Source organism: Manacus vitellinus, unplaced genomic scaffold, assembly GCF_001715985.3.
Source record: "Manacus vitellinus isolate BGI_N305 unplaced genomic scaffold, ASM171598v3 scaffold_7_pilon, whole genome shotgun sequence".
NCBI classification, from domain to species: Eukaryota; Metazoa; Chordata; class Aves; order Passeriformes; family Pipridae; genus Manacus; species Manacus vitellinus.
Window position 1 is genome coordinate 13892117 of NW_021940813.1, and position 55452 is coordinate 13947568.

General features: G+C 40.0%; 2 protein-coding genes across 2 annotated transcripts; both read left to right on the forward strand.

Moving 5' to 3' along the window:
• The first annotated feature begins 3688 nt into the window (after nucleotides 1-3688).
• On the forward strand, nucleotides 3689-34090 carry VEGFD (vascular endothelial growth factor D). Its single transcript, XM_008926487.2, has 7 exons — nucleotides 3689-4316; nucleotides 21136-21346; nucleotides 25347-25537; nucleotides 27905-28053; nucleotides 29310-29407; nucleotides 31776-31971; nucleotides 33422-34090. Exons 1-7 carry the CDS (start codon nucleotides 4227-4229, stop codon nucleotides 33546-33548), a joined length of 1062 nt encoding a protein of 353 aa, XP_008924735.1. The 5' UTR covers nucleotides 3689-4226; the 3' UTR covers nucleotides 33549-34090.
• A 12179-nt stretch (nucleotides 34091-46269) lies between these two features.
• PIGA (phosphatidylinositol glycan anchor biosynthesis class A) lies at nucleotides 46270-54279 on the forward strand. Its single transcript, XM_018084386.2, has 5 exons — nucleotides 46270-46934; nucleotides 47477-47609; nucleotides 48657-48789; nucleotides 50012-50218; nucleotides 51230-54279. Exons 1-5 carry the CDS (start codon nucleotides 46325-46327, stop codon nucleotides 51470-51472), a joined length of 1326 nt encoding a protein of 441 aa, XP_017939875.2. The 5' UTR covers nucleotides 46270-46324; the 3' UTR covers nucleotides 51473-54279.
• The last annotated feature ends 1173 nt before the right edge of the window (nucleotides 54280-55452 follow it).

Consider the following 55452-nt stretch of genomic DNA (forward strand, 5'->3'; position numbering starts at 1 on the left):
GTCCCAATTTTTTTTTTCTAGGTAGCTTTCAAGAACTACAAAAGTTCCTCTGTGTGTGGATTACTTAGAGGGAATGTACAGATCTGCTTATAGAATCATCTCACAAGTACTTAGTGACTTTGTTGGGAATAATGTTATTATCCTGAACATTGTGCCATGTTCTTCTAATGGTGTGGAGTTTTCAAGTGTGATGAAAAAATACTTTATTTGAAGTAAAGCCAATGAAATGCCTTTATTGATCTCTAATTTTAACTTTGCAGTCTGAGACTGATCAATTTAACTGGAGTTTATTTAGGGCATATTGTCACAAACCTTCCGTGATCCGAGTAGTCCTATTGATTCATGGCTTAATCTTGTGTTAAAAGCATGAAACATCCTCCTTTCATGTTTTGTTACACTTTTCCAGATGAAGATGATTTTTGTTGGAGGTGTTCCCTTTCAGTTTTGTCTGGCAAATAGTCTGGCCCTGTCTGCAGGTGCAGTTTGTTTTCAGATTATGGAAGGCATTTACCTGAAAGAATTTCAGCTTGAAGAATATGAGTTTCAGCATTGTCAAGAAATTCTGTTCCTTGGGTGTGTACACATCCAAGAAATGCATGAGTTAAATATGGTGCTGTTGTTTGAGTTGTAATCATCTGTACTGGCCTTTTTTCTCTTTTTATGCTGTGAAGTCCAAGTATAGAACTTGAAATGCACCATGGTAAGTAGTTCTGGTAAATAAGGTGCACTTGGTCTGCATATAATACTTTAAAAATTAGTGGAAAGTACGAAGAAATTCATACATCTACCAAGTTCTGGGTCACTTCTCTTCCATCACAAAAACAGAGTATGGAAATCAGTGATTCAGGGATTCGGTGCAATGTGTGTGAGATTGTTACTTTGGAAGAAAGACTCATGTTTCAAATATTATTGAATGAATTATACATAATGTTTGCAGATAAGTAGACTTAAACATTTGAGACATCAATGTTGATCAATATTTGAAACAGACTTATCTAAACTAAATTTTTAAGCTCTTTTTGCAAAGAACTGAGTCATTGCCACAGTGTTAATCTATTACCTGCTCACCTGAAGGTAACATAAACGTTTGAAATCTCAGTTCATTACGCAGTATTTAGCCTTGTTGACATCAATGGAAATGATTATTCCACTACAAAAGTAATGTAAATAGTCCTCCAAATTTTATTTAAGTACTCTTTTATACAGTGCTAGATTTTAAAAGAAATACAAATCCAAGCCCTGCACAGAACTGAGCAGGTGGTTCTACAACAGCTAACTGAGATAAAAGAAGAAACTAGAATGTGTGTATTGTTAACTTGTGTTCATATGTTAAATGAAAACAGAGATGTCTGGCCAGACAGCGAGTCTGTTCACTGCTGTTGCAGGCAGTCTGCAATATAATCTCAACATACTTCTGAGTTTCAAGCTCCAGTGCAAAAGTATTTAAATTCTTCTTAAGCAGTAGGCAGGAAAAATCATAAGAAAGCTGTGTGAAAGGCAGGGCTGAGGTGATGTTGAAGGGAGCACTGATTCATATTGTGAGGTGGAGGAGAGAGAAGAGCTATAGGGGATGGGATGGGCACGGTCGTACGGATGGTGAAAATGCTGTTTCATTATCAGAGTTGCTCTGCTGTCCTATCACCTGGTTTCTCTTGCTTTGCCTTTGCTTTCACTAACAACTTTGAGGCAGATTTAGAGTCCTCTGCAGTTAACAAAAGGTTTTTTTCCTTCTCTGCTAGTCTTTATGTCTGAGTCCTAAGGGAAAGACTAGCTATTTTTTGTTTTCTGCCTGCAGCATCTAACTTGCTCTCGTATAAATGAGTTTGATTCAATGCCTGAGGGTCAGTTCGGTCTTCCTGCCCAAAAGCCCACTGAAGCAAGAGGTGGAGTGACCTTTTCTGGTGAATGGTTAGCTTTAAGAAAGATGCAGGTTTGGTCTTTCCAAATGTATTTGTAATTCAGAGCTGAATTTGGTAAGTGACAGTGATGAACTAAAACACATACAAAATATTACTGAGATATTTCCCTCCAACATTTCCTAAACAAACAGCCTTTATTTTCTAGTGCTAGGTTTCTCAGAGTCCTGTAGTTGTGGTTCCTTGGCATTTGGCACCAGCCCTGCCAGGGCAACAGAGCAGCTCATCCTTGCACTGTGCTGGAGACTGGCTGTGTAAGTGTCCCACTCACAGGCTTTTAAGGCATGAGGACACGTACTGCTTATTGACTTTTTTGTGAGTCGATTTCTGTGTTTCAAATGACCCCATAAATGAGAGGTAAGTATGGCCAGACACTTCCTCTAGTTAACTGCAGATCGATTGAAAGTTATTTCCATGCAATCCTAAGACCATAGTGGTTATTTTCCGTTTGGTCCCTTATCCTAAATCTGTGCATCTGAGGCTATGGCACATTAATTTCTTTTATCAGGCTTTCAGCTCCTGCAAGGAGATGGATATTAGTATTGCAAGGGAAACAGAGACATTAAATGAGGTCAAGGTGACTGTGTGTAAGTATTAGATAACACATTAATTTAAAATTATGAATTAAATAGTTAAAGTATTTTAATGGTAAACTACCATACAGACACAGGATGGCTCCTGTAGCGTGGGGCCTGCAAAACCATGTGAATATTGCTGGCAGCCTAGGTGCAGGAAAGGTCTGAGGGGGAGCAGCAGGTACACAGACAGAGCAGCTTTTCCACATCCATTTCAAAGAGGTGAAATTCCTGCTGTCTTTGTACAAACCAGTGTGGGATGAGTGGGGGAGAAAACAAAAAAAAATGAGAAATGGACTGCTTTCACAAAACAAGTGGCAAAAGACAAAGCTAAAAAGTAATACAGTTACACATGTTTCTAAAACATAATGACAGTTAAATGACAACAGCTGGAAAGACTGGATTAAAACAATTTTTTCTCTAATGTCAATTTGTAATGAATATTTAACCTATCATTAAACTAATGATAGGTACAGAAGCGTGACTTGTATTTAAGAGAACACTTCTTGGACATCAGAAGGAGGAAACTAGGGCTCTGAAGTATTATGTACATGCCTGTTTTACGTTAACAGCTGAAGAGTCTGATTCTGCAAACACTAAGATATGTGAGACTGGAACTATTCTACTGAACACAATATATTATACGAATACAAAAATATAGATTTAACATGCATAATTATCAGAGCCTTTGTCTATGTTATAATTTTAAATGTTAGATCTCAGTTTTTAAATCTCCCTTTTTGACTGTGGAAATATACAGAGAAAATGCATGCTCATCTTCAGGCAGAAATTATGATTTTATTTTACTGCAATAAGAATAAATTTTGTCTCTTTATATCTGTAGCATCATGAGCTTTCTTTTTAAAAACCCAAAATCTTGTTTGTTGTCAAAGGTAGTTCTTAAATTTCCTTTTTAAAAATCTATTCAGAAAACTCTCTGACACATAAAACATGTTAAAAAAAAGTCTCTTTTCCTTACCTCCCTCTGGTTTTGTTTTTTTTTTTTAAGAAGTAACTTAAAATATGTGTGTGGTGTAAGAACGTGTGCTGAAGTTTCATGTTTCAGGTAATCTTCTTTAAAATAATGGGAGTCTAGATTGCATCAGTTAGCTTAAAAGCTGCTATGCTATTGGTAGGAACAAAATGGGATTAGAGCCAAAATTTGCCTGTGTTACTGCCAAAGTCTGTATCAGATTTAAGACACATGCTTCTGCAAGCTTCCCTGAAGGTTGTGAAAAAAGTTTTAATACAGAGTTGGATTACAGCTCTCGGCTCAAAACACTGGCCATTACACACCATCTTAAAAGCCTGCTGTAACACGGAGCACAGGATCGAGCAGATTTCTTACATTTTCTGGACCACAGATGGATTTCGAATGCCTCTTTGTGTCTTAATGGAAGATATATTAACTTCATTAACTAGAATCCATACCTGATCCCTCGTGAGTGTGTATGTGTATACATACAGATATATATCTATTTAAAACTTCATCATGATTTTATTTCAAGTGTATCTAAAATCTGCTCTAAGAAATGACATTTTCTAAATGGACTTACAATTGTTTTGAGCAATAAAGAGACAGATATTTACTCTCAGATGTTGAAATCCTTTGTGAGTTTATAAGAGAAATTCTGGAGCCTTTTCTGTACTGGTGGTAGAGAAATGCATTTCGAAACAGACGCCTCTAGCTGTATGACAACGACTGCGTAGTAACCTGTGGATTTGAAACATCAGAATGTACAAACCGTGGGCAATTGTGAATATTTTCATAGTTTCTTTTCTACATCTGCTGCAAGGATCTGACTATGAGAACGGATCTGTGAAGGTAGGTGATCTTTATTTACTGTGCTTCTTAGTTGTCAGAATTACCTACATTTAATGTGCAAGGTGATAGATTTTTGCTCTTTTAATACCTGGTTGTTGAGGTTTTTTTGGTTGCAGAAATGTTACCAGCCATAGAGGAAAATTAATCTATAAAGAAGTTAAATCCATATTCTCTGTTTAACATTTTGTTACTTTTTTACTAGCTATTAAATACCTGTTGTAAAATTCATTCTTAAGTTAAAATTTTGGTGTCAGTCAGTTATGCAAAATAAAAGCAAAATCTGAAAAAAAAATAGTGAGTCAGAGCATTTAGAACACTTGTTAAATACACTTTTTTATTTTGGGTATTTATAATTGCAGGAATTGAATTTTTTGTATTGAAATTTTTCCTCTAAAGACACGTGTTCATCTGTTGCTCACTTGTTTCCCAGAAATCAGAGAAACATTCTTCTTTTGCTTAATTAGGAGATGTTATACAGGATTTTAAAATCAATGACAACTAGAAATAATAGAGCACATTGCCTGGAAATTAACCTTTCTTCTGAATACAATACATGCAACAAACTTTCAGCTGAAGTCTCACGTTGAGAGTAGGATTATTCAGATCTAACTTTCTGAGACAGTGTGAGAATATCCAGGACAATAATTTAGAAAAATCAGAACAAAAACTGGAACAAGTTCCTACATGTTCAGTCTGTCCAAAAATGATTAATTCAGTGTGTGGTCCAGAACAAATTATTTGTTTTTCACTAGCAGAGCAAAACAAGATAATGTTTTTGTTTTCACTTCAGAAAACCTCCTGCTTGCAAGAGATGACCACACACTAGTCTGTGAAGTGCGCTGCATTCTGACCTGTGCTTTAGAAAAGAAATGCTAAGTTATGTGCCTAATTGCAGACTGCTGTTGCCAGCCCAGTAAGTCAGCAGTGGTGAGCTATGTGTGCCTCAGGATGACTGGTGACTAACCCCTTTGCCTGCTCACTGTTCACAAGCTTTTAATTTACAACCTCAGCAATGAGTTCTGTGAAGACATTAGGAGCAGAGTAATCAGTCTCGTACACATTACCTTTGAGAACTGCATGACAAATCACTGGTTTGTATATGTAGGAATCACTTCATTTAAACCAGAAACTGCTTTCTAATACAGAATACTAACCACTGTATAATTGGCAGAGGTGATAATTCTGTCCTCATGTGGGACACAGGTTTATTCAGCATAATAGTAAACCCACTAGAAAGTCCTTTAATTAAATTTTGAAACCATATCCACTTTGCCTAGAGTAAATTCAGGAGCTTTTCTTGCTCGTTTTAACTGTTTTATAGATTATTCACTGTGATAGGACTGTCCAACCAACATATGTACATATGTGATGATTTTCACTGAAATTCGGGTACTGCTCTCAAGCAGCCAGCTTAGCCACAGGGTACTGTACTTAATAACAATTCACTGATAGTTTCCAAGACTATCCTAAAGGAATCTTGTAGATCACAATAAAGAGGGCTGTTTCACATGCATTGGCTGCTGATTGCCACAAGGAAAAGACTGGCTTTCTGCTTGTTCTGGCTTTTTGAGTGTAGACAGAGATATTTGGCTAAACTGTTGATTATATTTGTTTTAATGTTTTAAGAAGGATGTTTGATTTCTAGGTTGTTTTCTCATGTATGAACTATGGCCTTCTGTGTGCGTACATATGTTGATATACACCACAAAAAGTCCTTGATGTTACAGTGTTGGATGGTACACAGGGTTATGCCTATTCTTACCATTTGCACCTCAAATTGAATTTGCAGAACACAGAAATTACATATTGCATTCACCTGCCTTACCTTATTTTTGCAAAGTTCTTTAACTTCAAGAGCAGTATTGCCTGGATAAAAACCCCGAGGTCAGAGTACAGGTAATACACAACTAATGAGACCTAGGAAGGGTTAAGCACTAGCAACCTGCTCTTCCCTGTTATAGGAGTCCAAATAGCTGAGCTCAGCCCAGGATACCTGAAGTTTTAAACTTGTTGATGCTTTAAACCATATCAGGTGGTGTCAGTGTGGTATCATGCAATAGAGTTTTGGGGGGCTAAGGATTTAAATACTCTCTTATCCCCCTTCCTCAAATATCCTGATTAAAGATGTGAACGTTAAAAAGCTTATGTACAAGCTGCCATGATTCAGCAAGTATCTCCATGGCAGCTTGGCTTTTCCCAACTCTTCAGAAATGCCATCCTCTTCTGGGCACAGGAATTCCTTTTCCCCACCATGTGCACGAGTGTCTTGCCTGTTAGGCCCAGCTCCTCCCTCCTCTCTCCATTCCTGACCTGTTCTACTCCAGCTTTTGACTTGTGTTCCCTCACCTCCAGGACTTAGGGTCTCAGTTTCCTCATTGGTCTTTCGTTTGTGCTCTCCAAGTGCTGCCCCCCTTCCTACTTGCTGCCTTCTGGGTGAGGATGTCCTGCTTCTCGGAAAGCATCAGGAGTCCTGTCCAAGCTCCTCATAGACAGGCCTAATGGACCCTTTTGCTTTCCAGTCACGTTTGACCATGGTCCCTGCATCCCTCCTCCATCTCTAGCTTCTCACTTTGTCTCTGTGGTTGTAACTTCCTGTGTTTCCTTTTCCTGACCCATTTCTAGCTCTGGTCTCCAAGGATGCTCTCAGCCTCCTTGGCCGGGTCTTGCCCTCTTACATTAGTGTTCATCTCCTTTCCCTTCCATAGGCAAATCCAGCAGCTTCCTTTCCCTAGTTGCTGGATGCCTGTGGCCTGAGGGAGAGGAAGGGCAGTTCTGTGCTCTCAGCCCCATGGTCTGGACCTCCAGCAGCCTGCAGCAGTGTCCTGCTCTGCTGATGAATGGACTGGAGTCAGCACAGGACCCATATGCGGAAAAGCCCTGGCAGGCCTCTGCTGCTGCTCTTGGAGGCTTTTACATTTGGGTGAATTTTTTTCAGAGATAGCAGGAGACATATCTGGGCCAAGAAAGATGCCTCAAGTGTCAAAACTTCACACCTGTGACCCACAGCAGGGAAACACCAGACGTTTGCAAAGAGGAGACTGACAGAAAATGTTTTTGAGTAGATAAAACAGGAGCTTCATCCTCAACTGCGGGCAAACTATTTTGACAGAGAAAGCAAACAAAATTATTAAAGTCATTTTGAGGCAGGCATCTGGCATGGAAAGTTTCAGCCTGAACATTGAATGATGTGAGGCACAACTGGAGAACAGGCTCATGATGGGAAATAGTGGGCAGCCTCAAGCAGGGGCAGCACATCCATGCAGGTGTCCAGCAGGGCTCAGCTCTGGAGCTGGGCTAAGGTAAAGGCTGGCAGTCATCACCCTCCCTTGCACGCAAGTGGCTTGGTTCAGTGTGCCAACCTGACATAAAAAGTCTTCATGGAACAGTTAGATTTCCACATGGGTTTTCTGAAGACTGAGCATTACTTTTTTAATCTATTTTTTTTTCCACCAGGAAATGCTTTAAAAATTCTTTGTTGAAGTTTTTTCCCGAAAGTCTCTTACATTTTGGAATCCCTAGGCTAGAGAACCGCAAACTTCACTGTCTCTATTCCTGCTTCTCCACCACACATTTTTCTTCTCCTAGAGCAATGACAGACATAGGTGACTTTTCCCAGAATTTTAAAATTAGATGCAAAGAGCTATGTCCTATATTCATCAGAGCTGAGGCAAATTTTTTGCCAAGAAAAGCCAACGATCCCTCAGAGCTGCTTCTGCCCTCCAACACTAAAACCACCTCTCTAATGAGGCTTCAAGGTCTTGATCTCTGAGAATTTGAGTCTCGTTGCTCCTTGCCCTATTCTGCCCCTTTACATTATTAATGAAGTGTTGCGAGGCAGGCAAGAGCAAGGGACAACTGGTCATGCCCAAGTTAAACAGTCTCACAGTCTTTTCCTCTTTAGAGGTCTTCTCCCCATGGTGAATCCTCCTTTGGTTTGTTAGAGAGAAACCTACAGTGGATAGGCCTGAGGAGTGTCACTGAACTATAAATCTGCTTTCTGATCAAAAGACCGAGGGTTAGACATGCTTAGCTGGGAGGTAAACATGGCTGCTCTCTGTTACATGCACTGCTTTTTCACAGCTAAGTCTTTTTTACTTCTTCACTAAACATTGATAGAGCCTTGAGTGTTCGTTTTTGCTCAAACACATCTTCTTAGATTCAACAGTCTCATATTGTCACTGTAAGCTGGACAGAGGGGGAAGCCACTTTCCAAACACAGCTGGTACACAGTCCTTGTCCACTGATGAGAGTGAAGCAGCACTTCCCCATCATCCTGAGGCCCTGGACCACCTAAGTGGAGGATGCTTTGCCCTTGGGAAAGCATGGAAATACTGGAGACCATCACACCATGAGCAGAAGGAATCAGGAAGCTCTTTACATCTCCCTTCCTAGAGCCAGCTGGAGTCTGTCTGTCTGTACAATCAAAACAGCTCTGTGAAGAAACCTGAGCAGCAGAGCTTGCTGTAAGCTTTTGTCTCTGTAATTACCACTGACAGTGTTTCTCAGATAGATCGACACACCTCTCTAATAACTGCTTGCAAATGCTGCTCAGTTTCTAGAAAAGTTAGATTCTAACACATCTTCCATCTCATGGGATGTCTTCCATCAAGGCAGCTCCTGAAAGTACAGCAAACTGCTCAACTGCTAGAAAAAGCAACTGGAAATGCCATTGGAAACAATTTCTCTGTTTAAACTAGGCTTTTCATCCTCAAATCCAGCTTCCTTTCAAAGTTAGGAAACTCTTTTAAACAAATATTATGAAATTGTGGTTTTCAGAAGTGTTTTATTATCCCAGTTTTGTCACTGCTGCTTTTGATTCTCTGTGATTACCATCTCTGATAGGCATGATGAGCCAAAAATGTGTGAAAATGTACTTGCTGCATTCCTGCAGAAATGATTGTCTGTGCTTTTCCTTCAGAAATGGGAAGCTACCAGGGAGGTTGTGAGGGAAGTCACTCTGTTCTGACTTATCTGCTACTGCCTTGACAGGGTACACTGAAGGATAAGAGAACAATCCTGTATTGTTACCATGCCACACAACATCCCTCCTTGCTCTTATCAGTTTGGAAAGGGAACTACTAACACATTGCTACTTTATCAAGAGTAGTTCTTGCTCATGAGAAATAGAAAAAAAATCCCTTCCAGCTGCTGATCCAGTCCAGTTGATCTCAGCTAGGACTGTAATGTCTGAGAATTGAGCAGAGCTTGGAAAAGTATATCAGGCTGTGTAGATTAATCAGATGAAGCATTTGAGATATGAATTATAATAGTCAGATGTTTGAAATTAAGACAGCAGTAATTAAAATTAGCCATCAGTTGTGGCTCTCATCTGAAAACCTTGTACAGTACTTTTTACAGTTACTGCTACAGTGGGATCTGTGTTTCTTTCTCTCAGGGCAAGTAAGTCCAGGTATAAAACTGGCCTTTGCTGTTTCTTGGGCTTGGCTTTGAGATGTAGTTCCAAAAAGACTGTATTGATCAGCTTTGCTGGGGGGAAAAAACAGCCCAAGATACTCTGCTGCAGGGAAGTAAATCTGATACAATAACTTTCCTACAGAAACCCTTATTCCTTAGCGATTTCTTATTCCTCTTACTACGTGCCATTCCCTTATCTACTTCTCTGCCTGGTTCTTACCTCCCCAGCATGTTTTGCAGATCTTCATTCACCTTGTTGGGATTTGAGGAATGGAAACAAAATGCTGAGTGCCCCTACTACGGCTGCTGAGATTTCATTTGCCCATGGGAAGAACAAGCAGAATTACTTTATTTTTTAATGTCCCTGTGAAAAAGCAATATATGGGCTTCCATATCAATGAATAGCAGACCAATTGCGTAGGCTATTTTAGTTTGCTTACATTAGGAAAAATTCAGCTTCCTGAAGGACATCTGCGTATTTTTTATATTTTCCTCCTAATGTGAGTTAACATGTGCAACCACTCAGCTGGTGGTAGGACGCCATCTAGGGTCCTTGCTGCTTCTGCAGAGTCCTGCTGAGTACAACTGACATGCAGTTGGACACGTGGGATTTGGCAATCTAATGTGGGCACCATATGGATGGTTTGGAAAGGTGTGACTGCCTTCCTTATTATCAGGATGTCAGGATGGGTTGGTCTGAGCCATGCTTTCAGATGGGAGGCACCCTGTGTTAGTTTTGGTTGCAGCATGATCACTATTTGAGTGCAGTTGGGGAGGGAATTCTATTTGAGTCATGTTGAATTGTGAGAAAGTTGCATCATGTTACTATATCACATGTCACTTTGCACGTAGAGAATGTGCCATACTAACAGGCAAAACTTTTCACTTTAATTAGCAGTGTGACTAAGAAACCATGTTAGGATACTTTCCTCAATTGCTAGGGAAATATTACTTAAGAAAAATTACAATTCCAGGAAAATGTGTGCATGTGATTGGGGTAACATAAGTTCATTCAGTATTGGCAATGGTTTTGCTTTGTGAAGTGACATTTTGAAACCCAGCTGTCCAATTGGCTAGTTACACTTCCAAAACTTTTACTGAAGTGTCTTGGGGCAAATCCAGAAACCAGTGAAAGAACTAACTGAAGGACCCTTCACCACATTAAAAAAATATTTTCAAGTATTAAAAGAATACATAGTCATCTGATTTCATCCAGGTCTCTGTTACTGAGCCATTCCAAACTCACTGTCCAAACCACAGTGACTTCCAAAGAATGGACAAATATCAAAAGAAAGTGACTACAACCTGGACGTGCTTTTTGTAAACACATATAATATGCTATTTTTGACATGTGTGCCCTGTCACAGTGTTAGACCAGCACTTAACCTCGTGTATAGTGAAGTGAGTGCTACATAATGTTTCTAGCTGTACTCTGTGTTCAGCATCACAGCTGCTTCAACACATTGCTGCAATGCAAGACCATACAAACCAGGAAACAAGTAGAGGCTCAGAAAATGTACTGTAAGACTCCCAAAGCTGTCGGTAGCATTTAGGATGTATCAGCAAGTTGCCTCACTGGATATTTATGACAAATCACCTGTGTTTTTTCACTTATCAAGCGAATCTGATTGGCGTGATCACTTTAGGAGGGACCTAAAGGTAAACTCTCAATGCAGATGATTAGGCTTGAACAGGAAGAAACTCCATACCTTAGCACACCTACTCTTTTCTTCCATCTACCAGTTCAGCTTTTCCATTAATGCCAACAAAATCATGCACACTGAATGTTGTTACCTTCAAAGTCACATTCAGCTGCTGTGAGGATGTTTCCCATGAGAGCCAAAAGACCTGGCTGTGGGAAGAAGGATTTGTTTAATGAGATTTGTAGTTGATACTCGGAATATTTTCTGGCTGGAAAAAAACTCCTCATTTTGGTGTAAAGATACAGCTGGCTAAAAGTATATAGTTGTAAGAAGTATTTTGATAAAATATTATCAGTTTCAGATTGCTTTGGACATGAAAAATTATCTGAATTCCTTTGAGATTTATGCTTTCACAAAATCATGTACGATTTTTCAGTTACTTGTTTTAAATATTTTGATTTATTCAAGACAGAATACAGCAACCAAAATGTCTCATCTCTGAGGATTTTGATAATGTTAGCACGCTACTAAAGTACAAGAACTCTGATTTGTTTGCTGTAGCACCACAAAAGATCTATTCTAGTTCAAAAGGCCATTCAAAATATAAAACAGCTGTTCTCTTGAAACCATGGAGTAGTTAATGTGATTTATTTATGAACACATATCATCTTCAGCTAAAGTAGAAGCTGTTTTATCACACCTTGACCACGAACTTTAGGAAACGAGTAATTAAGTCTCCAGCCTTCAGTGGAAGTAGAACTGGAGCCCAGCAAGACAGACTCTCAAGAAGGGGAGTCTGGAGGAAACTTTTTACTACATTGAACATTAGAGATGGAGCAGTGCAGAGCTTGCTTCTCCAGTTTTGGGTCTCAGTCAGATGGTGTACTGACAAGGTTTTAGCAAAAGTGGCTCTCAACCATCACATCTGTATCAGTGAGAAATGTGATAGCCCCAGGTCAATGTCTCCCTGTCAGCCGCCTGTCACCTCATACAACACCTGATCAAACTATTAGTTTTATCATTTTATGTCCTTCCCAAACCCACAAGTAACATATCTGTCAGTCTCCCTGTAAACTGTAGTGATCAAATGAATATTTAGTCTGGACAAGGCAGTGCACTGAGAGAGCTGAAACTTTTTTAGAAGAGATTTGAGTATTCGTTTACAACAGTCAGCATTTGAAGGTGGAATGAAGTGTTTCATGCTCCTGAAATTTCATCCATGCTTCTGATAATGATGACAAAGACTGTAATAGCCACTTAAAAATCTCATGACAAGCCCATCTGTTTCAGAGAACAATATTAGTAGGAAGTCAAAATATCTAATTGTTTTTTCTCTCTGTGGTCATGTTCACTATAATTAAAAATAGCTTATTTGTGCACCAATATTACACAATGATACTTCCAGAGGGGATGCAGCCAGGGATGAGACTTCATATATCAGAAATTCATAGCTGACAGAGAATCAAAATTATGATTTTACTGTAGCTGTTGAAAAGTAAATGCTCTTTCTCTCCTCAGAAGTGAAATACAATGGTGATGATAAAGTTACTGGAAGCTAATATGTGTCAGACATGTGGCAGAGTTAGATGCCTCATGCTAGATGTTTATGTGGTGATGCAGTTGCTTGTTGATAAGACAGTTAGTGACTCCTCCAAGCCTCATGTTTTCAAGCTGCAGAAGATTTTCTCACTATTTTATTATCCATTATGCAACACCCCAAGGATATAAGATGCTGTATTAGAGACAAAATTTGTTATGATAAATTTGGCAATGGTTGAGCCCCTGCTATCTCCAAATTGTGGTCCATCACTCTGAGCAATATTTTCTGTGTTTTCTTGGGACTCCCTTTTGGGTGAATACCTTCCTCTGTTTTCTCTTGTCTTTTAGTTTGGTTGTAGGCACCAGTTTAGGTATTATCTCTTTATTTTGTGTTTGTACCTGACTCCATACTCATAGGAGACACAATAATGCTAAAATACTACTAATAATGATAAAATACCTCAAAGGAGTTCCTCTTACTGGAGACTCCACGTAAGCTTGCCATTCTCACCAGGAAAATGTAGAATCTTTGTGTTGGCCTCACAATGGCAGGAGCTGCTTTATTTTCCTGCCAAGAGAGAACAAAACTTTTCCATGGGAACTCCCTTTCAGTTTCCTGGCCACATCAGCTCACAGTCTGTGTGCTGTGATCCACAGCATGGCTGGGCAACCACCCCGTAGCTTTGTGACCGGGAATGGAGTGCATTCCCCTGCCCAGCAGCTGCCAGCGCTGGCCTTCAGCCAGCCCCAGCTCCTTCAGACCCTGGTGCAGTTGCACTTCCTGGATGGTTATATTTGTGTACCTCATAAATTGCTTGTGCTTTGGATAAGGAGAGAGGATTTCATCTCATTTGACTGCTCTCAGCTGAGTGGGATTCAGGTACCCTGGCTACAGCTAAGCTGGCGGTCTGCTGGTTCATCTTTCAGCATCAATGGAGAGGAAGAGGCAGTTTGGAGGCACAGTTTATTCAACAGGCTTTAGAGGGAGATGAATGTTCCCCCAGTGGATCTATTTTTCTCCATTAACGGCGAGAGGAGTTTTAGATAACTAGTTCATATTCAGTCAGGTGAATAGAATCATAGAATCAGATTATTTTTTATTTTTGATAATTGTGGGATGTTAGGGAGCTATAGGCACTCTATCTCTGGAAGATGAACCTGCAATTATAATCAGCTCATACACTGTTGTAAAAACACCTTGGGGAATGCATCATGGAAGAAAAGAAGGTTATTCTCAGGTGCAGCATACACAGAAGCAAAGTTCCTTGGTATTTTCATGTGACAACGAATCATCTACCTAGTATTTAAACTGGTTTGAGTCTAGTTCTGAGATTAGTCTTCAGGCAGCTCTGGCACAAGGGGAATTCAGCTTTGGGTTGCATCAAGTCTGTCTTCCACACGATTTCTCTTGAACTGAATGCAGTTGCTACTGCTTCAAAAAGCACACAACACTGGCATGAAGGTTCAAAATGTCCTCGCATGCTGCCAGTACTCTGTGTTCAAGTGTCCTCACTTTGAGGTGAAACTTCCACCCCTCCAGATTAGTTAATTTTGAAAGATTTAGTCTGACCTTAGTTTAAGTCTTTGGCCAAGTTTGTGATACAATGACACTAATAAAATCATCACTCTGTGTTATGCAGCTACAATCTGCTTTTACTGGCAAGATAAAACTGTTACCTTCTTTTTATTGCTAACCGCTGAGAGGATGGATCATAAAACAGTGCAAGGTTATTGAGAGGTTCCTTAATCATTTGTCCTGGCCCTGGACACAGTGAGAATGTTGAAAATTTCCACTGGTATTTATGCAGCACTTGCCACGATAGTATCTGTGACCCTAACTCAGAAAAACATTCCTTATCAGAAGAGCTCTTACACATGTTTAGCTTTAAGCAGAGGTTTATGTCCTACTGTGGAGAAAGACTGTGAGGCTGGGGCTTCAGGAAAGTAGTCGTCTGTGTAAAGCTTTCAGGATGTATGCTGGGTCTGAGTGTGCTTGAGTACAGAGTGAAATACAGGCAGGACTTTCCTCAGATTGAGCAAAATACAGAGTTCAATCAAGCTTTATTTTTGCCTTCTCATGCATACAAAATATTATTCACCATGCATCTGTTTTCTTAAATAAAAATACTGATAGCTTCTGATGGCCTTGAAAACAGAATCATAGAATCATAGAATTGTTAAAGTCAGAAAAGACCTCTAGGATCATCAAGTCCAACCATCAACCCAGCCACCACCATGTTCACCACTAAACCATATACCTAGGTGCCATATCCACATGCCTCTTGAACACTTCCAGGGATGCTCATTCCACCACTTACTTGGGCAGCCTCTTCCAATGCCTTATGAACCTTTCAGTGAAGAAATGTGTCCTAATATCCAGTCTAAACTTCTCTGGCACAACTCGAGGCCACTTCCTCTTGTCCTGTTGCTTGTTACTTGGGAGAAGAGACCAACCCTCACCTTGCTACAGCCTCACATGTATTTGTGCTATAGGTCCTGAAATAAATTTAGGACCTTAGCAGGCCATTTTTTTTACTATTATATTCTATATTTTTTGCTATTTCTCAAAATACCTCCAGGAGATCCTGAAACATATCATTAATGCAAAGATCATTTATGTCAGGCTGAAAAGAACAGTACATGCAAAAAAAAAAAGGGTTCTGAAAAGGTGGGTTCTGCTGCCTGTCTTGGACATCAGTTTGAGAAGCGTATTTTTTCCTAGGCAAGAAACCTAGGAGCTTGTCAAGGATGGAGAAAAGGTACCAACTGCTGAGCTGCAGGCCCTGATAGGAGATGGTCAACACTAATACTCAAGAAGGAGCCCAGTTTGAACAATACAGGCTATGTGTGGGATTGTGCAACTGTATGACGTGATGCATAAGCCAAATATTTGAATAGCATAAATCAACGGGGTAATGAACTCAGTGCCCGATTTAAGTCAGTGTCCAAGGTGGGAAAGGCCACTGAATGTATCACCACTTTTTCTCTTGTTCCTCTCCAATGCTAACTACTTCTAGCATTTTTCTGGCATCCAGGATCGCTAGGAAGAAGAGAGATAGCCCCTTATGGTTTCTTTTGGAAGGACAAAAGTTGTAATTTTCCAAAAATCACAATGCTAACCCACGTTATCATTTCCTGATGATGTTGCTCATAGCACAAATAAAGGAAAACAGATATTCCTCTTTGAGTTGAAAAATAATTTTAGAACATATGAGAAGTCAGTGTTTTGAAAAACATACAACTTCATTTAATTATGAATATGATTTATCTCTGGGTATGGGATCCATTTTTAGGTAAGGTACTTACAAAAATTACATTAAGAGTACCAGCACACTGAGGAGATAAGAATGAAGTACTTAAATCTACTACTTTGATATTTGTTATGAAAGAGTTCTACTCAAACATTTCTCACAGGCCATAGCCTTATGACTTCGGTGGACTACAAGGTGTACATTTACAGTACCAGAAGTTTAGGAAATTTGGAGTTTTCCAGTGATATGGCTGCACAGGTAATTTGTTCATTTTGGGAGCATGAAAATGACATTGTCTTGGCCCTTTCCCAATAACTCCTTCTTTAGTTTCTTTTTCTCTCAAGACTTAATGTATATTTTAAATTTTCTGGGACCAGAGATCATAATTTTGCTACTTATCTGTACCACACCAAATGTAGTGAAGTTCTGCTCCACATCTAGGTTGCAACCATTACAACCAACAACTCCCACAATGGTGACAGCTCACCCCAGCTGACTGTTAAATCTGTGTCAATGTAAGAGAAAGTTGAATGAGGGCATGGAAGGGAGAAAAAAAAATGGATGTTCCTCTGCACCAGGAGGCTGAGTAGCACAGCCTGAGGTAGTTTTCATTAGACTCTCACCTAGCAGAATATGGGGAAAGAAGTAAAAATAAACAACATGGAAGCACAGTGGGAGCCAAGAAGTACAAGATGATGAGAGCAGAGTGGAGAATGGGAGGGGAACCTGGAAGGAAGGACTGTAGTTAGCAGAGAAAGACTAAAAAAGGGGGGTAGGGGGTATCTGAAAAGTGGGAAACGGCATGTGCAGATGGCTACAGTCAGGAGAAGCAGACAGTTGGCACTGTTCCTCTTGCTTTTTGTGAGGAGCAGGATCTTCCAGAAATGTCAGTGAAATGTCAGTTTGACATCTATCTTTTTCCCTGCTCTGTAGCTGAGTGGGGAGCTCCCCTGCTCTTCAAATGCTAATTTTAACTGCTGTCCACTTGATATCACTGTGAGAAGGGATAAAGTCCTAGATTATCACATGACAGGTAAGTCTAGGACTCTGTTGAACCTAACACCTTCCTCCAATTTCACATTTTGAAACATTTATTTACATTTCTGTCCAAAGCTGCGCTCTTCTAAGTGGGTCTTTTCAGTCAGCCAGAGTATGTCTGTATCTAAACAGGGCTTGAGTTTAAACTGCAGTATATGAAAGAAGTATCCCCCTCTGCATGGTGCCAGCAGCCCTAAGACACTTCACTCATGGTATCATCTGAAACCGTAAGAGGTTCTGTGCTTTCCTTTGGTGCTGTCCTTTTCAGAACAGCATGATCAGAAATGGACACTCTGGAAAGATTTAATGACAACATGCTATTCGGTGCTGCTGTGCTGCAGCAAGAGAGTGCCCAGCCAAAGCAGTTCAGTCTGTAGGGCTGTGTCCTGCTGGGGGAGCAGGACACACCTTCCACACTTTTCATTTTTTAAGCTATTAGTTTTGAATGCTTTTAAGTTGTGGACAACCACCTCTATGGTCAAAGTGTATCAGGATGAGGGATACCCTCCTGACTGCTGAACAGTCTGCTGGGTTTAGAAGAGTTTAGAAGAACATTTAGGATAAGAGCATTGTAGTAGTCTCAAATGAATCAAAAGGAAAACATAAGGTGCTTTCCACTGTTCCTGTTTTGGCACTTAACAAGATTGAAACAAAATGAGGTTCTTCTCTTCATATGTTTCATACCCGAGATAGTTATGTTGAGATATGTTTGACCAAAGATCTACCATGCTGATCCATCTTGTGATCTGGCGAGTCTGGCCTTGCTGAGCAGCCACTAAAAGACTTTCAATGTGATTTTAAATGAATCATGCTCTAAAAGTGTCTATATTTCTCTGTCTTTGCTACAGAGGGAGCTGAGAGCAACTAGCTCACAGAAAAATAGATGTCCCCACTGTAAAAACCTACAACTACTTGAGATTCAGACCTCCCTTAAAAGCCTTCAGCAGTGCCTTCAGCTCGCCGTCTTGTCCAGTGTCAGCAATGCTCAGAGGCACAGACCATACTTTATCTTAGTGCTGTTGTTGTTGTGGGAAAGGGCATCAGGAAATTCTATACTGGATAGGGAATCCTGTGAAGAAGTTATAAAGTCATCTGTAAAATCTGTTCCCCTGAGGAAGAAGTCAAATATAAGAAGAAGGAGTACAATTATTCTAGTGGTGTCATGGTAGGAAACAGGCTGTCCCATCAAACTGCAGAGCTTGAATAGGTGTTAGGAAACAGGAAGAGAGTAGGGGCAACAGATTTACCTCAGGGCTGAATAGCCCAGGCAATGTTGAGGAGAGCTGGATCTGACAGAGAAGTGATAACTTCCAGTTCTGAGGGCTCTGCGTGAGTTTTGGACAATCATGATTTAGTTTATTAGGATACATTTCTGATGACTGCAGAGGCAATTCTGTAATGAGCACTGCTCCTTTCATTTCCTTTGACCATACTCTCCAATATCCAGCATATGAAAACCAGTAAGAGAAGGAACAACCTGAATACATAGGTAGCTTTGTCAGTACCACTATGATGCATCAATATCAGAGATGGGTTTTTTTAATTGTCAGAATTCAAATCCTATTGGAGATGCATGTTTTTGGTATAATAATGACCTCTGCTAATCACCTTTTTATACAGTAGTATTTGTGAAGGCATAAAGTTAGTTAATTTCAGTGCATTCTATCCATACCAAGGAATTTGTATAGCTTTAAAAATATAAACCCCCCTAAAGCAGTACAAATTCTTGCTTTAGACAAAACCAGATATCTTTGCTTATCATGAGGAGGCATGTCTATTTTTTCTGTACTCTTTCATCTTAGGTTTAAAACTTCTTTTGTTGATATAAGAATCAGGATAAGAATCAGGTTTAGTGGTGAAAATGGTAGTGGTGCTGGCCTGACAGTTGGACTTGATGATCTTAGAGGTCTTTTCCAACCTTAACAATACTATGATTCTATGATTAATAAAACCCCTTGATATGTAAGTAAAAGAAATGGAAAAGCTAGTTGTTCCAAACTACTGACTCTTATAAGAAGTGCAGGGATATGTCTTCTAAGTTACAGAATACTTTCATCTCATTTTACAGGTTCTCTGCAAATTCAGTCTAGTAGAACATATTTTTTACCACAAACAGAGAGAAAAAAAAGTCAATGGGTAATAGAGTTCAGTTTTGAAATCTTTGGTCCCATTACCATGCCAGTGCTGGTCCTACACTTGCATGTTTTGCAAGATCAAGGAAACAGTTTGTGAATGGGAGTGAATATAAGCTGTGGTTCTTAGAAAAAATAAGTCTTGACACATTGACCTCGAGCTGAATTTCAGCTTTCCTGGATCAGCAAAATTCTGGGCATCTTGTTTGTAAAACTATCTTGAAATTCAGTTACTGTTGCTAAGTATTCACATTCCTTCTGAGCTATTAGTCCATAAGTACTGAGATGGGGTTTCCAGTTTTTACCACATATGAAATGCATGAGAAATCATTCACCTATGAAGCAGCCATCTCTATAATGAAACATGGCAGCTTGCTAGAGCACAGTATAATGTTCTGTATGGGCAGAAAAGGAGAGCAAATAACTTATTCTGAGTTAACTACACAGGGAATTTTAGGGCAGTGGAAGGTAATTACCCAAAACCGAACTTGGCCCGTATGTACAGGCTAACATCTGTATCATTGCAAAATAAATGCCACAGATGTTTTAATAACAAGTAACATGCACTCAGTGCCTGGGTTTCAGATCTCATCTAAAAATCTTCCTCTTATAGGTCACGCTTTCCCCACCCCTTCCCCAGTCCTATACAGAGCACTCGCTTGCTACCAGTTCAGACTTCTGTCTGCTGTACATCTCATCAACAGCCTCCTGTACTGCAGCTCTGCTTTTAAGAGCTGGCATTTTATTATGACAGCTGGCACTGCGGCCCTTTATTTTCATGCCAAAAAATACAGCTCACTGTATGACCAGGGAGTACAGCTGAGAGAGCACCAGTCCAGTGCAACACAGACATTTACAAAGATAACCTTTTACTTGGGTTGGAGGCAATGTTTTCAGCAGATCTGGTGAGTCAGTGGAAATAAATTCTCAATGCCTTGATAAAGGCACAAACACAGATGTCAGAAAGCAGCAGCCAAAAGAAACCAGTATTGTTATGGGGTTCTGTGCTATATTACGTGTTAAACAGGTATTTTTAAAGTGAATATCAACTTTAAACTGATGAGGTAGGTCTTTGTAAGAAGTCTTCTCCAGTAAGAGAAGATAGTGGTCATGGACATCATACAGGTGGAAAATGCAATGACCGTGCTCATGCTGCTGCACAGCCACAGCCCTGAGGCTGGACATGAGGCCGTGTTGGCTGACTTGGGCATGACCCAAACAGTGGTCAGAATGGGAGAAGGCAGATGCATCCTGCACTTTGCAGCATGTTGAATGCTATGTTTGCCTGCCATGTGGATGGGCCCTTGTACTTAGTGCAGCTTCCAGATGTATCACCAGACCTGCAGTGGTGTCTCATGGCTGGAACCAGACTTCTGGCACCTTGAGGTGGCTTTTTGCAAAGGCACATGGATTGGGCTCACCAGCCGAACTCATTCGAGTTGCCTGTAGGGGTGACCTGTGATTCACGCTGGCATGACTGGCCAGCTCAGGCACAGCAGTGATGTGATCACTGTCTGCCAGGTTACCTGTGGACCCGGGACACAGTAAGGTCTGCATTTGTCAAATAGCTCTGAGGGCTGTGATGAAGTGGGTTTCTCCCCTTCCCAATTTATACAGGCACAAATCCTGCAGATCAGTCTGGTGCTGCACACTGTCAAAGCCCTGGACATCTCTGTGTGCTGCTGTTTTCCCAGGTACTCTCAGATGTCCTCAGTAATGTGCTGTCATTTGGTACAAGTGTTCCATGCACTGGGGACAGGCTGTAAAGTTCCAGCTTTCTGACTTCGCCCTTTCCTTCCAGAGGACATCTCTGTCAGCATTGGAGCGATCAGAACAGCAGATTAGGAGAGCATCCAGCCTGGAAGAGCTGCTTCACATTACTCACTCTGAGGACTGGAAGCTGTGGAAATGCAGGCTAAAACTCAAGAGTCTGGCCAATTTAGACTCACGCTCTGCATCACATCGCTCGACCAGATTTGCTGCTGCTTTCTATGACATCGACACACTGAAAGGTAGGTGCAGGTTTGTGGATGAGTCTGATCTCAGCTTCAAGTCCCCTGATTCTTGTGCAGCAAAGTGTTAAATACAAGGGGCTTCCTAGAATACACCCATACTGGAAACAACAGGGCATTAATGGAAAATGACTGTGTATGAAAAAACGTCAGACAACAGTCTGAGTACACCTCCCTGTACCATGCAGGGATCTGTCAGTCCAAAAAAGGAGAAGCCAGTGTGCAAAGACTGAGTCAGAATGATTGGCAAAGGAGCCAGCCAGCAGCATTGTGCTATATCTCAGAATTTGCTTGCAAGCAGAAATGAATGAACTTTACTGCAGGCATAGAAATCCCTTTTTTATTAGGTGTGCTCTGATACAAGGCACTGCATCAGCAGCAGCATCTGGGTGGGAATTGAGAGAAAGAAGGTATTGTCCTAACCTCAATCTATTTGAGGAAGTTTCCCCAGAGAAAAGCAGATCTTGAAGCAACCAAACAGCAACTGAAAGTTGAGAATCACAGTCTACTCCCTCATCTGGAGCAAAAATGAATTTTATTTCTCATAGCTGAAAGACTCAAAAGACATTACATGTTCATGGATATAAAATAAAGGATCAGTTACTAAATTTTGGTCTAGCAATTGGATATTCTACAGCAAAGCTACACTGTAGACTAATGAAGGACAGACAAAGCTAATCTTTTTTGTTGTCTTTACCCTGAAGTGATATGATCATATCGCTTTCCTTGTGGAAAATCAGATATTGCTGATCCTGTTCCAATACCACTTTTACAACAACTTCAACCACATTCACACACCATTATTCAGCTAAATTATGTCTGACTGAAGGCCTTAAACTGCTTCTCTGAGCCACAGCACAGAAATGCATATACAAGTGCCAGTCTGAAGAGGGCTTTCACATCACAGGCATGTTTTAAAACTTCTCATCGAAATTTTGTACAGAAAACAAGTTAAATAAAATGCACACCTTTGGAACAATTAAGATGGTTTTAATTAATGATAAACATTTTGTTTATATACCTTTATAATTCTAGTCAGCAACATTAAAAATCCATAGAGTTATTTGAAGTGGTACCCAGTGTCAAATGCTGTAATTCTCTATTAAATTATAGAATTCTCTGTAACTCTCACTATTGATCATTTAGTGAGCACCAGCATTTCTGCAAAATTAAAATATTCCTTTTGTCAAAACAGCATGACAAAAGAGGATGTTATCAGGTGTTACTGAGGCAGGACATATTGAAATGGGCATTTTTCACTGGTAGAATAATATAATTTAGTATTTATGGTGTAAATATGTATGTATTTATTTATAATGTAAATAATGTTGAGGTAATAGAGTCACAATGCCATTTAGTGTGCTGTGACTAATTTGAGATTGTCACAGAGCTGGAGCATCTCTCCTATGAAGATAGACTAAGAGACTTGGGGCTGCTAAGCCTGGAGAAGAGAAGGCTAAGTGGAGACATAATTGTAGCCTTCCAGTACATAAAAGGGACTACAAGAGAGATAGAGAGGAACTTTTTCCAAGGACATGTAGTGACAGGACAAGGGGGAATGACTTTAAGCTGAAAGATTAGATAGGTTTAGATTAGATATTAGGAAGAAATTCTTTACTGTGAAGGTGGTGAGGCACTGGAACAGGTTGCCCAGAGAAGCTGTGGGTGCCCCATCCCTCGAAGTGCTCAAGGCCAGGCTGGATGGAGCTCGAAGCAACGTGGTCTAGTGGGAGGTGTGCCCACCCATGACAGTAGGGTTGGAGCTAGAGGATCTTTAAGGTCCCTTCCAACCCAAACTGTTCTGTGGTTCTATGACTATAGTCATATAGATACAATTTTCTACTTGAAATAGCTATTAGGTTGCTTCCTATTTTCCCTTTGAAAGTCTAACTCTAGACATAGAGATATCAGCTTTCTCATTTAAAGGCAAGTCACTGAAATTCAAGATTTTTTAAAAAAAGCCTATTGGGTCATCGTCTCCATTCCTCCATCCAAAGTGAAATTATCCCAGGGCAGAAATGACATTCGTTCTAATATCTTAGTACATTCAAGGTACTAAAGCTCCTTTTAAAAAACCCCAAGCCTACAAACATGTATTTCTTTCCCACACCCTTCCCAGTCATTAAATAGTGAGCTTTATGCCAAGGCCATCTGTTTTGTTTTAAGAGTTTTGATGAGAAGGCTGGATTGAGACTCATCATTGTTTCACTAGACCATCTTCCACAGCACCCTAAACTCCAGAAGGGCAAATTCAGGACTTTCTTCCTCCTTTCTAGTGCTTTAACAATGAATTCACTGAAAGTTTGCATCACTTTGTCTAACCACAGCCTCCTCTGAGCAGCTCAGCTAAGAACTGCAACACTTTCAAGCTGGAGTCCTTATCAGACCCAAATTTTTCAGCAACTGCCCTGTGCTTGCTCACAGGATAGATCAGCGTGACCATGATGCTTCTGAACAAGACACCCAATTCCTATAACAGCCCTTCTGCTAAAGTGGTTAATAAAGTGAGGATGTGTTCTGTTGGAAAGGTCATCACTGCTTACACTCATTGAAGTGACATCTGAAGTGATTACATGCACATACCATAATGACTTTGGCAAACACTTTATTTTCTATTTTAAGGCTAGGATTAGATTGCTATATTGATAGACTAACATTACTCTAGAAAATTTTATTCATTTCAATGATTCTTCTCTTAATTTATGTTGTAAAATCAGAATTCGGACCCCAGGCTCTTATTTCCTGTACTCTTTTCATGACTAGGAAAGGGAGTGAATCAATCCCAGGGGAAGGACTGTAGGAATAAACAAAATTATTTAAATATACACAGTCAGTTGAAGAAAAAGTTAAAAAAAAAAAGAAAAGGAAAGTCAGGTAGGAAAGGGAAAAAAATAAATGCTCATCTGAAGGCGAGGTATAATACGTAGGTTAAAATTATTTCAGATTTTTCCCCAGAACTTCCCTGTAAACTTAGGCACTCTTTTCAAAATATTAGGAAGGTGGACTACAATGGAAGAGAGAGCATTTTTTTTGATAGTGTAGAAGTTGTCTTTGATCTTTCATAAGCCTGATGGACAAGGGCAGACAGGAAAAATGTTTTTCATAATTTTAAGGAGAACTTAAAGCATAAGCATTGATGACTCTTGAGTAATTTCATAACTTGAATCAGGTAAGCAAAAGCCAAAAAAAGCAGGGCCACTTCTTGACAAGACTCAGGATTGTATTATGTAAATGTCACTGTTTTCTCTGTCTGGTTTAATCAGTTAATGCATTATTTCTTCTTACAGTCAGAATGTGACAGATCAGTCAACTCTAGTCTACTAGTCTACAACAATTCAGTATTTGAAAGATGTCACAGTGTTTTGAATAGACAGATTATGCTTGAATTCATATTCCTGTTATTCAAACTTGAACCCCCTGACGGTACTGAGGTGTGAGATTGTTTGTCTTGGATTTCCTTAGGCAGTTTGGAAACACTGCTCACTGGCTGACATCCAGCAGGAGTATTAATACCCTCTGACCAGAATCTGCTGATCATTAAGGTGCTTTTGCACTCGGGCCCGTGCTCTACTGAGAGTCTGTGGTGGGGTACATGCAGAGTGAGGATAAAATGACAAAAAGAAAGGTGACCGTGGAGTGAAGGGGAACAGGGTGGGGAGCAGTTTTTTCAGACAGTGTGAAGCTGGGGGACTCTCAGCTAGGGGAAATCGATGCAGCTGTACCTAACCCACCAGAATTAATAGAGATTTTGGTCATCTGCATTGAAATCTAAAGGCGGATAAATGCAACAATCTCTGCCAGTAAGCTGGTGTAAGTTACTGGGATAATTTTGAAATCAGACTCTCTCTGATCCTTAGATTGATCCAAGTAAGTGCAAATTGATCCAAGTAAGTGCAAAAGGCCTGCCAGTACTTCATTTTTATTTAAATAATGCTTCTGCTTCACTAATCAAGAGGTTTAACTTTGACATAATTACTCATAAAAATGGTGTTTTCTCCAGTAATAGATGAGGAATGGCAAAAGACTCAATGTGTGCCAAGGGAAACCTGTGTGGAAGTTGCCAAAGAGCTGGGTACAACAACCAACAAATTTTTCAAGCCCCCCTGTGTGAATGTGTTCAGATGTGGAGGCTGCTGCAATGAGGAGAGTCTGAGCTGCATGAATACAAGTACGACTTACGTGTCGAAAACGGTAAATGAGACTATTCATCTGTTTTCTTTTTACCCTGGCTCTCCAAAAAGGGAGGGGAAGAAGGATGTTTGGTTTCTGAGATCCTGTTATGAAAGATCTGTCTGCACTATCATAACAAACAGAAGAATTAATTTTTTATCCATGCAGAGTGAATGCAGCATGTGTAGTAGCATTTTACATTCATGTTGTATTCTTAGATGTGAATTATATACATGTAGAAATGGAAAATCAGGCCTTGAGAAAGTGACTGCAGGCTCATGTGATGTTAAGAAGTTTAATCCTTCTTTAATGTATTGTTACTTGGACCGGGGAGACCTTGAAAGTATTGGCTTGTGGGAATCCTCTGTATCAAAGGTTTAAGAGAGACCCCAAGAAATTTTGTTGTGTGGGGCCACTGCATTTCAACATTACTGTGCCAAGAAGGCTGGCTAATAATTTTGGATGTGCAATTTTGTGATCCAGAAAAGGACACATTTTCATCAAGAGAGACCAGATGCTCTTAATTAGAATGCCTCAGGATCTGAATGTCCCAAATAACAAGTCACTTAGGAAAAGAAAGGCTTAAATGAATCATCAATTACTAATTAGTTACAACAAGCAATAACCCAGTTTTAATGGCCAATGCCAAAAAAGTGAGCACAGAGTAGCCAGAAAGCTTCTTTCTGTAGATTCCCACTAGAGGCTATGTACAGAGATATCTTGCTCCCATGGGTGGCTGAGCAGAGCTCCAAGTTCAGTGCTCTCAGTCTGCTCTATGGATGAAACCATCTGTGTTGATCAGCAATCTGATCTAGTGGGTGGCATCTCTGCTCATGGAGGCCGGGGCGGGGGCGGGGGGAACTACATGATCTCTAAGGTCTCTTCCAACCCAAGCCTTTCTATGATTCTATGATTTATACCCACAGAAGAAGCACAGGAAACTTCATCTTGTGCATTCCTACTTGACTTGGCATAATAAATGAAGTTCTACTTACGAAAAAGGCTTTTCTTTAAATCAGAACAAAGATCAAGGGCAGTTGTTTTAAAAAGAAAATTGAAGCCTTCATGGGGAACAGATCCAATTCACTTCTGTATTTATTTCGTGTCCGTTGGAATGTAATTCCACTGTGTCTGGTTGTGCTGGAATATAGCTGGAGTAAAATAAATCAGGGCCTGTCCTTCTTGCTCATTAATTGCTTTCATTCCACACCAGAAGGAGAAAGCTCTTATGAGCTGTTGGCCACACACAAAAGACATCCCATCAGCTCAGAGAGCTAGGTCAGGCTAAAAAGTATTTATTTATTTATGTGTTTTTTGAGCAGCAGTTCATAAGTTTGTTGAAAAACTGCAGTTCTGCAGAGTGTAACATTCCTTTAGCATCCTTCATAAGCATTCCCTCAAAAGCCCCCAGCTAAGTTACACTTTTGGATACACCACCATCAGTCCAGATTTACTCACCTAATGGAATTATTCCCATATTCCCATAGTAGTAAGAGCATTTTTTCTTTCATTCGTGTATAATATCCACTGAAGGATATTAATGCCACCTGAAGTTAGATACGAAAAATCCTAAGTTTAAATGTCTAAGCACTCCGGCGTAGGAATACTCAGTCCCTGCACGTGGATGCAGCATTAAGCCAAGACATGCTGGCACACCAAGATGTACCCAGTGTTTTAGTTTCCATGGGAAGGAAGCTGGTCTGGGAGGCAGAGGGGGTGTGGATCATTTCAACAGCTCCTACACGTAGCTGCCCAAGGAATCAGAGCCTCCACAGGGCTACGCAAACATTACCCTTAACAGTTTGGAGGCACTGAAGACAGGCTGCTTTGTTTCTTAAGCTCCTGCTATAGTCAACAGAGAGATGTTTCTGGGATGATTCCCTGCAGAAATCCAGCTGAAGCAGAATGAACTTTCCTCTATTTACACCTGTTTTTTCCCTCTCTCAGGACGCTGTGGGGGTTCAGTTAGGCCCCTAAAGATGCATACTGTGATTATACCTAAGGACAGTTAAATAGCTGTCTTCATAAGTGGTCGAGATTCAACTGATGATATAACAAAGTTCCCAACACCTACCTCTTTTCCATTTGTCCGTAGCATCCAGAAGAGGTTTTTGAGTTTGTTTGCAAACAATTTTGACTGGTCTTGGGTGTTTAATAGCTGTTAATACAGTACTAGGACCACCATTTTGCAAGTTCCTACTTTGGTGGGCATTGGTTACTCTTCAAAACTCTCAGTGCACTTCTGCTCATTTATACTTATGGTAACTATCTCTAGAAAAGAGCAAGGGTGGCAAAAATGATGTCAAAGAATAAGACATTTTTATTTAAAACTCAAAATATTAACTGCATAATGGAAACTGAAAAATAAATATTATTTCACCCACCTAGCTCTTTGAGATCTCGGTTCCTTTGACAAGTGTTCCTGAGCCTGTGCCCATCAAAATTGCCAATCACACAGGCTGTAAATGTACATCAAATACCCAGCACCACCAGTATACCATCATACGAAGATCTGTCCAGTACCCAGAGGAAGATGGGTAAGTTCCCTCATTTGCAAACTTCTACATGTGTTCAAATTATTTTGTTATAATGGTCCATTCTCTTTCTGTTATCCCAAGAGTTTCTCCGAATAACTTGATTATCACTCGGGGTTAGAAAGTTTTACTAAATCTGATGAATTATAAGTGAATGGACACCAGAATCCAAAAAACTGCAGGCTAGTTCAGCAGCATCTGGAATCACTAAGACATTTAGGTGCTTGAGCAGGGACTCAAAGTGCACATATTAGCACTATGCTCCACTGGAGCTTTTTGGGTATGTGTGCAGACTTTTTCAACTTGACACAGCAACTCTATTCATGCATTATTTAGCCAGGGCACACTGAATTATGTGCTCAAGCTAAAGCTCTCTGCCATACCTTATGGCACGCCAGGTCACAATCAATGTGAATCATGGCTTTTCACTTTTTGGTCCAGTCCTGGTTTGCATCTGTCAGGCTCATGGGCTGGAGAAAAGTGACCTCACATCTAACTCCAAAATAACTTCATACTTGTGCTCCTGGTGAGAATAGGCTACATCAATTTAACAAAGACTCTAGAAACACAAATAGCCTGAATGACTCATTGGAAGACAGCTTGGATGTCTCTGTCAAGCCCTGTGTATGGGCTTGTCCCATAATAGCCCTTCAGTTGGACATCTGGGCTGGGCAGAGGTGCCATTTCAGCAAAGTCACTCCAGCCCTCCCTCCTGTTGGCCACTCTAAATTTTCTTCCTAAACAAATACAGAAATACCTCAGCTTTCCTTCACTTTGTGAGTTGCTGTCCCAGAGAAAATGGCCTCAAAGTCAAACTGGCCTTCTCTGATGTTGAAATAGTCCATTAAGCATAGTCAAATTCAAAATGGAGCTGCACCTTCTGGCAGAATGGCAAAATTGAATATAGTTACATGGCACAAATACTACAAGACAAAGACTACCCTGGGTGGGATAATGCTGTTTTATGGAAAAGTGGAGCTGCACAATTGTAGCCATTTCTTAAGGCTGTAATTTGAAATACGTGCTTTACTTGCTTCTTGTAGTTGCTGGGAGCCAGACAGCTCAACTCTATCAGCAGAACCACCCAGTCTCAAGTTTTTCTCTTTGCAGCAGCAAAGCACACAGATGCCAAGCCTTCATGTAGTACAAGTGGCAGACCCAGCAAAGTAGCAGGCTCTTTTTGCCAAATGACTACACTGATGCACCTAATCATTTTTGGTTTTGTTTTAATTTTTATCTCAATTTTGTTTTTCTCCTAGATGCCCCTTTACCAACAAATTTTGCCATAATGGATGGATCTGGGATAGTGACAAATGTGAATGTGTTATAGACACACAGCACTCCAACAGACGTGAAGGTAAAGACAAAATGACAAACAGACACGTTTGCATACTATCTCCAAGCTGCTTGTGTCTCATTTTGGGTTTTTTCTCACTTTGTTTTCCATAGAGAGACACAGTTTTTATTCCACATCCCCAAATATACTTGGATTACAGTGTGGAAACTCAGCTGAAAATAAACACTCATGTGTTTACCCCCATCTCATGCTTTTTGCTTGGATGTTTTGCTCTCTCTATATTAGCAACCTGACTAAGACATAGGAAAGTATTTAAAGAGTTTGTGAAGTAGGCACCCTGAATACATTTTTATTTTACAGGGGCCTTAAATCGTAAGATGGGCATTAGTGAAAACTTTTTAACTGTAGAAAAAAAAATGCCCCGGAATATATTGCATGGAGCAGGTGCTGAATATTTATTGTGGGAAATTCTTAAGAAGGGAATTAATAAGGAATAAGATAGGTAAAATCAGCTGTGCCTGTTAGCTATAGTCAGTGCCAAAAATTATATGAACTTTCAAAGTATTTGAGTATTTTTATGATAATATTAAGTTATTTAGGAGGCTTTGAAACTGATATGTCCTATGTACTCAGGAGTACGTGTGTATACACCTCCAGGTCTGGGGAAGGAAATAGAACAGGGTAAAATTTGTAGAAGGGAAACTGCTGCCCTTCATCCTCTGCTTCTCCTGTAAATTTTTAATCTGTCAAAGAAATTTGCAGGAAATATTCTAGGTGGTAACTGCATAAATCTAAAGATACTGACTAGCAAAAAATATTAAGAGAAGCTAAATTTTCTCCAAGTCCTGTTTAAGGATTTTAGAAACTGTTTTTCTCAGGAAATTGTACTGGTCAAAATAACAGTCATAGCACTAGAGCAGACAAACACAGAAGGAAACTCTGCCTTTGTGGTTTAACCTACACGCACCAAGCAAAAGAATCCAAGGCTTTGGATAAGAATAAGGCAAGTTGGCGAGCAATTTCTAGACTTGCAAACTAAAATAAAACTAAATAACCTCATAAACTGGTCTGCTGATTAAGAAATCCTAATGTTAATAAACAAGAAATCAGTTGCATAGTGGTTTCTGTTGGATTTTTTCTTACTCTGGACCAGATTCTCTGACCATCAGGATAGGCAGTTAAAATCAAGTCAGACTTTTCACTCAAGAAAGGATTAGTACTCTATTTCAGATTAAGTCCAAATGACTGTGAATAGCAAGAGTTCTCTTAACTTAGCCTTTTGTAAGGTCAGCTTGGAGCATTAAAATTTGTGGCTCATTGAATTATAGCTTTCGTTGAACTAGACTCAATACTTCCTCAGAAAAAATATGATTCTCTGAAGTACATTGTGTTTGGCAAGTGTCTGGGACAAAATAACTCAAAATCTGTCTTTGAAGTTGAAACAAAGTGAGATCAAAATATTCTGCACCACTTCAAACAGGCTGAGCTTTATCACCTCAAGGAAAGAGTTTGTCTTCCAAGAATTTTAGGCAGATTCTTTCCTGCCTTCCAGTAGGCCTTGGGTTTTATTCTGTCTGGATATTGGTTTTCCAGCATTAAGTAAACAATAATGAAGGTTTCTTTCAAGTAGTGTGCCACTGAGATCAGGTGGCAGAGGTCACAGATGCAGGTTACATTCCACAGGTTACATCCAAAAGCTAATTGTAAAACTACAGGAAATTACCTTCCCAGTGACATGTTATATGCCATGACCTTTAACCAGGGATGTGCTGCTTGCATTTTAATAAAGCTTTCACAAAATGTGTTTCCTTTTTGCTAGGATTAGCTTCATATTGTACTCCAGATGTGTATTTTGAGGGAAGATAGATGAGGTATTTGACAGTGTGTTCCCTTGGCTGGGGTTTTGTTTCTGAAACAAAGTATTTTCTTTTATTTTTATCTGACAAGTGTGCATGTGCTCCTTGCTGAAGGGCTAGGCCAGCTTACATCTTACTAGACATAGCATTACTCCTTAAAAATTTCTGCAGTGTACGTGTAGTGGTGTGTCTGTAGGGGGTCTGGTAGTTTGCATGGATGTGTCTTTTTGTCATGGGTATAGACTAAATCCTTTTAGAGATTTTCTTTTTAAAAATTGCTGTCAGTAAAGATTTATGCATTCCAAAACATAACACTAGGCTCTTGTAATATACATCCTCAAAAATTTTTGTGTTGGGTTCAACTTATGAGAAATAGCAGAGTAAAATAATCATCTCAATTCTCTCAAGTCCTTTTCTGCACTGTACATTACAGCAGAAATTCTGAAGTCTAGAATCTATCAGAGAGTACATGTGTGAGTCCCAGTGACTAGAGAACAGAGAGAGTTAGTCTTTTCAAACTCAGGATTTAGTCATGTAAAGCTTACTGCTAAAAGATGTATGTGCTATTGCAGGACTCCCTTCTCTTGCTGAGCTGGCTATGTGTGGACAACATATGGAATTTGATGAAGAAAATTGTGAATGCATCTGTAGACATAAGTGTCCCACAGATTTCTTTCAAAGTAAAGAGAACTGCAGCTGCTATTTGTGTAGGGAGAGCCAGGAGAGCTGTGCTCTAAAACACAAGATATTTCATGCTGAAACCTGCAGGTAAGTGATCCTTGTCATTCAGTGTCTACACTGCAAGATCTGAGTTAGCTTGCCTAGATGTTAGAAGTGCAAGTGCTGAATAGGTAAGGAGGTCCAGCTGGGATAAAATACCTTGCTGAAGTTAGGGAGATAATAACAATGGAGATTATATTTATAATACTTACCTCAGGAATCTGAAGTTTATTTAATTGTGTTTTAAAGAAATCTGGACAAGGTTGATATTCAACTATCAATAGTTATTACTTTTCTTTCCCCTAATCTTAAGGGAATGATGATTAAAACTACATACCTGAAATTAGTTTTTGCAGTGACATACTGAGTCTTGCATTTGTAGGTAGGCAGAGCCCATCCTGTATTCTCTGTGACAGCTGAATGCAATCTCATGGATGTTTAGGGACACAGGCTCCCTAAGTTGTCACACAGAGCGCACAGCACATTCCTTATTCCTCAGACCAAGTGATTTGCTAGACCTAAAGCAATTTTGAACACCTACAAATCCACGCAATCAGCTCTGACTCCACTGAGAAGCAGTAAAGTTTTTCTGGGGCTACTATACTTCATGCATTTCCCTAATTTTTTTGTATAATTAGTTTTGAGGTTTCCATGCCAAGACTCAGATAAAAAATACACTCTTAAAATACCTGTTTCCCTGCATTAGTTTATTTTTAACATTTCTCAGAAAGCCTTGGTCCCATGTAGAGACCCACAAGCCTACAGTATCTCAGTCTTAAAGTTTATGTAAGGAAAGTCCACATCCAGTGTCCCTGGGTACCTTGGCAGAGCTGCAGCTCCCTGAGTGGTCATCCATAGGGTCAACTCTCAGAGACCTCATAGGTTCATCCATGGAGAAGACTCTGTGGAAGAAGCAACCTTTGCATCTTCAGGTTCAGCTTTGAAAATAAGGACAAACAAAATAGTTGACGAGTACAAAAATAGCCAAAACAATCAGCAGAGCTGAAAGTGAGCATGAAAGACTTGGTCGTTTATGTGCTTCAGACAGGTGGAAGGGGAGCAATGTAATCATTTGTTTGCATGAATTTGGCTTCTAGAAATTACTATAATCTGGACACAGGACTTTAATGCCAGACATCTATGCCCAGTATTCCTGGAGGAGCAAAGCTGAAGCATCAGGTGGAGATAAGGTACTTTGCAGAGTTTGATGGCAGCACTGTCCAGTGCTGACACTTGGGACTTGACTGCTCTCAAGAAATGAAAGCATCACTTAGGTCATAACTGTGGACAAATGGACACTACAAGACGTTGCTGTAGACAATAATTGTCAGCCAGCAAATTCTTGTCTTCCTGCATTGTAGGATGTCAACACTTTCCCAAATGGTGTCTAGGGAGCATTGCAGTGTTCAATGATGAAAAAGTTAAGGAATGTGACAGTGAAGAATTATCATATTACAATGCTTCTCTCTCTTTGCTTTCTTTCTCCTTTATCAAACAGTTGTGAAGACAGATGTCCATCCCAACCCAGAACATGCCCAACTGCCAAGCCAGTGTGTTCCAAGCATTGTCGTTGTCCGAAGGAGAAGAGAGGTTCTCATGGGTCCCAAAGCAGAGAAACTCCTTGACTGAGCTTCCCCTATTCTTCAAGAATTCACTGCTTTGCAAAGTAGCTGTCACTGACTTTCAAACCATAGTAAACATGAACATCTTCCACATTAATAGCAGAAGAATTAATCTAGTCTGCATTTATTTATTAGAGTAATCACTAACTGCGAGTGAATCCTCTGGGACATTGGCAATTGTTCTCTAAGAGGTAACAGCCAGTGAATTGCTGGCTGCATGGAAGAAAGATTGGAAAGTGCCAGTTCGATGTTACATTATGGAAGATGAAGCTGGTATATTGGAAATAGAGACACAGTCTCCAGCCAGTCTTTCAGAAATTGAGACTTGATAATCTTAGCCTCTGAATCCTTAGCCAATGCAGCTCCTGGGTAAAACTTTCTTCAGAAATTCAGTGTACAGATTTGGCTTCTAATAGGTTCAGCACTGAGTTATTTGATCTACTGTCCAGCTTCGATTATCATTTTGTGTCTATTGTACAACTACTGTCAGATGTGCCATATTTAAGTGTATATAAGAAAATAAATACATCAGTTATTCGAATGGATTTGATTTTTCTCTGTTATTTTAAAACTCTGCCCAACAAAAAGAAAATAAGCAAAACCCCAAAGCCATCTCAAGTACAGCCTTCTTACGTTTGTTCCACTGGGACTGGCTTCTGCCCAAATCCAGGTCGAAACAAGGTCACTTGATCCAATAGTTTCACTTAAAAAAAAAAATCCTTTTCCCACGTCTCTCTGACAGCCCTGTATGATTTATTTATTTGTTCCTGGTGTAGTGTGTTAATCTCCCTAAGGGGATAAGAGCCACACTAGTGCTAACTCTTCAGTGAATTTTGGAAAAGCACAGTTCACGAAAAGATGGTTTTCCCTCTAGCTTACGGTGCTGTGAAAATATCTCCTTTGCACTGAAATTCCTCACACCAGTGTGAGGCCTGAGTAACAATGCTTTAACCAGGGCAGCATTACTTTCTGAGCCACTGAAGTCTGGCGTGAGCCAGTCCAGAGAAAATATTATGAGCAATAATCCTGAACTGGAAGCGGTAATTTTGACAACTGAATCATTTTCTCCCTTTGCAGAATTCTCCAACTCTACACTGCACTGTGAACAAAGGGAATAGAGTAAATGAAACAACCTACAGGGACGGAATGCTTGACACAACACAGGGAGTAGGAAATGGCTTTTTGATGTGCAACTGAGATTTTTTTTTTGTATTTATATAGGAAAAATAGATTGCTTTAAAATAAAATTAGAGCCAAATCCTGTAAAATTGATTGGATTGTTGGAGAAAGCACCAAACAATTTAACATATTTTTTGTCTCACTAAGGAATTCAGGACTTGATTCTGAATGAGTGTTCTGAGTGCTTCCTAAGCCGTCTGGGATCTAGATCTACACAAAAACATCTGCAGTCTGTTTTTGTTACCTGTTCTGTGAACTGGAATCCTCTGACCAAGCAACATAGTCTGACCTGTGAGCATCTGGGTGGGGGCCCTGCAGCAAGGTTACCTACTGGCCTGGCCTGGGCTCGCCTGCTTCTGGGTTTTCCTCCAGAGTGAAGGACACGTGCCCCCAGCGTGCACTCTGCATGGACAGGAGGGGCAATGTGACCCCAGTGCAATACCAGGTGAAGCAGCTTGGCAGCAGAAGCACACCCTTACATTTCTCCTGCTCCTCCAAGAGGCTCTAAATTCAACCACATGTGCATGGTTGGTGAATTCCCTGAGCTACACAGGGGTCCATAAAAGGAATTAACTGCCCCATCACTTCTCTTCTAGCTCAACTGGGGGCACCCTGACCAAATGGCTGGACTGCCAGTAGGCTACACCATTAGCACATTCCTCAGAAAGCCAGGAAGCTGCAGAGGCAAACCTGACACTTAACGTGTAGCACCAGAGATATATAAACTAAAAATACACCCTTGTGCAAAAACATACAAAAGTATTTGTAAAGCAACATTCTTTGGAAATAAATTAAGCTTTTACATTTCCTAGCTTAAACTGAAGTTTAGCAACTGGAACCCTGTATTAATTACTCCTCAGTCTCGTCAGTGTTGATCTGTAGAGGCTTCCTCAGTTTTCTATCCTGACCAATGAATATATTAACTTCCTTTTTCAAAACTGAGCTGCTCCTACCTGAGAGAAAATTAAGTCTGCTTCAACTCCAGAAGGCTGTTACATAAAGCAGTCACTGAGGGGCTGAAAACCAATATTCAAAAGCTTTTCTGACAGAGACAGAGAGGGATCTGGACATGAACCACCTAACCCAGGAGAGTGTAATAGCCATTAGGATACCTAGGCTGGAAAGGTACCATCACTGGCCACCACTGTAAGCCCTGCTCTGAGGTTTTCACACATCCCCATTCCACTGAAAAACAGACCTGTGCCTGGAGGTCCAATGCAGGGCTGAAGATCCCAACGGGATGGAGTGAGATGAGATCTTGCCATGTCCACAGGCTTCTTTCAGTCTAAGCCTCTGGGTGAATTTAACCTTAAGCCTCAAAATTTTGCTGTTAAATCCTGTGGATTACTTCATTAAACACCTAGGCAAATATTTTTGGTAGTGTTGTGGTTTAAACCCAGCTGGTAACTAAGTACTATACAACCTCTTACTCACCCCACCACCACCCTAGAGGGGAGATTTGGAAAGAAATGGTAAACCTCATGGGTTGAGGTAAGAACAGTTTAATAACTGAAACAAAATAAAACATAATAATAATACTGCTGCTGCTACTAATACTAGTAGTAATGGAAAGGAGAGAGAGGAATAAAACTCAAGAAACACAAGTAATGTACAATAACAATACAATATAAAACAAACCCACCAACCAATACCCAGTCCACCCCCGAGCAGCAATCAGCACTCTGTCCCCACTCCCAACTCCCCTAGTTTATATACTGGGCACGACATCCCATGGTATGGAATATCCCTTTGACCCATTCAGGTCAGCCATCCTGGCTATGCTTCCTCCAATTTCTTAATCTCACTGACAAAGCATGGGAAACTGAAAAGTCCTTGATTTAGAGTAAGCACTACTTAGCAACAGCCTAAACATCAGTGTGTTATCAGCATTATTCTCATATTAAATACAAAACACAGCACTGTACCAGCTACTAAGCAGAATATTAACTCTATCCCAGCCAAAACCAGGACAGATAAAAACATGCTCAAACAAGAGAAAATGTGTGATTACCAAAAACACACCTGAAGGTCAACATAAAATTCAGTGTTATTTTTACATATAACCCCCTACATTTTCTTCTACTTGTGAGGGATTTCCATTTTTCAGGAGTCATGTGCCAGAAGGCTTGTGGATTCAGAATAGGTCTTAGGCTTACTGTGAAGATGAAAAAGGAAACTGTTTGTGGCAGCAGTCACTAACAAGAGTGATCTAAGCAGCCAAAACACTTAGATTTTTACCAAGTTTATGACTTTCATGCTCCTTAGGGGTTCTTGGCCCCATGAATGTACTTCTTTATGTTCCAAATACAATTGTCAACTCTGGTATAACCTACAGGCATCTTACAGTGTATTTCCTTTACAATGAATTCCCAGCCTAGCAGATCATCTGCTCCTAAGGCCCTGTGCCAGTCTTTGCTTTGTAGGGCACTGCTCTTTTCCACTCCTCTCCCGTATCATTAGGAAATTACCAAAGCTAGAGTATATTTGTAACTGCATATTTGTAACATTTACTGAAATACTACATGGAAAAGCTCAAGAGTTTAAGCACAGTGTTGTGAATGCCAGTGCCACGTGATGGTCTTCACTGCCACAGCCCCAAGAAGATCTGGATGTCACTTAACACCATGGCATAGCCATAAATCCTTTATGTGGAAAACCAGGACTAAAAGGAGGCTCTGGGTGGAGATGGAAACACAAACAAACAATTTGATGAGGATTTATAAAAGCTCATAATGGTATTTTATTTACGAAATTCTGGATTCCTTGTTAAAAATACTCAACAAACTTTAAAATAGAAATGCTTTATGTTATCTTTCATATTGATACAACAGAATTTAATAAAGTATTTAATAAAACAATGCAGAAGACTTAGATGAGGTATGCAAAATTCATAGCAGATCTGTTTTTTGACTGATGTCATTAGCTCCTATGACTAAATGACTTTCTCAGGGGGAAGGTTATTGAGCAGTGGAACGTTCACTTTGAAGTTGGAAAGGCCTTTTATTACTGCATTAGCATGACTTGTTTTTTAAGCATAAGGACAGGATTTACAGATTTCACAACCAGAAGAATAATGCTAAAACTTCCTGTTTTGGTACGTCTTAATTTCCATATAGTGAGGGATGTCTTTAATATGATATTTCTATTATTTGTTTAATAGAAATGAGGGTACTTAAATAATAATTGTTAATTCTAAATAAAACACACATGAAGTTTATAAAACCATCAGTTTTTATGAGTAGCTAGCTTTCACTTGCAAGAGCTTTTTGCAGGAAGGGGGCAAGGAAAAAACTGGATCAGAATATGCATATTACATTTGGAGGGGTCAGGAAATATTCATCTACTTGCAAAAACTGCACTTGACTTCCAGAAGGACAGTGGTATGTGTGATCTTACCAAATGCTGGTGACACTGATGAAATTCAAGCACATCTTGAAAGTACTGCTATCATTCACTTCAAAAGCCATCACAGGTCATGTACTGTGACATTGCTTATAGCAAGCATTATTCATAGGAAGGTTGACAGCACATATAAATCCTGTCATACCCATACACACTGCAAACACATAAATCTAAATGTATCCTTTAGACATCAACTCCAGCTGACTTGCAAAGGCCCTTTCTCTATTCCAGCCAAAAAAAAAGTGAATCTGCTTGGGTTTATTTTTGTTTTCTTGTACCACTGTAAGCCAGGATTTATGCTATTTAAAGCAAGAGTTATTTTGCTTTATAGTAGTGTAAAAAAAAGGAAAGGAAAATCTTGAAAACCCAAAACAAAATTGTGGTTTTGTTCAGCTGCCAGTTTCCTTTGTATTTTTTAAATAACTGGTAAATTCATTTCAACTTTAAAATATCAAATAGGTTGTCACCTTCTAATTCTGGACTTGTGGAGTGAATTGGTCTTTCTGGAACTACAAGGTGGTTACCAGGTCAAGTGAATTTACATTCCATTTATTACAGTCTATGTCAAAAAAACCCCAAAGTTTGTTTGTCAGGGGTTACAAGAGATGTACTGCCATTCATTTTATTTATCAAACTCCTACATCAGCAGTTACTCCAAAACCTCAATAAAAACTTTTAACTCGGGGGTAAAAAGTCTGTTTTAAATTAAGATAAAAGGAAACTGCTCCTTTAGCCAATAAAGCAAAATGAGTACACAAAATGATGTGGCAGGGCTTGATCTGCATTTTTACTTCTATGCCATTAACACCCTTCATTGTTTCCACTTTTGTCATACTTTACAATACTACTCAATGTGAAAGGTCCTTCCAGGTTGAGAGCATTGAGGATTCATAACTTAGCGTGAACTGCTTCCTTTCTTAAACATCTAAAGCTACCTTTAAAATGTTTATGGCTGAATAGTCAATTACTTAATTCTAGTCTGCACTAGTATATGCTATTTATTTAAAATTACAACAGTAGTTATACCAAAAATATCCAGTTATTGAGTGTGATTACAAACTAAGCATCAAGAAAATAGGAAGCACTTCACCTAGTCTTTTGCTCCATGTTTTTATGCTAAGTGATATTTTAATTGGTGAAGACTGTATCTCTAATGTGTGGCTTAGTATCACAGGTCCAGCTGAAACTGTGATGCAAGATACACAGACTAACCCATAAGTTTCTGTGGGGTGACTCACTGGCAAAGCATTTATCCAAAACTTTCCCTTGATCCCAGATCCGACTGTCTACACACAGTCATGTACTTTTGTTTCTTGGGAAAGCATTTCTTACTCCCTATGAACGGACTAATCATTCAGAATATATTTAAACACTCAAATACAGTTGCATAGTGATTACTTATCTTCAGTCCTCAGAATAAAATCACCAATACACATGATAAAACACAAGGGAAAAGTTAACACACCCACAAGAACTGTGCAACACTTCTTAACGATATTGTCTCCACAATAAATGGCAGTATTGCCCTGTGGCTCACTTACAAAGGCATTATAATGAAAATCACTTGAAAGTCATCTGGTCTCTCTATCTGCCATTTACCTGTGCATTCCATTTTAAAACTACACAGCTAAGAATGCACATGCCTTTTTACCTGTTCCCTGGAGTCCAATCACCTTATCACCTTGCCCTGCTCCACATTAATTAAATTAACCTCAGAGCAGTACTTTCCAACCTGCAAAAGGCTTGAAATCTGTGGCTTCCCTTTCAAACCTCAAGAAGGGTTTATGTGCTTGTAAGTCTCTCTGAGTCTTCTCAGTTCTAACAGTCAAATAAAAATTACTGTTTTCTCCACAGACCTCATCTTGGTTTTTTTCTGTAGATATTCATGGCTACAATAATCCTATCAACTTAAAGAAATCTTTGTTTCATTTAATGGATTTTAAAGTATAATTAATTATTCTTGCTTTACAGATTGAATTCTGGATACAAACTATCAAAATATTGGATAGTTCATGCTTAGTTTTCATAAGAAACTCGTTTTTCTTTAAATTACAAACTATACAATGCAGGCAGGTACTACACTAATGCTCTGAGAATATTTTGCATTGCTACCAGGACAAATACATTTTAAGTTTCCAACAGCTCCATCTACTGTTGTCACTGCACCTTTTTTCCACCTCCACCAAGTCGTTATACTTGTGGAACTTTCAGTTAAACCCATTCTGTTAGCATTTTAATGCTGAAACCCACCTGACAGTTCTGGAACTTCCATTTCTATTGACTCACAGAATGTAGAACTCTACAAAACAGATTCCCAGAAGTTTTTAAAAGAGTTTGTCAAGTACAGTCTTAGAGGTACAAAGAGATCTCTAGGACAGGCCTTCCCTTCTAATACAGCTGATGCCTGAGTGCTGAAGTACTTTGATGTGGTCTCGAGACTGCAGAAACAGAAATTTAGATCTCCAGCTAAACAGACAATAAAATCTAGTAAAGCTGAGGGGAAAAAAAAGTAAAACCAAGTCTAGTGTGGTCAATAGGCTGTGGCTTCATAATTGACAGCAGGTGTGTCTTACTATACCTGATTTGATACAAATCAGACACAAGCAGAATTGTATTTCTGTTAAGTTAGTTAGATGGCTTGTTAGAGAGTTGATACTGGTTGTATGCTGGCTGCAGGACAGATATCCCCCAGGTCTGCCAGTAGAAAAGCAACCAGTCCTCCTGATGGACTTAAAATGTCAGGGAGAGCACAGCCATCACTTTGCATTGCGTGCCCAGGAATCTTTTTCTGCCCCATTTGAGGAGTATTCAGGCTGGATCATGGCCTCATCTGAGAAGGCAGAAGACAGATACCATCCAGGCTTTGTTTGCAACGACTGCTCCAGCTAGGGACCAGGAAGGACTCTGGAACCAAGTGCTCAGGTACCCAAATGGCTCCTGCATGGAAGTGGTAAATGACATGCACAGCTGGTGTAAAAGAGGATTATTCTCAGCAACTGTCAATGCACTGTGAGCAGCTGTCCTGTCCTGGTAAGGTCAGAGATATAACCTGTTTGTAAGCCCAGAGGAGTGGAAGCTAATCCTTCTATGTACTCTTTAGCTGCTCACAAGCCCTCATGCTCTTCCCTACCTTCACTGTCCTGATTTGAGAGGGAAGAAAATGCTCTGGGAGGAGCATTTTAGTGCACAGAGGATGACTGAGTGATTCAGACTTTGGGGCGTGTGTGAGAGGCACAGATTACATACAGATGTGAGATCTAACAGGGACAGCCTTGCCAATCAACTGCTCCCTTCTATTAGCAAATTCATCTGCTACAGATGAACTCCAACCTGCTTGGAAGGGAGATGTGTCTTTAAAATGGAAAAACAACCCATTTTTCTGGCATTGAAGAGGGAAATTTGGCTTAAATAAAAGAATCCCTTTTTCCAGTTTGTGTTTAATGGTAATTTCCTTCATGGACTACACTGCAGTTTGTTAAGCTTTCAACTTGAAACTTCTATTTTAGAAGTACATTAACATGTCATTTCAGCCAGCTTCTATGGAATTCCATGAACAGGGGAGAAAGTCTGTAAGAAAATCCAAGTACTCATGAAATAGAAAATGAAATAAAATATTAGATATTAGCTATGAAGGTGTGACTTTGCAAAATGTAAAACTGCTTAAAAGTCTCTGACCAAACTGTGGGCAATTGAGATAAAAAGCTTAGAGAATAGGGAAGGGTTTTTAGCATGTAGAAAGGAGTGTATGTGTATAACCTGTAACTGTTTGAAGTGATAAAACTTTATGTAACTACTCTATAATGGTAAGAATAGGAGGTAAAACTAAGTGTCTATTTAGATAAGGCAGACTGCAAAAAGAGTGTGTGTAAAGATAATTTTGAACTTGCTACTTTCAAACTGTATAAAAGGCTTTGGTATTTCTTGGCTCGGTGGAGTGCACTGGGGAGAACACCTGCCCCTTTGCATTCCCCAGCCGTAATAAAAGTGCTTTTCAGATTGTTCAAAGGTTTCTTTGAATCACTCAAATGAGAAAATCATGATTTCTCTTGCCTACTTTGTGAGTGGTATTGCAGCCAGGTAATAGGAGGGGCTGTACCCAGTGGAAACCAGGCAAAACCAACCTTTTTAAGGTACTAGAGAAACCTGTTAGATTCTGCTATTTCCTAGCACCAGAAAACAACCACTGAGGTAGACACTTGGGCCCTCACTCCTTCTAAGCAGGAATCTTAGGAGAAGTGACAGGCTCTCCAGCCTAACCCTATAAAAGTAAACCAAATGGAAGGACAGTTTGTCCTTTCTCTTCAGCAAAAAGATTTAAAATACTGCTTTCCTCCTTGTTTTAGAGCATATTTATTCCAGCAGGATCAAAACCTGCAAACACTGTGGTTTTTAAAACAAGGTATTGGGTTGTCTCTGGCTCTCTCCTGTTTGCTATCACTTATCAGTCTATGCTGCATCTACAGGCCACAATTCTCAATTCAGCAGTACTATTTTTCACTGATCTTCATTTGGGGCTTCCAACAGTTTCTGCTTTCCTGAATCATGGAAAGAAAATGTCCAAGAAAAAAACACTGCTATCTGGTTGTGCACACCACTATTCCATGTCACAAGATTTCTTTTTCAGGAGCACTACAGCTCCCTTGCCATGGCATCAGGCTCTAGAACAGCACTGCTTCACAGCTCTGTTGTGAACTATGTTGTGAACAGCTGATGGCTTGTTTCTGTCAATTACTAATGTTTTGTATAATAAATATGCATGCTTTAGGCTTAATAAGTGTAAATAAATACACCAGCTTATAACACACAGCAAAGCCTCTTCACCAAATAGTGACAGTTTTAGCTCCATACAGACAAGCAATAGGAGCAACATCATCCACCAGACTGATCCACCAGACTGATCCACCAGGCTGAGAGCAGCAAATTCAGCCTGAGAGGAGGCTGAGCGGGAGGTGATAACACAGAGTACCAGCAAAAAGTTTCCATACAATGTCAAGAACAGTGAAGTGGTCTCCTTGAGGAACAATGGCATGTGCTACCAGAACAAAGCCACAGGAGTCTCTTTAAGTGTCCTCCATCTTCTCTCTCCATTAACTCAATTTATGAGGATGCTTTAGAGAGCATTCAAGGACCAGGCTTGGAAGCAGCAATTACTGTGCTGTCACTGGTTTAACATCTTTACTCTCTACTTTACATATTCCACAGCCTCACTCTGACCTTGTACGTGCTTTAAATGAGGGAGTGAATACATTGACTGCAAGCATTTAGAAAGTAAGAAAATTTGATTCTCTCTTCAGCTGTTGGTGCCTTCGATATCAGTTCCACCTCAGATCAGGGCAGGACAGACTCTGGATCTGTCCAGGATCTGTGACAATTTTCTTACTAAACAACACAACACCACAGACAGTGAAAAATCTGTTACCCCATCTTTGTGAACCAGCCATGGAGAGAAAATTTAGCAGCACCTTTGCCAACTTTGCAGTGGAAAAGATTCCTTTCCATTAAGGTTTCTCCTAGGCTCCTTGGTAGACCAACTTTTCAAGGTCCCTTGAACATGACAACCAGAGAAGGCTGCTGATATAGGGAGACTGATTGGAGCACTGACAGGTATGACATTAGGCACAACTAGACATGTTTAATGAAGAACACAGGTGTCAGACCACCAGAGCCAACATGCCAGGCCAGGGGCATGAAGGCTTGGCCACAATACTTTACCTGATCTCCTTCAGAAAGACATGTGGAGCCTATGGCCAGCTGCTGGGAAAGTGCCAAGTTCCCTCCAAAGTTCAGACAAATATAGAGGGATGAAAAATTACAACTGCTGTGGCATAAAAAGAGGTTTATAAGATTAAGTGGACCTGTCCTATTGCAGGTTTTGTAGGTCAGTGCCAGCAATCTGGCTTTGCACAGTAGTGGGTCAGCATTAGCTTATGAAACACATCAAATCCCACTTTTTTCACTGAAGAAAGGGGCTGCTTTTTCATTTACCATTTATGATTTCTCTTTGGATTTTTAAGCTTGCATACCAAAAATTACATCTTCTTTAGAGAGTGCAGAAAAAGAACTAGTCTAAAAAACCCCAACATTTACCTAATAGTTAAAACCATAAGCATTGTTTTTCTGACATCTAAAATTGGTGACTGGGACAGCTTGATTCTTCAGGCAGCCTGACAGCAAGGGAGGTCACCACCATCATTTACCAGGGCTTACATCGTGGTGTGCTGCAGCTGAGAACCTCCTTCTCCTGGCACTACTTGGATGATATTTTTGGGGTTTTCTTCATAGATGTAATTTAAGGCCACTGCTTTACACTCAGGATACAGTTTCTTCTAAGAACTAGGATCCCTAAGGCTGCTTGCTTCTCAGTCCCTTCTTCTTTCACACCCTGCTGCTGCTGGTGAGAAGCTTCCCCTCTGCTGGCCTCACACGCAGCTTCTCACCCCGAAATTCAGGTTCCTGCCACGCCAGAGCAGCATCCGATGATGAAATCAGACTTGCTAATACTGGTCCCGCCTTTCTGAACACGTGAGAAAAATTCAAACAACAAGCAATGTTTTTCTTATTCAACACACTAGTGTATTTCATGTCTTTCAGTCCCTAGAATGAACTGCCTGATTTCCTCCTTGGTTCTTTGTGGGATTGATTCAAAGAAACCTCTACCAATCTGAAAAGCACTTTTATTACGGCTGGGGAATGCAAAGGGGCAGGTGTTCTCCCCAGTGCACTCCACTGAGCTAAGAAATACCATAGCTTTTTATACAGTTTGAAAGTAGCAAGATTAAAATTATTTTTACACACACTCTTTTGCAGTCTGCCTTATCTAAATAGACATTTAGTTTTACCTCCTATTCTTACCATTATAGAGTAGTTACATAAAGTTTTATCATTTCAAGCAGTTTCAGGTTCCCCACCCCTCTCTACGTGCTAAAAAGCCTTCCCTATTCTCTAAGCTATTTTATCTCAATTGCCCACAGTTTTGGGCAGAAACTTTTAAGCAGTTTTACATTTTGCAAAGTCACACTTACATCGCTAAATAGCTAAATTTTATTTCATTTTCTATTTCAGGATCAATGCTTCCAAACCACGTTTGTCCAAGCTTCAACCTAACCAGGAATCCAGCCAGCACACCAGCCTAGGTCAGCTTGTACTGTCACTCATGACACATTAATTTGCATAGGAGTGATGACAGAATTGAATCTGACAAAATTTGTATCAGAAATCTTGGCAAGAGGAAGGACCTGCCAAACATAATCGTGGGACTACACAGGAGAGGCATGAGCAACCCCAGCCTGGTGAGATCACACCCTTCCTGGCAGTCAGAAGCAGTCAGGCCTGTGCTGGAGCTGCAAAAGGCTGATGGCAAAGCTCCTCCAGAAGACCAGGAATACACAGCCAGGCGATGCCAGCCAGGGCTGTCAGAGCACAAGTCACGAAAGTCAGGTGCTTTCCCAGCGTTTAAGCTCCTGGGCCGCCTGTAAAAATCATATTTGTTTACTTAGAGACAGCAAGCGTCCAGCACCTGTGGCAGAAGAATCGAGAACGCTTCGGGGGATCCGGCTGCGATCGAGCCAAACAGAAGCACTCCAGGAGAGCTCCTCCACTGAGGGCAGGGCAAAGCCATTGGAATTGTGAGGCAATTCCTTCCCTTTACAGCACGCTCACCTCTTTCCCTCACTCCGGACTACACTTTTTTGACAACTGCCCAGGGCCGTGCCCGAGGGCGGGACCCCGGGATGCGGGACGGACGCGCGGCGCCCCCGCCCCCGGCACGTGCCCTCTCCCCGATTGGCGCTCCATTTCCCGCGTGACGCAGCGCAGGGCGGTGATTGGCTGCGGCGCAGCTCGGTGCGGGCGCGCGCGGTTTGCCGGGTGACTGCAATGGCGAGAATGGCGCCGGCAGCGCGCAGGGAGCGCCCGCCGCCGCCGCGGTAGGTACGTGGGTCCCTCCCCGTCACCGCCCCCGCGCGCTCCCCCGGGGCGGCGCCGGGGTGACCGGACTCCTTCAAGGGGCCGCGGCGCCGCCACCCCGGTGCGTGCGGCCTGCGCGGGCCTCGCGGCGCGCCGGCGGTGCCGCCGGCAGTTCGGGGGCCGGGGTCGTCGGGGGCGCCGCCGGCGAGTGGATGGCGCCTTGTGGTTCCTTCCCCCGGCAGGAGCGGGCCCGGGACGGCGGGCAGAGGCCCCGCGCGGCGCACAGCGTGTGCATGGTGTCGGACTTCTTCTACCCCAACATGGGGGGCGTGGAGAGCCACGTGTACCAGCTGTCGCAGTGCCTCATCGAGCGCGGCCACAAGGTCCTGGTGGTCACCCACGCCTACGGCCACAGGAAGGGCGTCCGCTATCTCACCAGCGGGCTCAAAGTCTACTACCTGCCCCTAAAGGTGATGTACAACCAGTCCACGGCTACCACCTTGTTCCACAGCCTGCCCTTGCTCAGGTACATCTTCGTGCGGGAGAGGGTGACCATCGTGCACGCCCACAGCTCCTTCTCCGCCATGGCCCACGACGCGCTGTTCCACGCCAAGACCATGGGGCTGCGCACCGTCTTCACGGACCACTCCCTCTTCGGGTTCGCCGATGTCAGCTCGGTGCTGACCAACAAGCTGCTGACGGTGTCCCTGTGCGACACCAACCACATCATCTGCGTGTCCTACACGAGTAAGGAGAACACGGTGCTGCGAGCGGCTCTGGACCCTCGGATAGTCTCTGTCATCCCCAACGCTGTCGATCCCACCGACTTTACTCCAGACCCGTCAAGGAGGGATGACAGTACAGTAACAATTGTTGTTGTCAGCAGACTTGTTTACAGAAAAGGTAATGGGGGTTAAAATGTGAGTTTATTTGGGTTCTTTTTTTTTAGGAAGGTCTTGGTTAGGTACCACTTATACTGTGTCTGTGGTATGGATGGAATTTTCAATGGGAGTGGTGAGGTGGCCGTTCTGATCTTTTGTGTCTGTGCACTCAAGAAGAAGAAATGTACAATTTGGTTTGTGTGTGTGTTGGTTCAGAGTTTTGTTTCTTCTGTAATATTGAAGATACTGAAAATTGCAATTTATAAAATGGAAGGTTTGGCTTATGTTGGACATATGATTTAGGCCCTAATCTATCTATTTTGTTAGAAGTGTTTTAATAGTTTTTTATTTAATGAAGTGACAGCAACTTAAGTGATTTTTCATATTTGTCTCTTAAGAGATCAAAAACTGTGGTTTTTTTTCATAATTTTATGTACAACAGTGTAACTGTCTTCAAGAGACTTTTTTCCCCTACTCTTGAATAGAGTTATTGCGGTGGGATACATCATGAGAAGTTCTGAAATCAAGTACAATAACTGCTTGCCCTTAATTTTCTACTCTTAGGTATAGATTTGCTTAGTGGTATAGTTCCTGAGCTCTGTCAGAAATATCCAGAGTTACATTTCTTAGTTGGAGGAGAAGGACCAAAACGAATTGTGCTGGAAGAAGTCCGGGAAAGATACCAGCTCCATGACAGGTTTGTTTTGTGAATGTCTATGACCTTTCAATGTACTTCAGGGGTGGGGAACTGCCTGCACCCTCTCCTCAAAAAAACTGAAAATTTGAGGCTGGCGAAGATGAAATTTATTGAAGGCAAAGAAAATAGACCAGACACTCGCTGAAGACTTTGAGAGTGGGACTGTGATCCTGCAAGATGATTAATAAAAATAGACTCTAAATGAACCTTCACTCAAGTCATAGAAAAGTTGACTTAGATATAAATTTGTCATATTCCTCTCTGCAACCATGATACTTGGATCACATATTACTGTGTGGCCAAAGGTGTTAGCTCATTTGTGTCACTGCTGCTGTGATGGTGACTGCTAGTAATTTTTTTTATTTCGCTATGAAACCCTTGGCATGGAGCTTATCTAATGCTCTTGTGGTATTACAAACATGTACCATGTTATCAAAATGTTTCCATGATACATATGCATTTATGTATTTTTTTCATGATCAAAGCCAGTTTTATGTTCTTAATTTTTCATTTTCTTTTCTATTTTTTTGTTGCCTGTTTTGTAGTTCCGTCAATGATTCCCCTCATAAAATTATTTTTCAGTATCATTCTCTTTTTACTCTTTGCTGTTTTTTGGTATCTCTTAAAAATAATAGGTTCTGATCATAAATACTTTTTCCCCTTAGACTCTGATTGATCAGACCTCACAGTGAAAATTTAAACAATGCATTTGACAAATCTTAGTTATTAACTGAAGGAAACCATTTTCTCTTGCAGAACTGGAAAGCTCAGTAGCAATGTTTTGAAGGCAGTTGTCCTTATAACAGCAACTTCTCCCCTCAACTTTATTTTCAGAAGTTTCTTTCAGTTTGACAATAAAAAGCAGTCTTCTGTTTCTCCATTGCTGGAAAAATTTAGAGAAAATGGAACCAAGGTGCTTTTGTTCATCCTCTCACTGTACAAGTGTGAACCATTGGTACCTTTTTCAGAATATATGTAACACTGTACAGCACTATTACAGTCCAAATTTAGTGTTTATCTCTATTATTTCTGTCCTCTTATATGCAGGGTACGTCTTCTTGGAGCCTTGGAACACCAGGATGTTAGAAATGTGCTAGTCCAGGGACACATTTTTCTCAACACTTCCCTCACTGAGGCCTTTTGTATGGCTATTGTGGAAGCAGCAAGCTGTGGTTTACAGGTAAAAAAAAATCTCAGTGTCTGGAGAGCATTTATCCATTTTAAACAAAGGTCACAATCAAATAATATGTGGTTGTAACATTTGGTTTCATCTGAGACCGTCTTTAAAAACGTGGACAAATATTATCCTCATTTAGAGATCACCTGGAAGCTGAGACAGAATGGTTAATTGAAACTGCTTAAGCTTTGAGAAGAAATTTGTGCAGAATTGGAAATAAGACTTAGGTCTTCTCTCAGTTCCCCTAACTAGCCAGACTGTCTCTCCAAAATGCTATTTTGTATGTACTCCTTTACAGAGTTTTGGGGTGGTTGATGTTCACAAACGTTTACTTTGATATTGCTTTGAGAGGAGCTGCTGAAAAATTGCCTGACTATGTAGAGATTCAAGAGAAGAACTGGAGAGAGAGAGAACTGTAAAGTCCTTTCTGGCTAATTTACAACTCAGATTAACAACTTAAAAGAAGTCGAATCAATAGCCATAAAGAACTTAAATTTTCACATTAAAATATGAAGAAACTTTATTAAAAAGACAGACTGATATGAGTATCTGATTTACAGGAAGCATAGAAAATATGAGTGACTTTATCTTTTTTTTTACTTCAGTATCTTTTGATGGCAGTTACAACCTAGTTGTGGTAGTTATTCCCTTGTCATCTGGTTTCCTCTTTAGAGGTGAGGAAGTTATGCAGTTTCTTTTTGTTGCCTGCTTTTAGAGATGATTGCACAATGTGAGTCTTAGTAATTTCTGATTTCCTTCTAAAAAATAATAATTCAGATTAAAATTACTGAACTGATAAATAAATTCTTGTAAATGTTCAGTAGCCTAGAGGGCATAGACTGAAAGTGCATGTGGTAAAACTGTCCTCTCCAAATAGAGGTAACATATTTTATGAGGGACTTTGGAGGAAGAGTCCAAAACCTGGTTACACGGATTTAGTTTTGTACTGTTACAAACACCTTTAGGAAAGATGTCTCATAAGCACTCATTAGACCAAGTCTTCTGGTTTATCATGCCACCAAAGAATCACTCTGGACATTGTTAAAGATAATCTGCTATGCCTGGTCTTTTTTCGGGCCTACACCTGGAGTTCACGTACCGATCAAATTCCCAAAGCATGATATTTTTCTTCTCAAGTGCTGCATCTAAACACTGTATTAGCAGTGCCACCACACAATTTTATTGCTGTCCTGCATATGTCCTGTTTCTTTTGCTTGTTTCCAAGGTGGTGAGTACAAGAGTTGGCGGGATTCCTGAGGTGCTTCCAGAAAATCTCATTATTTTATGTGAGCCCTCCGTGAAATCTTTGTGTGATGGATTAGAAAAAGCTATTGCCCAACTCAGATCAGGAACACTTCCATCTCCAGAAACAGTTCATAATAAAGTAAAGACATTTTATACATGGAGGAATGTTGCAGAGAGAACTGAGAAAGTATGTATAACCACTTCTTTTAAATTCTCATAAAATACATTTCTGAAACAGATGCTGCTTTGAAGTATTACAATGTACATTCTCTATGTAATTTTCCAGTGTAATTTTTAAACAGGTTTCCTGTCAAACATATATGGTTTTAAAAGGTTCAGAAGATGCTTTTTGTTTTCCCCAAATACTTCCCTAGATACATGGGTTTTTTTCTATTTGTATTTTTTAATATGCCGTAACTGCTGACAAATATTGTGAAGAACAGCCTAGTTCTTTAGTTAGATTTCTACTCATGTATTTACTCAAGTCTTCACATGAAGTAACTTTTCTGGCATAACTGGAAAATGTGCTGTATAAGATGTATGAAAATGTAAAGACAGGTCATGACTAAGTTTTGTCTGCCACGTGCTAACAAGGGGTTTAAAATTATGAGAGGTAGTTTAATGCCAGAAGGCTGAACTATAACTGAATTTACATAAGCTGTCATTGTAATGAAAGTTGATTTTCATAGTTTTGAAATGGTATTTCAGAATTAGAACCGCACTTCAGCATAAAACTTCTGCCGTTAGTGAAGAATGGTAACTGCAGTAATGTTACAAAAACCTGTGGAGATGTGTCACTTTTGACTTCAGCTCCTGTGTTTTAGGAAGGAGAGAACAGATGAACCACATGCTTCTTACTTACACTGTAGTGCACTTATATATCTCTTGTAAGCCACCTTGAAGTATCATGTACAACCAGTTTATCATTTTCAAGTGCCATCAGTACAATTCATTTTATGATTTTGTAACTTCAAGCATTATTTGAATTGCAAAGTTTTTATAGAAGTTAACCTAGATTTCAGTTTCTTTTATGTAGCCCATTCTTCAAAAAACCCTTGTTAGGAAAGCTCTTGTTAGGAAAAATGTTCATATAATTGGCAGAAGTATGCATGGAACTCACATTGTACACAATACAGTTGTTAGCTCATTGTTAAGTTACCTGTTTTAAGACCTTATTTTATGTCTCCTCCCCATTTAGGTGTATGACAGGGTTGCAGATGAACTGGTTTTACCAATGGATGAACGACTTGACAGACTAATGTCTCACTGTGGCCCAGTGACTGGGTGTATTTTTGCTTTTTTTGCTGTTCTGAACTTCCTTCTCTTGGCATTTCTGAGGTGGATGACTCCAGATTCCATTATTGATGTTGCAATAGATGCCACAGGACCTGAAGGTGCATGGACTAAACAGTATTTTTCGGGAAAAAAAAAGAAGAGTTAAAGAAGAACTCCCAAGCTCCTAAAATGCTTGAGTGGTGAGGGAACAATGCATCAGTCACTGAAGAGTTTAATTCTTGCTGACAGAGACCTTACTTGTACAGTTCTTCAGTTTCTTTCTGACGTTCTCGGAAAGAAACTTGGTTAAATGTGCTACCTCAATTTAGGATGATATTTTTAGTTTAGTTTCGAATTCATGCAAATTTACAGACATCTCTTGCACTTAAAGCTGGGAGGAGAACATGGGTTTTTATATGTGTTAAAAGCCTTTGAAACAAAACCACAAGATTTTTCTGAATATTTCAGAAAGTGATTTAAACTTTAGTGGTATTTGGAAAAGCAAAACACAAACATTATTAGCTTACAGTAGTCCCTGCTAATCTGTGATATTTACTGTGATCTTTACTGTAAGACTTCTTTCAAAATAACTCCAAACCCAACAAAACACATTTTTTCTGTCCTCAAATGAAAATGGCACTTGAAATTAGTCATAAACTCCGTTACCATGTAAATTTCAGAGACTTATTTCTAATAGTTTTGTCCCAGTGACAGTATTTTGCCTGTGCACAGCATTATTATTCTGAAGTTCTTCCTAAGTCAGATTTGATCCTCCTGTTGCTAAATGAAAATTTCATAATGATTTTTTTGATATTTTCAGAGGTGCTAAATTTATTCAGTTCACTTACGTGTGTGAAAGTGGTGTAAAGCTTATAGCAGCTTTTTCAGTACATAGCCGAAGAAATAGTATTATTTAGAGATAATACAGCCTTCAGAAACATCTCAGGCCTGAAAACTCTTCCAGCAGACTGTGCCAAAGTGTGAAGTAACGTGTGTGAGAGAGAGTGAAATCTCTGAAGGGCTTAAAAGTACCATTGTGCTTGATCACTCTCTCTGCCCTCTCACCTACCCACCTTTTTTTTCCCTTTTCTCTTTTTCCTTCCCCTTACTTAAGACCAAAGTGGCATTTCAGTCCATCTCTGGGAGAGACAGTGTTCAGAGTGTGAGATTTCACCTACACAACATGTGAGACACTGTCTGTCAGGTTCTGCAAGTGAAATCTTAGGAATCTTAGGAAGGTATCCCTTAAGTGGAAGGTATTCCTTAAGTGGATGCTTTTCACAGAGAGGTAAAAAAAAATGTGGCTCCTTGCAATTGTTAGGATTCCTGAGCAATGTATACCTGGGACAAGAGGCAGCACAGTGTGCCAGTGTGTGAGAGGAGGCGTTCATCTCATTTCTGTTAACCACCTCTAAAATTCCCCCTTGTCTAATGCACTGGGTTCATTTATTTTCCAAGCATCACTGATGACTAAATTTTATGACTCTTGAGTATTGTGTACTATCAGACACTGTATTAATATTAACACTGTGCAATATGAAAATACCGTTTCCAAACCCTTGAAGGGTAGTATTTAAAACACAACTTCGTCTTGTTTGGTTAGAGATGTAATTCCACAAACATAATTTCATTGAACATATTTTCACGGAACACAGAAAGGTAATGTAAAATAAATGCCATATACAAAGACTATTTTCTTTTACTAGAATTTTTAGCCTTTGATATGTAACATACAGTGTGTTGTATTACATTCTGAATTTTTCGAGCTCTACATTGAAAGTGGAGGTCAACTAAAATGGTGCCATATGGATTAAGGATAAATGGGTGGAATTAAGATAATATTTTACTTTTCTAAGTCACTCTTTTTTTGGTGTTTGTTTTTTTTTTTTCCCAAACATTCAAGTTTCTAACAACTTTTTGAAAATACTAATTATCACTCCAGGGAAATGTTATATATATATTTGTAATAATATTTTACTGATTTTGGTTTATTTCTTTTTGGTTTCCTGCAACATCTACAAACACAAATCAAAGAGATTGTCAAAACCTATTCAAAATACCTTTTTCTTTTGTGGAACATTGTGTACTTATGAATAACATAATAAAACCTTGTTATACTCTTGTTTACAAGCCCAGTGTAAAGTTTATGTAGAGGTTTATTAACCTTTCCATAAAGAATGGATACATTTCATTAATATGTGGGAACATACAATTAGAAAGTACAAGAATACGCACCATGTTGCCGCTTCCCATCACTGGTGGTTGAAGTTCTTATAAAAAGATGATTATTAAAAAACATTCTGTACAAGCTGCCATAAAAACTTAATCCATAACTGGTTTGACCACAAATATGCTGTTTCTCAATTAACACCACTTGTATTACGCAGAACTCTCTGCAGGAATGATTCATTTTCTGACCTTGTGCAGTGGGGTAAGGGTGATGTCTCTGAACCATTTTTACAGTTTTAAAAAAATCAGTGAGTGACATGGAAAAAGTTAAATCACAGCACTAAAAAAATGAACTGAGATAATGAGTGTAGTTAGAAATTTATAAAATAACAAAAAAAAATCTAAAATGTTTGAATTGTGCTTGTAGGTAATGTGATCATTGTGAAATAACGAGGAGATGTTACCAAAGTGAGAGTGATACTCAGGTCTTGCACAGAGCAGAGCCTCTGGCATGTAGGTGGAGGGAACACCCAAAAAACACCTTTACAGAGGATCCCCCAAAATCTGCAATGAAATTCCATCCCCCAGGCACAAGGAGAAATGGTGTTTCCAATACATTATATGCAGATGCTGTGAATTAAGATGTGGACAGTGTGTTGATAATTGAAAATTGTATATTAAACAAGAACAAGCCTCTAGTTAAGTATGGATGTAAGATTAGTCTTTCAGATTGCATTTTAGTGGATGTGCACAGATCTGCATCTTTTTGAAATAAACATATTTTTTCCCTTTTGATATTTACTTCTCTTCACTAGTCCCTTTTTTTCATATGTGTGTAGGCTTTTAAAAAATAATTGTAAAAGTTGATCTTTCTGATGCTTCCGTAAAATACAGTTTATATAAATAGATGTAAGAATAATCAATCTCAAAATGGTTTTATGGGTTTTTTGAATCAAAAAATATTTAGATATTTTTAATGTTGATTTGCTGTCTTTAAACTACTCTCATGATATTTCCTGTGCATTATCACACCCATAGTATGTCGACTTCCATAATTTTTCCTAATTACTTGAGCATTGACATAGATAAAAGGTGGATATTTTTTAAGGGAACAAAACTAAAGGGAGGATATGGTTATGCATCTGAATTTACCATTTTATTGAAATGATGCATTTTTCTTGTAAACCCAGCAGGTAGATTGGGTTATTTTTAGGTTCTGAATTGCTGCAACACTGTTGTAATTCTGGAGATGATATTTGTGAGGGATTCATCGAACTTTAACTGTGAATAAATGGTTGTCTAGAAAATGCTAGTTCTTTAAGCGGGACAGATTGATGCATTACTGGCCAGCACAGGTGTTGGAGGCAGATGGGGGAAATTAATTGCCTGCTGGAATTTGCTGTCTTGCTGCCCAAGCAGCAGCAGGAGTTTCGATAACCAGACCTTACGTGCTGTGGTGGGTGGCAGATAGGTGAGATGAACCCCACATTGCCTTGAGAGCAACGAGTGAGTCACTGTATACATCCCTTTTCAAAAGCAGGAGTGTTGTAAGTGTGCTGACTTAGGGATGCAAATGAGGCAAGGCTTGTATGGGAAGTAGTGCCATTTATTAGATCAAACTGATAGAAAATAAAGAGCTCTCTGAAGAGATGTTTTTGTTCTGATCTCTTCTGTTCAAGACAGGGTGTTTCTGTCTCCTCTTTTTCCCCACTTGTCTTACTTTGAATATATTTAATGTTCAAACTCTTGATGATATAAGTTAGAAATACAATGCTGTAATTCAAAGATTGTCTAGCATAAGAATAGACCAATACCTTTTTTAATTTCTTTGAGATGAGGATCCCTCCAATTTTTATTTCCTTGCCAAATTCTTCAGGTCACATCTGACATTTCTCCCTGTTGGATAAAGTTACAGTCAACCACAATGAAGATCAGTTGTCTTCTAAGCTGGATTACCTTATCTTTTGTTCTTATTCC

Excerpts from the sequence above, each read along its gene's own strand:
- VEGFD (XM_008926487.2), top strand. The coding sequence starts at position 4,227 with ATGTACAAACCGTGGGCAATTGTGAATATTTTCATAGTTTCTTTTCTA. Across the intron at positions 28,054-29,309 it reads CAGTACCCAGAGGAAGATGG|ATGCCCCTTTACCAACAAAT; the intron begins GTAAGTTCCCTC and ends TTTTTCTCCTAG. Across the intron at positions 31,972-33,421 it reads TTTCATGCTGAAACCTGCAG|TTGTGAAGACAGATGTCCAT; the intron begins GTAAGTGATCCT and ends TTTATCAAACAG.
- PIGA (XM_018084386.2), top strand. The coding sequence starts at position 46,325 with ATGGTGTCGGACTTCTTCTACCCCAACATGGGGGGCGTGGAGAGCCAC. Across the intron at positions 47,610-48,656 it reads AGATACCAGCTCCATGACAG|GGTACGTCTTCTTGGAGCCT; the intron begins GTTTGTTTTGTG and ends TCTTATATGCAG. Across the intron at positions 50,219-51,229 it reads TTGCAGAGAGAACTGAGAAA|GTGTATGACAGGGTTGCAGA; the intron begins GTATGTATAACC and ends CTCCCCATTTAG.